Consider the following 67,174-nt stretch of genomic DNA (forward strand, 5'->3'; position numbering starts at 1 on the left):
GAGGCACAGGAATATGGAAGTTGGGTTTTAGCTGGGAATAATATCGGAATTCTATATACTGTGAGCATAGCTTCCTATTGGACTTTGAAATCACAAGTGAATGGTTAGAAGCTGAATGTTTGATTTTAAACCATAGATCGTGCTCAAATAAAAACTACATGACCAATAATACTGGATTAAAGATCTTGAATAATTAAGAGATTTACTTTTAGTCACAACTGTATTAATAGTCTAAACAGGAATCACCACATTAAAATGAGCAGATGAATCAAAAATGTTCTAACACGTGTAATACAAAGTGTCACAAACCATACTAACAGCTCAGTAAGGCTGTAACCTTTGAGAATTAGCACTAAACACACACTACAGCTGAGGAGGATTGGAAAGCTTTGCTGGTATTTTGACACAAGTATTTGCCAAAATAAAAGTTTGACTTGATGAAAGCGCTGGATGAAACCTCAGGATCACCAAAGTCAACAGGTTCCATCCTCGGGGGCAACATTTCATCTTCATTCATTCTATAGTTGTATTTGGTATTTAAATCAGGACCTAAGTGACGAAGCTCATCAATATTGCCATCACTGGAGCCACTCCATTACCACGGCTAAAAATAAATAAATCTACAAAAAACTGCATCAAGACAAATGAAACGGATAAAACACTTTTTTCTCTCTATTTAATTAATATAAATCACTAATTAATATAAAATGTTAAAGCAATAAAAAAAGGCTGAAGTTTGACTTCATTTACTTGACAATGCACGCATTAAGACAACAATGCACGCGTTAAGACAGTATACAGGATTTACAGGCTTACTTACAGGCCTCTGGAGGACTAGAGTTCAGTATCTAACAGATATTGCATTTGTTCCTTTAGCATTTTGTCTCTGTAAAGCTGAAGAAACAAAAACATAGAACAGGTACAGGTAATTATATGGAAAATCCATGATGATATACAAAAGGTTTGCAATGGAGTACCTTTAGTTGGACGATAGCTCAGGAAAGAGCAGTGCCATTGATGCAGCTGTACAACCAAACCCTAGGGGGACTGGTGAGATCCCAAGAAACTTGTTCCGACAGAATTGTAAACAGAGGTGCACGACACACGAAGTACAACATAACACGGCTCACTGCGATTGCCGTTTAAGAAAGTACAAAGATTAAATAGGCAAGTTGATTTCTTTTCCAAATGAATCCACCGTCATACAAATGAACAACGCAGTACAATTCAAGAGATAAAGTGAAATTGCTAAAATGTTCAGACATTGTCCATAAAATCTGCGGTTCTAACAAAAGTGAGCCTATTTAAATACCCAGGTAACAGTTTCTTCCTTGAATAACATTGCAAACATTCCAGCTCCTATGTCATACGTTTAATATATATTTTCCTATTTCCGTGACTATTAGTAGTCTCTGAAATGTCCGGTACGCCATCTTTGGATGCCAAAATGTTTCCCGCCAAGCGTTTTAAAATAAATATAGGTTTGTGCCACTATAAGGGCACTGAACCAATCAAGTCTCTTGTCTTGTGAGATTTCTCCAGGATGGTCCACCTTCTGGATGTCTTCAAAAGCCTCGAAGTATGTCTGCCTCTTCTTCTCGAGGCAGACTCAAATGTCTGTTTTGAGTTTGTCCAGAGAGTTGTCGATCTTTGTGAGAGTCTTTTTGATGCGTAACGCTGTTAATCTGGCTGACGGATTCTGGTACCAGCACTCCTTCATGAGTTTCGCCATGGAGGTTAAAGTCTGAAAAAAGAAAAATCAATCGGTGTTTCCAGTGTCAACATTAGAATATCGCTGAAATGCTCTTATATCTGGATATCAAAAGCATGCAGACTTGAAATAATTACGATACAATAATGACGACATAATATCACTCACCGTGTCTGAAAACCATCTGTTTGGGATGGTGGGTCTCTGCTGATCCACACACACAACCTTCTTCATATCCTCAAAACTGGGATCACTTGGAACCACGTCGTGAAAAGGTGGCTTGTAGTCTTCGACAATGCCTAAAGGTAGAGCAGAGAATGCAGCAATTCACTTTCAAGTTTCACTCAATCACTTTAAACAATAAGTGGAATAAAGGTACACTGACAAATGGCTGACACATAAAATACACTTTTTTTTGCTCTTAACTTGCTCTCAAGTGCAGTCGTGGGACCAAATAGAGGCAGGGGGTTACTGCGTCAAGGGTAAATCAATATCTTAAGGGTTGCTGAGAGCCCAGTTCCTACTGTAAAGCGATAAACCCATTTAACAGTGGGTGGAGGAAGTAGGTTTTATTTCACATAAGCGGTGCTAGCTTCTCCACAGACAGTAGATGTTGTCGTGTGTATCAAGGCCAAGGATTTCTACCGCAGAAAAGCTTTTACTTAGTCTAACTTAAAACACTGATTCTGTGTAAAGTCTGAAATGAAACAATTTGTGACTGTATACTGCTTGTTGGTAATGCAACTTTGTTGGAAATGATGACGACAGTTGATAACAACAAGATAAGGTATAAATACATCATGCTGTGTGAAATGTTTACTGACCGTTGCTGACTGTCCTCCTGGCGATCTCCCACAGGACGAGGCCCAGGGCCCAGATGTCCACTCGCTTGTAGGACTCGAAACAGTCCATCTGGATGGAGTCATCGAGCACTTCGGGGGCCATGTAGCGCTTTGTGCCCACTTTCGGGTTGTTCCCCACATCCAACTCGTTGGTGTCTTGAAAATGCATGACAGCCAGACCTAGCGTAAAAACACAGAACACTATAAAGTTTCCCTGCAGATATGAGACACATGTAAAATATTCGTTTGAATGGGAAAACAGCCGTCTGGTGTTTTTGAGTGGTGGGGGACTTAAAGAGCCCCGTCTCAGACAACTATAATGAAACAAAACACTGCACTCACTCCATCAACTGATGCTGAAACACTACTTGTTTGTCGTACACAGTCCTGTTCCCACAGGATGTAATCCAACATAAGAACAACTCGCTTGGGAGACAAACACTGCTGCCATGTTTGTCGGAGCAGCGAAATGCGTCATCCGAAGCAGAAGTTATTACATCGAGCATGTAAACATGCCGAGCCAGTAGCCAGGCTATGGCTTGTACCTGAGTTTGTTTTTCATCAAGCACCTGCAACGGGAACATTGGTGTTTTAGGCAAAGTGGTTAGAGTTCCTGTAAAAGTGTTTTTGATTAAGGGCTCAGTGGTACATCGAAGCAGTGGATGTTCTGTCTCAATTAACAACAAATGTGGCTCAGCAGATAGATGCGAGTAGAGCGATATTATTGCAGATACATCTTTTATGCAATACCCATGAACCACCATTTTCAACCTTAAAAACAACCTTCAGTTGTTTTCCATCAACCACCATCTTTTCCACTCATCTGTAGCAGCAGGGCCATCCAGACGTCTGTTTTCAAGCTCTTCCTGGTGAACCCTGAAGCGTTCCCAGGCCGTATAATCTCTCCAGCGTGTTCTCAGTCTAATCCGGGGCCTCTTACCAGTTGGACGTGCCCAGAAACCTCTAAACGAAGGCGTCCGGGAGCCATCCTGATCAGATGCCTGAACCACCTCAGAAGGCCCCTTTGGATGCAAAGCTGCTCTATTCCGAGTTCCCTCCGGATTTCTGGGTTCCTCACCCCATCCATGAGTTTGACAGCAGCTACCCGACTATCATTACCCAAAGCCCATGAGGATAGGAGAGGGTCAGAACGTAGGTGGACTGGTTAATCGAGAGCTTTCCCTTCCGTTGCGGTGCAGCGTCAACAGTGGAGCTACACTTTACCACTAGTGAACAAAACCCTGAGAGACTTGACACAAACCGATTGATCTTATCCACATCTTTAAGTTAAACTTTTATAACTATTTGATTAAACAGAGTAGGGGAATGTAATCAGTGGATTTATGATAAAGATTAGTCAGTATTCTCACCAAGGTCAGCAATGCAGCACTGTCCATTCTTTTGGACCAATATATTTTTGCTCTTGAGGTCCCGGTGCGCAATGGCCGGTTTGCCCTGAGTGCCGAAGATCTCAACGTGGAGGTGTGCGAGGCCGCTTGCGATGGAGAGCGCCATGCGGAGGCAGCTGGATGCATCGAGGGTGCTGAGTTGAAGGTAGTCGTACAAGGAGCCCATCTCGTGGAAGTGTGTGATCAACCACAATTGAGTGCTGGAGTTCCTCGAGGTCATGTCTGACGCTATGAAGCCTAAATTGAGTGAAATATACCAATGCAATTCATTTTAAAAACTTTGATCAATAGACGCATCATTGTATAAAGCCAATGGGACATGATTGGGCACTAGATGGATAGAGACATAGATATATATATATATATATAATATGTTATATGTCATAATCCACCATAATAAATAATGTTAAGGCAAGGTTGGATGGTTTGTACAAGTATTTTTTTAAACAAGAGGTATATTCATATATATTAAGTCCTGCCATAATCAATCAAATTATGCTAGGTTTAATGAGCAATTAGTTAGACCTCGACACATGGCATGTAGTAGTAGGTATTCTCACAGCTGGCTGAGCCTGTATACATGAAATATGCTACGCACCCAGGATGTTCTCATGTCTCAGCAGCACAGTGTTGTAGATCTCAGTCTCTCTGAACCAGGACTTCTCGTCTCTGGAGGAGAAGATTTTGACCGCGACACTCTCTCCCTGCCATTGACCCCTCCACACTTCACCGTAACGGCCCTTACCTGGCGGGCAAAAACATGGGAGAAATGAGCAAACAAATGAGCAAAAATATTACATAGAAATCCGCCTGCGGGATGTGTTTTACTGTGTTACTTTCCACTAGCATTACTCATTATATTTTTGTCTCCCTTATGTATAAAAGCTGCTCTTAGCGTTAGAATTACCATTATTTAATCTGGAGCTGCTTAGTCTCTTTCATCTCATCATCTCTCTGTATGGAGTTTCCAGCATAAACAAACTGTGCTAACGTTCACTGTATGCTGGCGGTTCCAAATAGGAGATAAAGCCACCGAGTGGCTGATGCAGAAAGTCAAACATTTTGCAGCCACAGAAATCTTGAAGTTGAGCTAAATGGAAAGCAAGTATTGAACTTACTTTAATCAGTATCATGTAGCTGCAGCTATTACATATGTAAATAGGCATCAGTTTGCTAACATGTTAACAATAACATTGTAAGCCGATAATGATGTGGTGCCTGTGTAAATATCAGCTTATTTTGCTGCCTCCTAGTGACCAAAAATCAATTCATGCATATTTCATTTGATTTATTTGGAGAGGATGAATACTTCATAACACTTCTTTCAACATGGTTTACTTAACACACGTTATCACAACACACACCATGTTTGTCCATATGAAAATAGGTCTGCTGTTGGTAATATTTTCTCTGACACTTAGAGACATGATTACAGGATATGCATAATGTAGGAGGCAGAATCTGAGGCAGTGTTATTGTCAATATGAAAATAGCCTTTAACGGGGCACTTACCTACACACTCATTGAGTGTGATTTGTCGTGCAACAGTTCTCTGAACGAGGAACGGGAGCCCTGAGCCACTTCCTGAAGTGCAGGAATGATCCAGAAGATCCTGGCAAAGAGAAAAACAGAAACAAAGAGGACAGGTTTTATAAATGTACATGTATGTGGTACATTTGCAAGTGAGCTAGTTGAATTCCCAAAGGATTCATGTGGCTCAAGCATAAAAGAAGATGAAATATGGAGCATCTGGGACTCAGATGGAGACTAATACAACCGGCAGCCTTTGATGTGGTACCCACATGGGATGTAGGGGGTAAGCAGTGTGTGTATCAAGATATTGTGTGTGTGTGTGTGTGTGTGTGTGTGTGTGTGTGTGTGTGTGTGTGTGTGTGTGTGTGTGTGTGTGTGTGTGTGTGTGTGTGTAAGGGGGGTGGAGGTGGGGGGGTCTGTGCTGGAGGTGCAGAGTGCCCCCTGCTGAGTAAACAACAGAAGTGCCACCCCCTCCCTGGGGGCGCTGGAGATTTTCTCTAACCAAGGACCAGACTCCAAAACAGGTGCAATGCTGCAGAGCCTTTCATTTTTATCTCAGCTAAAACACATGCAGCACCCCGGTGTGGACACAGGAGGGCAGTGTGCAGCAAGAGAGCGGGAATCTGCTGAGCAAACTGGGAGGAGAAGATGAGGATTGAAAACAACAAAGAAGAGTGATGCCTCAGATAAACAGATGCATAATGCAAGAGCTTCCTGGGAGACAATTTGGAATCACAACACAGGAACGCAAGGCAGAGTGCATAAAATGTATGATGAGTTGCTCTGCAGAGAGTTTAAATCCCTCTCTTCGGTACAGGGGGATTGTTTTAGGAGGGTATATTTGGGCCAGGCCGTTAAGCAGCAGAATACAATCAGAACGTTGCAATATCACCATAATCAGACGACTTCTGGGCAGTAGCCTCCCAGAGGGACCAGCCCATGTGTTTCAGGCCGATATGCTTTTCACAGCCACACCACTGTTCCTAATATCCTTTCTCATGGCACTGCCAAGCACTTTTTATTATTATGCCCAAACAAACAAACAAACAAACTTTCTGGGGCTCCATATTTGGGCTTTCCATTGCCAAGTGCACTGATGGACTTTGTAAATAGCTTGAAACAAAGCCAAAATCAGCTATTTCTTTCTCTGACACACACATATACTCATGAATGATCACACTTAACAATTGTTGTTTACAAGTTTTATAATGAAAGATAAATGGGATAATCTGGCCTGGACATTTTGCTACAAGTGTGAATAGAATTGCTTTCAATTAAAAAAAGGATACTAATGCGAAAATAAAACGTATGCTTTTGAGAGGATATAGAATCACAAAATGGACGGTAACCGTCGTGCATTTTGTCCGGGCACAAGCTAGACTGAGAGTCTCAGCTGAACTTGATTACACGGTACGTAACCCAGTGAATGTGCTGGGTTGTCTTTCAGACTTAACACTAACCACAGGACTCCACCTAAACTCTGGATCAGTTTAGTGGGCCTCAAAACATAAACCACTCTGCAGAAAACTTACAATCCACAGTTGAGTGGAGAGAAAATAAATAGCTAAAGACATCCCTCAAACAGACTGGAACAATTAAAGGATTCAAAACAACAACACGCACACACACACACACACACACACACGCGCGCACACGCACACACGGACACGCACACGCACGTAACCGCTATGCATTGTTTTAAATGTTTTTACACAAGAATTACTAAATACTCTGGAGATCATGATCTGTAAAACACACAAAGTTCAGAAGCAATAGACTGCACTGCAAATGTAATCTTTTTTTTAACCTAACAATGACAGTAAGCACAACAATATATTACGGCTTAAAGCTGCACCGTGTATACCATGACACAGTGCATCTATCTATTCTTTCATAGCATTTACCGAACCAATCATGAGGTGCCCAATATTAAGTGATTTATTCCTCTCGTGCGTTTTTCCCCATCATACAGTGAGTGTTTCACCAAGTTCATCACAGAATATAAAGCTAATCCTTGATTACAGGGCCCCTGCATGACAGCCTTGATCACAAATCTGGATTAAAAGGTGGCGAACAAGGTGTATTGTGCCATCTTGTCTCCATTGTATATTATCTGGAGTCAAACGGTAAAATTGTGTACATAGATGCATAAATCCCCACTAATCCAACATCGTTTCAACTCATCAGCTGAATCCCTTTAGTGAATACAACCCATCATTTCAGAAGGGGGTTTCCATCTCTGTTGTTGGTATACATTGGCACTTTGAAGACTCTCTGTAATCCAAGTGTACAGAAAAGAGCCCTCCTACCACCCACTGTTCAACAACACGATTTGATCTGCTATCACATGAAATGATTGACACTGTAGGTTTTTAAATATCAGAGCTAAAACTAGACACATAACAACTTTATCTAAATTATTATTGTTTTCTGGTGCTGTAAAATGTTGGCTTACATTGGTTAAGAATTCAAGGTTTCAATTTTGATCAGCTGAGAAATGTACAAAATCCATATTAAATTGTATATGTGAAAATACTGCATATGGTTAATGGTTGTACATAACAGGCCATTCTCTACTACTAGAAAAACTTATGTAGTATTATATAATCCTTGAATAACCTTGAAATGATATAAATTTCCTTACATTATACTGCTGTGCTTACAGTGGACATTTCAGATACATCAAGATAGTAAAGCAAACACAATTTAATTTAAATATCTATTCTTTCCCACTGTTTCCTTTCTAAGTGCAATAATGATACTGGCTGTTTTTAGCTAACTCCTTTACTCAGTAAATAGAGACACTGTTTTTTTTACCAATTCAAATTTGTTTTACACTACAGACTTTCTGTGACTCACTCTAGGTCAATTAATAACAGTATATACACAGTATATGGCAGCTAGCACAGAGAGAAATAAGTGGGTTAAACTAAAAGACTGCAATTAATTTGACATATAACATACTAGTCAATTAAAATATGCCTTGAGCAACTCTAATACTATTCTCTCCAGTGAGCTGAGGTAGAATCCTACTCACCGCCAGAGTGCTCTCCCCCACGTTGGATGCTATAAGGCCATCGATGGTTCCATACTCTGCATCTCGTGATGTTAGTCTCTCCATTTGATTGTTGTGGATGCGTCTGAACACCAGGATGGCGACAACCGAGAGGACGATGAGGATAATGATGGGCGCCACGATGACGATAGTAAGGGTGGTCACACTGTAGCTGGATAGCTCATCGGCTGTGAGGGGAGAGAAACATTCACAATGAGAGATTTCTTCAGACTAAATCAGGCTATCATTTTGGACATTTTTGTAAACACAAAATAAAGCTTGATTTCTAAGATTGGATTTGGCTTGTGTCTGTCAGAAGACTGAGTGCTTAAGTAAACAACAGATGGAAGCGTCCAATGGACCCCAGCAAGCGATACAAGAAGAGGAGGTGACCATAACTATGCATGTTGAGGGAAAACTCTTCACTGCGGGGGCGTCTTCTCTGACTGGACCACACAGACTGACACAAATCACAGGTTCGCAGCACTCTGCAGACCTTCGGGAGAAAGCAGTTAGGGGTGTGGGTGCACATAGAGCGCACATGCACATGAGCATTCATTCACACACACAGAGAGGATCTCATAGAGTCAGCAGAGGTCGGGCCTGAGGAACTGACCATTCACACTTTTCAAACATTCCAAGGGAAAGACGGCTCAGCTCTGCCAGACAATGATCCCCTTTTTTCAACTCAAATAATGAACCGTTTCTCCCATATACACATAACTACAACACATTGTAGGAACTCACTAGACTTGAACCAAGCACTCGGGCAGGGTTGCATTTATTTTTATTTAGCTTAAAACACACACACACTATATATATATATATATATATATATATATATATATATATATATATATATATATATATTTGTAGTTTGCAGCAATGTAATACAAAGACATGATGTGAATTGTATGATGTGGTAAACTGCACCCAGTGAAGGTGTGTTAACCTTAATATTATCTGAGCTAATCCCCAAATATATAAGCAAAAAGACAGCTGGGGTATTACAGGTATGAATATTTATCAAAGAAATATAAAAGACTGCTGTAGAGGGAAAAGTAAAGGTGACACACAAAAAAAGTGCAACAGCAGCTCTGTGTTTAGATGCCTGCCTCGCCTTCATTCCCAGGTGGCTTCACCCACTGGGCTCTTGTCAGCCAGCTCTGACAGCCTCTGAGAGAACACCGGGGAAGTGGACGGTGACTAAACAATATTCAAAACCTCCCTTTGGTTGCTCACCAGGAGTGTGACCACACAGAGGTGTAACTCGGGCCAAGAGAAACCATCCAGAACAGCAGACATTTTCCCAGCAGATGACGTAGCCCTCTCGGTAGAGTATGAATGCTTTGTCTAAAACAGTAAGAAATAACCTCACATGTTCGTTCCTATTCTGAACCGATAAAATCTAACCAGCGCTTTGTCTGAAAAGGCTGTTCGTAAGTACAGTTCAATGCTGAAATCAATAGATGGCGCTCTTGAGCATCGTAGTGTACCTTTGACAGGTAGCGCCACAGTGCTGTTCAGGTTGCACAGGTGCCCATGGCAGCACTCCACAATCTGGTCTCTGGAAGGTGGGGTCTTGCAGGTCAATGTGCTCTGCTCATACACCTTGAAGCAGCCTTTCTGGTACACCAGGGAGCCGGCGCTAACCGTGAGGGATGAGAAACACTGGTGGCCCTTGCAGCGTTTCTCTTTTTCACATGAGCTGCCCTCACATACACAATCATGCTCCTCTTTGATCAGGGGCTTTACTTCCTCCTCTGCAAGAGATTCAGGAAGAGGACATAGATGATTAATAACACTTTCGACAACATAAATCATTAAAGCTATTCCTGTGCTGCTATAACTATGCATATAGCTTTTAAATGGCGTTTTAAAAATCATAATTCAAATAGAGTTTGTCATGAAATGAAATTGTGAGTGACATAAGGTCTATGGTGAACGACAGCCAAGAGAAATGTGTACAATGTGTACAAAGTCACCTTTCCCTGGAGTCTGCACAGTGACGTTCATGTTACACAGATGGCCCTGGCAGCACTTGACCACATGGCCCGAGGAGGGTGGCATGGCGCAGGTGACTCTGCCCTCGTCGTCGTCCCTCAGGCAGCCCTTCTGTTGGACGGCCACCCCATCCATCATCTTCAGAGAGGAGAAACAGTGCTGGCCGGCACAGCGATGGTCTCGCTCACACACACCGCCCTCGCACATGCACTCCTGGTCTCTGAGGACCGGTCTGCCAGCAGACCGTTCTATATCTGATAAAAGGAAATAAAGATATGGGGAAACCCATTACAGCAATGCTATTAGCGGACCATTAAATTAAACAGCATTCACTCAGATCAGAAAACATGAAAAAGTATCTCTGCTAGCTGGCTGAAGAGGCAAGTCAAGTATATTTAAATGTATGAGTTTTGACAAATAATAGATGACAATTTCTTCATATTTTAAAAAGACTGAATGATGAACCTTAGGTAAGCCACTTGCTTCTATGCATTGCTTATAATATAAATCCTACAGATGTTCAAGCAGGATATTTTTCACACTGTTATGATGCAAAACACTTCACCTTTTGCCAGTAACTGCAAGGAGACGTTCATGTTGCACAAATCCCCAAAGCAGCACTCCACCACCAGCTCAGGAGTTGGCGGACTTTTGCATCGCGAGGACCCTTCCTCATTACCCACAATGCAGCCCTTCTGCAGGGCCGACGTCCCGTTCAGTATGTAGAGGGAGGTGAAGCACTGCTTGCCGAAACACCGGTCCCCACTGCTGCAGGACCCTCCGTCACACAAACATTCAGAGTTTCTCGAACTGACATCCCCTTCAAAAGAAAAAAGAAAAATGATGTAAGTGGTCAGAATTCATCCCTGAAAATAGACAAAGCTGCTGCAAAGAAGGACTGTAATCTCCAATATGTTCCTAAATGGTTTGTGACATAAGATGATCAGTGCTTGTCCTCTGCATGTATCTATTTTCAGTCGGACAAGTGTGAATCGCCGCCCTAAAAAAGCTCCTCTTTCTGCTGCATTCCATCGCCACTGCAGTTGTTTAAAATAACACTGTGAGACAGCAGATGAGAGGGTGACAGACTGGGGAGGGGTGGTGAAGGGGAAAGAAATTGTGAATTTTTGGTCTATGCATGCAAAAGACTTGAGGGGGATAGAGAAAGCCGCAGAGGCTGCAAGATGGTGTGCATGTTTAACCGGAGTAAAAGAGAATAGGAGGACTGAGACATCCCGTACACACCCTTCAAGCTACTACATGTACTTTGGACAAGCTGCGTTTTGTGACAAGAAACTTACCTTCCAAGCTTGAACAGGGAAGGACCAGGGCGATCAAAACCAAAAGAAACATGCCCCTCACCGTCATTGTAGAGCTAGATGGAAGAAAGAAAGAAAAAAAAAAGAGAGAAACACAAAAATGAGGCTCCAATGAACATGCAGACCGGGGGCTGACATTGTATTCAGAGCAAATGACGGCAATTTCTATACTGAATACCTTTGGTATTTTTGTAAAACATATTTCAGGATACCATTCAGTGAGACAGACAGAAAACCGAGAGGGAGACAGACGGATAACGACAGGATTTGCTGTCGACCAAAGAGTAACAGATAGAGCAATTTTACAGAGGAAGACCATTTCTTGTTTTTAGAAAAAGAGTCAACACCAAGTTTAAAATGTTCAAGTAAAGTGGGTCTCAAGCCTTCCTGTTGTCCTGGCAACAAGACATTGAGTGGCAAGCAATGGGGAGACTGGTGCTCTCTTATTGGCTGCCTTTATGCGCGTGTGTGTGTGTGTGTGTGTGTGTGTGTGTGTGTGTGTGTGTGTGTGTGTGTGTGTGTGTGTGTGTGTGTGTGTGTGCATGCTCGGTGATGTCTGTGTGTTTGTTGGAGGGACAGGCTGCTTGGCAGTGAGGGGAGAGGAGCAGACAGTTGAGAGAAGAGGAGGAGGAGGAGGAGGAGGACGAGAAGAAGAGCACGACGGGGAGAGTGTGGGTGCCCAAATACTATCATTTAGAGACCCGGAGACCGTCTAATGCTTCAATATTTAATGCGTCTCTAGAAGCGTCCACATTGGCTGTGCGGTTGTGTTTGTTTGTTTTATCCAGTGACAGATTTCTTCACCAGACCACCAGTTTAACTCACACTGTAAACTCCAGCTACCCATTTTATGAATATGATGTGTGAGTTCTGTGGACACGTCATAGCCTGCAGCGTGCCCCGTTTATGCCATACTAAGCACCGGGGCCGTTATCTCGGAAGCATGTGTTTGCGCGCCTGAATGCATCTGTGCCACTGATAAATACCCAAGCGCCCCCCCTTACCTCCATCCCCTCCAAGCCTTTGTGCCCGTCTCCCAGACATAAATGATTAAGCACATAATGTTAGCATTAGCCCAACGGTGGCGTCTGTACGGGCCGCTCACACACAGACCACATGCTGCTCCTTTAATCGGAGCACAAAACAGAGGCTGCCACACAGAGATAATCAGGAGCGCTGTCTGCTCCCTTTGGACCAGGGGAGAGGGGGCAGGGAACGGGCAGGAGGGCATGAGGAGGTACAGCCAGGGGGCAACTGGGGGACAGTGGGTCAGAGAAGGGCAGCGAACGGAGCCAATGTGGGAGAGACGTGTGGGCTGCAACAGTGAGGGAGGCTAAAGGGGGAGAAGTGGGACAAGGAGGTGTCTGGAGTCAGCGCCCAGGGGGACAGCAGGAAGAAGGGCACCATGCTGGTGGGGGACGGCCGGCTGGGCTACGGTGAAGCCAGGGGGCCGAAGGAAACAGGATAAAGAGATAAGCATGGGGGGGTAAAAGACAATTGTCTGGAGCTCATGCTAGAGCCTAGAAAAACAGAGATTCTGTCAAACTGGTTATCTTGGTGTTGACTCATAACACTTGTGTAGGAGGACGACAAAGAGTGCAATATCCTGACTCACACGCTGCTGACAGATCAATAGCTCACCTCAATTAACTAAGTAGAGCATGCCATGAAGCTCCATTTAATGGCGTCCATAAGTGTAGGTAAATGATTTGCTGCATTTTTGTTTACATTTACTGCTGAAAGACCCTCGACGGAGTACTGAAGTCCTCTCCGTCTCAATTCATCTCTCCGCGAGGACACTTTGTCTTAAATAAGCAGTCATAAGCAGTGAGCCACATGCCGGCGACCGAGCCACGAGGTGGTCCTTTTATGTGCCGTTATGTACAAAGCAAATATTTCAGTCTGAGCTGCAAAGCCTGAGGGCCTTTTGCTCGTTCTCCGACATAATGTATTCGCACACATCCACTACTGTATGTTTTTTTTCTACACAGTTTATTTTGCATAAGTACAGGAAACACAAACTACTCCCCATCTATCCACACATGAGGCATAGCTAGCTGGTAAACACATCATCGAGCCAGCTAACAGCTTTGCTTGATAAATACATACTCAGGATTCGTCCTGATACTGGAAACCTCAGAAGGGACTCTCGAATGGAGTGAGGCAGGGAGGGCGAGCATCTGCAGGACCGATTGCGATCTGAGAAGACAACTTTATGGCGCTATGTGTGTGTTGCAGCTCTCTATCCCTGCATATTGAATTCTCTGGCAGTGTTCTGTACTGCGTGTTCGCAAAGCTGACATCCTGCCAAGGGTGTGCTCTCATCTCCCCCCCAACTATCTGTCTCAACCCCCTTCTTTCCTTTTACTTCCTCTTCCTATATCCTCTGATGTGGTGTTGTAATAGAAAACCAGTGTAAATACCACATGGTAATTATATTTTCCCATGTTCACTGCTGTCGAAACTAATAATCTAAGAATTTACTACAGTATGCAAAATATTTTATAGCTAAAAAAAAAAAAAAGTGGCCAAATGTCATTTGACACAACTGTGATTGTGTGATTATTTTACAATGCATTGCATTATGATGAGTACTTCTTACTCCCTTCGCTTGAAGTACTTGCACATTGCTTAGGTATTTCCACTTTATGCCAGTTCATAATTATACTCTACTACATTTTAGGGACAAGTATTTAGCTTTTTACTTTGCAGTTACTAGTTACTTTGCAGATTGACGTTTTACAAACAAAACATGCAATTATCTTTTTAATGTGGTGCCTGATTTAACCAACAGTGTAGAGTGTAGAAAGTGGGAAGAAATACCTCCATCTCAATCAAGCGGTTACATTTAAGGCTACCTACAAATGAAGTCATCAGTAATAATAACCCAATAACATATACAGGTATAATTATATTTTTGTAAGGAGTCCTGTTGCACAATCAGTACTTTTTAAATTTGAACTATTTTCTTCTTCTGTTCCTTCACTCTAAATTCTGAATGCAATTACTTTTCAACTGTACTTAATTATCTGAATGATTTTCCCACCATAGGCATTTTGTATGATGATATCAATGCCTCTGAAATACCTAAGCACTGACCACGCTCATGGAAATACAGAAACCCCATTTAGCTCAACACAAGGCAGTGGACACCCCGGAGATAAATAGTTGAGATAGACATGGCCCTGTGCAACGTATGCTGGCTTTAACTCCAACAGAGTGCTGCTGGAGGGGCTTGAAAGTGATCCTACTTATCAAGGCTCCCGTTTTTGACGCCACGTTTCCTTCCCAGACTGTTTCCAGTGATCCCACTCTAGAGGGCTATCTTGATAAGCACTTCTTCTAAGATGTTGAGCTAAGCTTTAAGTGATTAGACGGAGATGATTAAACATGCCACTCAAATATTGTGGTTGGTACAACTGTACCACAAAGAGAAGCATGTTGGCAGTTATGATGATTTAAATCCATTTTGTGACACATTCCCACTTAATCGACTACATCTTCAACTGCCATGTTAAATCTAAAATTCTATCAGCATTTGCTGTTTCTAGGTGACATTTTCAAACAAATTGTTACTTCCAAGAACAAAGAAGAATATAAGTCTAGTTAGCCGTTTCATTCTTTTTGGTCTGTTTTGTATTCGGGTCACGACCAAGGAGAGAATGACAAAACATGACTTTGTCCGATGAGTATGGTGCATCACTGAGGATGAAGAGGGAGGAGGCCGGAAGCCCTGCAGGAGCTGCTGAGTCATCATGCTGGCAAAGAGGGAGACGAGAGGTGGAATCTGTGTCTGAGCATGCAGGCTGGCACAGTTGCCATGGCACAAATAGCCTGGGCGCAGAGGAAGCTGCAGAAAACTGCGGGGTGGCGATGGAGGAAACGGGCAGAGACTGGGGCAATGCGGAGCCTGCTGTTCGCTTCCCTGTCCTCGTCCCCTTCCCCGACCCAGACAGCCGAAGTGCCAGCATGCCATCAGGGACACACAGATGGTTGGCTCCTAGGTGGATGTGGGTGTAACACAGACCTGAGGGCGATCGTTGTCCTCTTTGCAGCATCCCACATTCATATTCACACTACAGCTCAGCAAGTCAACACATTCACCTCGGCCTAAAAAAATATTCTCTGCCTTCAGTCAAATACAGCACTTGGGGTGACTAAAACTAAGTTAGGAGAATACGTAACCTTAACTTTTTATTAGGTTATGAGAGAGTACACTAATACTTGATACTATGAATGTTGTCTTAAAAAAAGATGTGTTGGAGTCAACACAAAAAAAGGTATCAGGGGGACACCCTAAATAAATATGTACATCCCAAAAGTCTGTTCGACACTTTACATAAAGCACAACGATAATGGTAAACTAATTTAGGACAGATTTGATGGGCCTCATCATCTTGTGGGCGGCTTGTCGTGTAGTTAGCTGTTGGCTTAAGGCCCTTACACACTGTGTGACATTGGCAATCTTGCAGCTCTATTACATGTCACACTGTGCAAGATGGAACCAATAAAATCTTGTATCAAGTCCGTGTCAGGCAGTACAATATCACATTTTGAGTGTGCGATGAATGCCTGATGAAATGTAGGGCCAGGGGGGAAAAGCAGAGAGGTAAAGTAAATAAGTTAAATCATCTGCGCTGATTTTGTGATAAAAAAAAAAAATGGAGCAGGGTTTGGTCAAACTTCATTTCAAATTCCAGACAGAATTATGGGTGGTTAATTCGGAGACTTTGCTTTCTACAGCAGCCACAAATATGTTGACGCAGGCTGAATGCATTGCTCACTTTGCTCTGTGGAATCAAAAGTGGCACAAACTCCACCTATTTAAACACAGCGATATATTAAGGAAACGTTAATGAACTAAACAAAAAGGTATTGTACTGGCAGCAGTATTGAAATGGAGCTCAATGCGGCGCTGTGACCTTGTCTGGTGTAACTGTGAAACGCAGGTTGCCCCCATCTTGATATCCTTTGTCGTACACCGAGACTGCGTATGAAAGCCAGACGGTTCCGCTGAGTACAAAGCAAAGCTCAATAACCTTTGGAAACACACCTCGCTGGCCAAGGGGCTCATCAAATGTGGAGATGAACCTGCAGAGCCCCATCAGGTCGAGCCAGGCTTCATCTCTCGGGGCCCTACAGTATTTCAGCAGCTGCCTCCTTTCACCGTGTGAGGAATGTAATCAAATGCAAATGCCCCCCTGCGTATGTTCACCCTCACTCACACATTCATTGTAGTTGGCAACAGCATAGCAGGTTTTTGTTCCTTGGATACAGTCTCACACGCACACACACTTCGGCCTAGATCAGATGTAATCAGAGACTATAGTTGCCTTTTCTTCCTGCTGTGCTCTCACCCTACCTAGGTTCTGTGTTTTCACAAGACGTCACAGGCACACAGAACCAAAACAAAAGAATTCAACCCAGTAAGTAATGGCAGTGTTTGGGGTTCTGCAAGATTTTATTATTGATTAGATAAAGCTTGAAGTCTTGTGAGACACAACTTTATCAGATTTTACAGCATTGTGGGGACGCTGTTAACAAGTCATCTATGCAATGGTCTCCATAGCAATTAGAGATTTATCACACAGCCATTAAAACATCTGAAACAGCCAATTCAAACACCATCTTTGTGGCCCCCGGCTATGTTTGCCAACCGAGGAATGCACAAACATTCTCCCACCAAATGACCGTCTCACAAAGTTCACTGCCCTGGGGCAGTACTCTTCTCAAAAGACATCTTGGTTTGTGTCACGGTGCACCCTTTAAAACACATTTTCTTCTTGTGAAACAAGACAATCCGCCAAACAGACCAAAGAGCTGTGTGCACAGACAGACGAAGCACAGGGAATATTTAGTCTGGATTGATTCTGCACCCTGCCTGGCAATGACTGAGCTCCAGGAGTCAGAGGGCTATCATGATATCCCCGGCTGTGTGACCCACAGACATCGACCACACCAATGACCACCGTGCTGATAATCACTCAGCAAACAGCTTGCAACAAAACAAACTGCGCTCCGTAGCCATTACATCCTGCTGCCAACGGAGCCTTTATGGCTGGGAGCTTCCTGGCCTTTCCGGAGAGGAGAGACCGGTAGTAAACATGGGAAATGAAGACGTGACGGGTTCTTGCATGAAGGGCTGGGCGATAATTCAATTTAAACGCTCAACAATATATTTTGTGGATTGAATTGTGATGATTTGATAATATGGTGTCAATAAATCAAAGCTGATTCTGATCAAAATGGAATTTGTCTAATGTGGTCCAACACTATGCATTGAGTTTGACCACATTTTATTAATTATTAAGTAATATCGCTTGAGCAAACCAATCAGATTCATTGGTTAAGTCGATCAGAGAAACCTGGTAATCTTTGTGCCATTTAATAAGCTAAAATCCTCAAAAATAAGTAGTTTCAGCTTCGAAAATTAGAATTTTTCAGGTTTTCTTTTTCTTTCTTTTTTTACTCTAAAGTACCTTCTACCTAGTCAATTAAGTGAGAAAATAATTGTCAGATTAACTGATAATGAAAATGATTGTTAGTTGCAGGCTTAGATTTTGCAAGAGAGCATTTGCCATATAATTGTATTTGTCACATATATGGCCAACAGATACCACAAGAAATATAAAAGCTATACGATGTTGTGATATTGATTTCCTGCTATACCGCCCAGCCCTACGTCAAAACCAATGAATAACTAAAAACCGAACAAATTCCCTATTTGGATCCAGCGCGGGGAATGGACTGGACGAATTCAAGCCATCGATGTGTTCCTGAAGTACATCCATCATGACAGAACTATTTCAGCTTTCCCCATGACCCCAAGAGATGAAACAGATTATTTTCAAGTCGTAGACAAAGTACCCACACCAAATAAGAGTCCATGCCTTGGACTGGGGAATGTGATCAGAGAGAAACAAAGCCATAACTTTTAACAGCTGAGCGATAAGACAAGAGCACTGAAGTGAATGAAGGGCTCATAAAATGTGTATTGCAGACTGTCTCCAGTCTGGGATGAGTGTGGAGAGAGGAGAGGAGCCACAAGCACCGCAGATCTATGGGCATCCGTGAAGACAGTAGTGTCTTGTATCCCTTTTATCCATCTCCATTGGTCCTCAACCACATTTGAACACAGAATCAGATAAATCAATAAGTCTGTGCGGAGCCACCAGAAGAAAAGAGCAAGCTCCGAAACAGCAAACAGTAACAAGACTACAATCTGGCAAATATACAGGCAGTCTTTTATCTTTCTAGTCTCTTTATCCCTATAACGTGTCATGCACAGACTGCATTGCCCGCAAGTCCTAGACAGCTCTTCTCATTGTGATATGTTTGGGCTACATAAAGCTGACGATTATTAAAAAGGCTCAAGGATTTTTTTTTTGACTAAAAATAACACTGCAGACAGAGGGGCCTCTTTCTAAAAAGCCGGACACGAGCATAGAGCAGAGGCAAATTCAACCCACATGCTGTGTTTCTCTGCAGCCTGCTGCCTCATCTGATGCCAGGTTTGTTGCTTGTCAAACTTCCTAGTAAATCAGCACACACTCACTCAGATGCACACACAGGATATATATGGCCAAAACTGAAGCAAGATAGCTGAAGGTTGCTGCAGTGAGCTATAGACTTCAAGCCTAATTCTGCCCCCTTTCTATCCTCCAGCCGCCGCCTCCGACCCGCATTCACATATTGTCTCTCTCGCACACACACACACACACACACTATCCCCTCCCTCCCCACTAACTTCTGAGCCACCTACATGGAAGAGCTATGAGACTCTTGCTCAGACTTGAAGCAGTCTATCGTGGTCTCATAACTGCAGTTCTCTTGTTAATGACAGACTGTGTAACCTGATTCCACACACACACACACACACACACACACACACACACACACACACACACACACACACACACACACACACACACACACACACACACACACACACACACACACACACACACACACACACACACACACTTCTTTCTCCTCCACTTGCATATTGTGCTATAAACCCAAACTGCAAGCTGCTTCTGACAGCCAAATTACTGTGCACAGAAAAATGATCGCTATCAGAGGCCTAAAACGAATCCCCCCACTCGCATCATGCTTTCTGAAATGCTCAGACCTCTATGCGCAAATTACGCACTCTATGTCCATCAGAAAGAACCACTACAGCAGAGCACTGATGTAGAGGCCAATATATCTGCAGCCCAAGAATTCAGGAGTCATAATTGCGGAAATGAAAGCTTGAATGAGGCATGTGTATAGGAGAACGTCCATAATTATGTCAAAAACATAATTTCTCGTATTGGCAGTGTTCAAAGTAGTGCTGTGACCAATGATTACTTTCCCTATTATTTATATAAATAGCAATACTGTGTAAAGGATGTTACGTTAAAAATTACAATTCCCAGAGTTGTTCAAAAACAGTAGCTTCCTTTTACATACCAAATAAATTGAACAAATGCTGTAAAAAAAAAAAAAAAGAAGAAGCGGCAAGCACAACCAATATTTTGTGGTTAAAGTGTCAACACTGTTAGTGTTTGCTTCCTTTCTTCGTCCTACGTGATAATAAACGGAATATCTTTGGTTTTCGACTATTAGACCGACAAAACAGTTTGAAGATGACACCACAGCCTCTGGTAAATTATGATTAGGTGATGTTTCACTATTTATATGACATTCTATGATTGATTATTACTATTGGCAGTAAGATTGGGGGGAAATATAAATATCATCAAGCTTTGTAAATCAGACACACACACTCTTCGAAACAAAACGCAAGGAAAAGAATGATTCAACATTCCAAGACATCCCAAACCAGTCCTATTGTTGGGAATGCATTGTTCGTCTCAGAGAGACAGATAACCTCCAACTGGTTGAGGAATAAGTTACCACAGATAGGCCGTTTAGAACAATGACTCTGGCCCTAGGCCAAACAATAACATTGTTGTAGACCCAGAGACGTTGAGGAGGAGTGGACTAATCACAAAGGCAGGGTGAGCGGCCACAATCAGGCCGGTGCCCGTTACCTCGGCTGAACGGAACGAGGCGCCCAAGATCCCCTGGAGTTGAACCATATCTCTGCCTCTGCCTTTTATCAGACCACTATCAGCCAGACTCCAGGACGCGAGTCACCGGGAACAGCAGGCGCCCACATGGAGGCCCGTCTCCTGCGACTGGTCAGCTGTGGGGTTACAGACTCCAGATCATCAAGCCACCACACAAACACACGCTGCCGCTAACCATAACAAAGGACCCCCACTATGACTCCTCTAATCCGGTCCGAGGGGAACTCACCAACAAACAATAAATGCATTACATGTTATTCTGAGTGGCTAATCCATATTGATTAGACAATGTGGAGCCCCTCGCTGCACATGTTTAGCTGTCAGAGTAACACAGACACATTAAAGTGTGGTCAACCGAATGGTTTAGGTGCGTCAGCATAAATGCATCACACGGAGCTCAGTCGTGTTCCATCCCACAGGCTCGCCTACACATCAAGAACAAATGAAACAGTCAAGTGCCCCCCGGACATTTGGGCTACCAGTGAAGAGAGACCTGATTAGTATGTGGGAATGGGATTTCTTGTGAGCCAGGATCCGGCACAGTGAGTTGATTCGGAGGAGGAACCTTTCAGACCTTCCCTTTTCACACATCCTTTAATCTGCACAATTACCCCTGCATGTTTTCAGCAAGCATTAACACCTCTGTAATGAAGTTTGCACCCTCTCATCAGCCGGTCTACCGGCTTTACATTTAATTGCCCTGCAATCTTATCACACACAGTTTCCTGTTTGATCTGATTGTTCCTCTGCTAGGGAAAAAAAAGCATGTCAACAAATACTCGAACCAGACTGGAGATATCTGAAATGTCACTTCATTGCCAACTAGTTTCAAATTAAACCACAGACCATTGTAAGCAACGGGGTGTGTGTGTGTGTGTGTGTGTGTGTGTGTGTGTGTGTGTGTGTGTGTGTGTGTGTGTGTGCGTGCCCCACCACCCCCAAGGACTGCGATTGTGATGTTAAAGTGCTCAGCATGGGATGATGATGAGACACACGATCGAGCAGGAACGACCCTCCCAAAGAACATTTGCATGACAAAAAAAACCAACAACAAACTCTTAACAAAGTCACGACTAGTTGCAAAGTTGCTCGCTTGACTGTGGCGTAGATATTACGTAGCAATGATGGACCCGAGACGTTTATTTTCACCTCTTTTAGCCCCGGAGCTCATCCCCATTCACCAAAAACATCTCTCTTTACGCGTGAAAGGAAGAAGGCTAAATCACAATCACCTGGACGTGTAACGTTATAAGATGCAGGTATATGAACACACACAACCCAAGACGAATAGAGTAGTAGATATATGTATATAATGTGTGTGTGTGGCTGCAATTACAGAACAGGGCCAAGATTTATTTTTACGAGGAAAAGCTGAGAAGGCTTTATTGTGAGAGCAAACGTCACGAAACATTTTCCTGCAAAAATCAGCAAACTTCTTAACGTCTATCGAAATGTCTGTTCGCGGTCACATTTCAGGCCTCCGCGGTGATTAATAAACTTACCTCGGTGGTTGTTTTTTCGCCAAAAGTGCTTTTTCCGAGGGCTCTGTAACTGGCGCAGGTTGACCTACTCTGCCATCTCCAGAGGATCCACAGACAAAAACACGATTTGTTTTCCAAAGTCTGAAGAGCAGAGCCTACATGACGCCAGCAGTGTCGTCCGTCGTTCGCTCGGTGGGAGATTTTTTTTTTTTACAAAAAGTGGCGAATTCACGCGATATTCAGAAGAGAGAAGCCATAAAGACACATTTTTTTTAAACGGTATGCCTCCCCTTCACACACCGGCACTGGCTCGGGCTTCACAACTCGCACTCGAATCCACGAAGGCAAGAAGCCAGGGTTGGAGGAAGTTACCTTTGCAACTACTACTACTGCAGAAAACGAGATGGTAAATACGGGCGTTTCCGGTCACGCGTTTCAAAATAAAACAAAGTAGCTCTTAGTTTCTTTAAATGTCATGTTATTTCCAATGGTGGAAGAATAATTAATATATTTAATGATTTTATATATATACATGCAAGTGGTCTACATTTACTAACGCATTGTACGAAGGTAACTTGAGTATTTCCATTTTATATTTTACCTCCATTACACAGGGGGAAATGTTGTACTAGTTTACATTAAGATTACATTAAAAACATATAAGGACCCCATAAGATATGTTAAAATAAAAATGAAATTGTCATACAAAACAAATCATGACCTCTTGAAATATGTTTTAGATTTAGTCATACGCCTTGACCAACTACAAAAGAAAATGTCTACTTTCACATGAATACATCAGTACTTATAATATAGTTTCATAATGTGCATCGAAATAATAGTGTCAAACTCACAGCGGCTATTTTTCAGTTTTGACTGCATTTACTTTTTGTACTTTATGTACATTTCCAATGCAGGACTCTCACATTTAAAGGAGCATGTTGACATTGTGTTATTGCTACTTTTACTTAGAAACAGGACCTACACTACTGTTCTATCATCACTGAATGCCTTAATTTGTGAGCAGCCATTCATTGTCGTAGCTGGAGCAAATGATTGTATATATTATTAGGAATGGCTGGATCAACCTGCCTATATCCCATGTAGACCATGCACCTCTCACACTTTATGTATTGTGTACAGCACTCCTATCTTAGAATACTGCCACGGTCTATGTGCATATAAACTGCTGTTAGCTTGTTACTGTTCTCCCTCATCTTCTGATCACACAGAAATTCTCCAAACATAATCTGTGCTTTTTTGCTGAAGCAAAGGCATGCATTTCCTGTAACAGACTTGTTCTCTCTGGCAAGCTTGACCTGCGCGGTAATTAAAGAACTATTGCTATTTCGTTGCCTCTGCGCATGTTCCCGACTCAGCATTCAGGGGAGTGAAGGGTTCTAGCTTTTCAGCGTATATTGTATTTCAGGCAATAAGAATGATCGCTACATTTTTAAAACATGGCCAGTAAACCGAAAAAAATGCATGAAATCCTTTCAAATTTTGTTTCCTAACATGTCATATACCTTATTTATTTGTAAAATACATGTACAAAGAGATCATATCATTATTGTATCACTTCCTTTATAATTTCAAGAAAGTCTGAAGTGTTACTTTATTGATTATATAAATCGTAGGTGAGAATAATGTCCTATATTCAGGTTGAATAATAGAGCCAACTCATTAAGCATTCCATCTTGTTTGAGTGTGCAATGTGTGCAAAAAGATATGTTTTTAATCATTAGGCGACATTAGGCGACAACACCTTTAGTACTCGTTAGCCAACTTTTGTTAATTAAACAAATATAAGCAACAAATACGCCAAATTATGACGTATTTATTTAAGGCTTAGTTCAACGCAATATTACACCAATATGTTGTATGATACAAAATAAAATATGTTATTCTGAAATGGTCCCTGGTACTTTTGGTATCTATCTATCTATCTATCTATCTATGACGTACAGTACTACCTGAAAACCGTTTCCTTGGCAACGCGGTCAGAAGTTCCAAACAGAGTCAGGTCTCATCGTTCTTCGTTCGGCATCTAAAATGTGTTCAGAGTGAGTTTTACTACATTTTAATCCGCCCCGTCATTACTTTGTTTTAAACCCTTTACTTGGTAGTAAGTAGTGATTATGTACTAGACGTATTAGTCCTTTACAGTTAGTATTTTATTGAAGGACTGATACATGAGTCAGCGAGCTAACCTATGCTAACGTTTATGACAACGCTATAACGTTAATGAGACGTGCAAACTGCCGGCCAACAGGTTGATAGTGTTCCGTTTTTTTTCTCTCCATTTCCTCTAGAAATGTCTCAGTTCTCTCGAGTATCAATCCATTGACAATATCTGGCAAGTACACCTAAGTTTATGCTTAGTGTAACGTCATTATACCTCATGTTGCTGGTAGTGTAGCTCATGATGTAACAGTTAGTAAAAACTGTGTGTTTGTTTTAACACTACAGGTGTGAAACTAGGGTATCAAGGAATAAATGGCCAGATCTCCCAGATTCCAGGACTGTCCCCGACCATCAGCACTCTTCCTGAGGACAGGGCCCGAGGGCGGAGGGCCGGAGTCCTAGAAAGTGATTCGGACTATATCAAGCTTGCAAAGCAAGGAGGGCACAAGGGTAGAGCCATCCTGTTGCCTTATCCAGACACATATCCCTCCAGCTGGGTCATGTATTCTGCCTCTATTCATTTTTGCCATTCCCCCCCCCCCAACAGGACTCTTATGGCACGAGGAAAAACTTGCTTCTAAACTTGGTCCATACAACCCTCCAGACTGGTTCTGTGCCTCATCACAAGACCACGGGGAACCAAGGTGACATTTGTCTTGTTTTTTTTTTTTATCATGCACATGATGACTTGAAGTTAGTTTATGGACTAAAAATGCTTTCACACCCATTACTAACACTACTACTTGCTGCTATGCTACTAATTTACACTGATAATCTTCATTATATATCCCAGCTCTCACTACGCGAAGGATACATGTCATATATGTCTCTACATTGTGTGTGTTTTTTTCAACAGTCTAATTAACAGTGAAGAGAAGAAACACCCTGGAGCTTTTCAAGCAGCAGAGCCCCCCTTCGGGACTGACAATATGTCAGCCTGGGAGAGGGATGATAGCAGCAGCAATGGCAAAGAGAAGGTAAACAAAGACATTTCAAAGTCATTTAGAAAGTTATTTCACCACAAAGAAAACAATTTATTCTATCTCTTGTGTTGTTTTATTCTAATATGTTTACATGTTAAATACTGACTTCAGGGCTTGTCAGTAAGGCTCTCGTGTAAGACTGTTGCTTAATCAGGCAGACCTACTTTGTGGTTCAGGTAATTGTTTCTCAATGGTTTGAGTCAAAATGAGACGATAACATACTCCCTAATTCCAGGCAGAAATGGTGGAAATATCCAGCTGGATATCCTCGCTATATTTACCTTCACAAAGTAACCAACACGTTCTGTGACTTTGCTTTGTGTCCTACAGAACAACAGTGTTCATTACAGCCCAATGGAGAAACGGCAGTCTTCCAATCAATATCATGGGAACAGCAAATTCAAGAGGATGTAAGTTCCCGTGGTCACAAGATGGTGCTGTTGTTCTGTATTATATTCAGGGCAAATGGCTGCTGTCTCACAATGCCTCTCCAACTCCTAGAAACAGAAATGCACTCAGTAGAATAACCAGTGATCTTATTATGCCAGACCATATCAGTCAATTTTTTTTTTTAAGGATAGGTTTACAATTTTCCAAGTCAGTTAAAGTAGGAACTGATCTTTTAATGGCTAGTGTGAACAGGAGGAAAGATTACAGGAAACCAAACCGGTTTTGATAAATATAGGGCACCAGTGTTATGACCGTGAACCTATGATGAGTGTAAGCAATTTCATATGTGTTCCTTTTCAATCTGTTTTATTTCATAGTTACTAGCGTAACAACACATGATATTATGGCTGAATTAGATTTTTTTTGTATTTCAGAGCATATTGTCAGTACATATTTACCATATGTTTCCATGTTGTAGTGACTAGGCAGAAATCCTCATGGGCAGAGAGAACACTTAGTTCAAAAAAACAAATTACAAACAAAACAAGATGTTCACATCACCTGTTTGCTTTGGCTCTCTGCTCATCTGTGGCGTGTGTTCCTTGTACTCTTATGAAAATACCAATGACTTGTCAAAAGCCCAAAGTAACCTCACATCAGAGCGACCTAGACAAAACAGTTACAGTGGCTAAAGGTCATGTATGGTTTTGATACTTTACGTCAGCAAGTCCTCAAAGGATCCACTTAAATCCTACAGTCATTATTTTCATCATTGCAGTGAAGTAATAAACTAAACAGACTTGGTACAAAATATAATGTATTTACTTTGCGAGGCAAAAGAACAGTCTAGAAATGACCTGACAATTGTAAAAAAAAAAAAAAAGAAGTTGTTGACTGTGTGCTTTATTAAAGAGATCTTTTGCAATAAGTATCCAGAGTTTATCTTGGTCTACAATGTTTAAAGGGTAGGGTCCATATTACATGTTTGCACTGTCAGCTCTAGATGTTAATCTAATAGACACTTTGTGGGGATGAATAAAATGTGCAATACATTGGAAAGTTTTCGAAAAACTGCATTTCCATGACATTTACTTTATGTCTTTGGTGTTCTCAGAATATTTGACAAGAATCCAGCTCCTGTCGACATGTCTAAGCTGTTGAGCTTTGGTTATGTTGAAGACAACACAGCCAGCATTGATTTGTCAAGTAAGTAGCACAGTGTTTCTGACAGTTTGAGTTACAATTTTCAGGTCACCGTTAATCATTTCCTCCCTTGTGTTTTTCACAATGCTCTTAAAATTCACCTCACGATAATAGAAGGAAATGAAGCCAAGGGTGTGAACTTGAAGATTTCAGCAATTAACAATTTATGATGCTTCTTGACATTATAATGTCGACAGTGTTAGTAAATTATGATGAGGTGAATGACTCGTGTTTCTATACGTTTCCATGTCAACAGATTAGAAGACTGCCAGTGCCGTAGGAAAAGGATGTACACACTCCAATGCTTCCAACAGGAATAGTTGCCACCCCGCCTTAATTTCCTAACTAACCTAATTTCATTGTGAGCCACATCAAATGTTTTATTTAGTTTCAATTGTTGTCATGTCAGATGTATTACTCAAGTGTGACATTGCTTCATTGAATTAAAGCTAGAGGACCTTTTATTTATTGTGCGTGTTAACTGCTTTAACTGCATTCCTCAAGTAAAGAAAGCACGAGTAACTCTTTTGTTTTTGCTATATCTGTTACTCTATAAAGGGCTGCTTGAAAGAAACAAGTTTGATTATTCAAATAAAATTAAAAAGAGAGTTTTTTTTGTCTTTTGTCTTATATACTTATAAATGATACGTTCTATCACGGCCTATTTGAACACTATTAATTTGCCACATAACAGTCACATTACAGCAAACAATAGTCCACTGGATGTAGTTTGCAGAGGAAATGTTCACTGATGACACAGCAGTTCTGTTGGCTGTTCATGAAGTTAGCTCTGTTAATGTGTGAGTGCGTGGGTGTGTCTTTGTTTCGCCAAATGACAATGTGAGAGGTTATCTCAGTGTTCTCCGAGAAAGCTGTATGTCATAACATTTATATTACGTAACAACTTCAGGTGTTTTTTTTTCTGAAGGTACACTGCCGCTTTGGAACTGGGCCAATGCATTTTCACGGGATTGATCTCGCTCCGCTTGTTTGGGACTGGTGGATGTTTTTGTGAGAACAAGGACGGGTGCTACTCCTCTCTCTGGAACCAATCAGTGGCAGGGGTCAGAGGTCACCGCTATATCAGCCACAAGTAGTCAGACACAACTCAAAAACAGCCGCAACAAGTATTAAGAGGTTTAGCGCTTTTGCAGGAGAAAAACGTAAAGATATTTTAAACTGGATTTCAAAGGGTCTCCTGCTGTCATGGCACCAATTTTACTTAACTGTATGGGGAATGACCACAATGAGTATATCAAGTAAGTATTTGGGAACATCAACTCTTTTTTTGGATTGGAATTGACTATTGCTTTTTGTTGCTCTTTCAAAATCCAGTAATACGTTTTGATAATCCATTCGAAGCACTGATTGACCCTTTATTAATATGCCATACAATATATTACTCGTAGACAACTAGTCCAAGTGAAAAATCCCTACTTGGACTCAATGGAGGAGGATATTCTCTACCACCTCAGCTTGAGCACCAAGACTCACAATCTGCCAGAAATGTTTGGAGATATTAAGGTTTGTGAAATGATGAAATCAAAAATCATAATTTGGGGTTTACGATTTCAAAAGCGATAAAACTGAATTCACTCGTCAATCTTTCTCCGTTTCCCATAGTTTGTATGTGTTGGAGGCAGCGCGAATCGAATGAAGGCTTTTGCCCAGTTCATCCACCAGGAACTGGAGCTGCCTGGAAACCCAGAGGAAGTCAGAGATATCTGCGAGGCCACGGATCGCTACTGCATGTATAAAGTGGGACCAGTGCTCTCTATCAGTGTAAGTATTACAGAACTATGCCTTAAACTGTCCTAGTAGGCGTTACTTCTACTGACAAGTGCTTAAAACATCGCATTACTGGTTTAATAATTACACTTTGAAAAAAAAGTAATTTCTATCCGGATCTTGTTTCTATCACAGCATGGAATGGGTGTCCCTTCCATCTCTATAATGCTGCATGAGGTCATCAAACTGCTGCACCATGCTCAGTGCCGGGATGTGGTCCTGTTTCGCCTTGGGACATCTGGCGGTATTGGTAAGCACTTCGCTTTTTTTTTTGGAAGTGATGGAAAACCTTTTCAAAGGGTGCTTTTCCCAGAATCTCAGGCAGTGACTTGACAATAAATCATATTTTAAATGTCTGCCTGGTGTCGTCTATAGGTCTGGCTCCTGGGACAGTGGTGGTCACGGATAAAGCAGTGGACTACTCTTTCCTCCCCCAGTTTGAGCAGGTGGTTCTGGGTAAAGTTATCACCAGGAGCACTGAGCTGGACGAGGGAGTGGCCAATGAGCTTCTGCAGTGCTCCTCGGAGCTTCAAAACTTCCCGACAGTGATTGGAAACACCTTGTGCACCCATGACTTTTATGAAGGTATGTACACAGCATCTCATGCTCAGGTTGTTTGTGATCATATCTACACATCATTTACATTCACAGATAACTTCAACAGATCAAAAGCATTGGTCGGATAGTGACAGATCTTGTACTGTGTCTCTCCAGGTCAAGGCCGACTTGACGGAGCTCTTTGCTCCTTCTCTCATGAAGACAAACTGGAGTATCTCAGGAAAGCGTACGAGGCCGGAGTGAGGAATATTGAAATGGAGTCCTCTGTATTTGCGGCTATGTGCCGCGTCTGTGGCCTCAAAGGTAGTGTTTAAGTTACAAAATGTCTTCTGTACATTCCGTACACAGATTATTTATGGCTTTGAAGATACAATCTTTCCTCTGCAACACCTCTATGTCAGTCATAAACTGTACAGAATATGATCCCGTGATTTATGATTTACCCAATGCCATGAGGACCAAGGAAATTAGCATGTACGATATGACTAATAATCTCCCTTTTCTCTCCAGGGGCTGTGGTCTGTGTTGCACTGCTGAACCGCTTTGACGGAGATCAGATCACCGCCTCTCATGAAATCCTGGTGGAGTACCAGAAGAGACCTCAAGTCCTGGTGTCCCACTTTATCAAGAAACGTCTGGGACTGGTTGTATGAAATCCCTACGTCTGCCATCCCAACCCCAGCTTCCCAAATAGAGTGTATATAGCTGATATGTGGATATGTACATATACTGTATATACTGTACTTTAACATGTTAATATGTGTATTAGACACTTATTTAAAAAGTTATGATTTTTTTTATTTAATTGATGAAGCTCAAATATGAAGTATGTTGCATATGTATATGAAAGTATGTATTGTATCGTTTAACACTTTGGTATTTATGTAAGTGTTCTGTTTGTTGATTTTAATATTTGGCTTGTACTGTAACTCAACCAAAATTGTTGGGTGTGTTAGCGAGTTGGGAAATGATTTGCCTCCGTTGGAGATTTACAGTCTGTTAGAAGCCTTTACTTAGAAAAGTTTTTTTACTTATTAATCCTTGGTCATTTTTCTTATCTTAAACAGGAAGTGGACCAGATACATAGTGTACATTACATTTAGTTGTTTCTGCCACACAAGTGGTTAATAAATATTGATACATGTACAGAGAGGTAATCTTAATATGTTAGAGGCCCATGTTTACTGTCACCTAATGATACTGTATGATACTGTATTTCTCATGAGGTGTTGTATAAAACTTTCAATAAAAGTCAACAATGGTAAATGCCTTGTGTCACACTAAACTGTGATCTGTCCCACTATGAATATGATTCTTACAACTGCAGCTGATTGAAATGTATGTATTTACATTTGATAAAACCAGAATAAGGGTTGGACTTAATAAGGTGACCCAAAACAAAGCCCTGGTCAGAATTTGAGTGTGGATTTGGTATCTCGTCTCGGGGGCTTAGGCGGCGTGATCACAGACAGGACCTCTTTGGCATACTGGCTGTGGTGCAGACCGGCCTCCCGCAGAGCCTGCTCAACCCGCACTCTTGGGTCAGACACAATCTGCAAAACAGATCCACAAAATCCACAATAAATAACACATATCCAGCTGTTTCATACTAAATCTGTGTTACCTTTGTCTGTTTTTATGGTTTAACACTTGAAATCAGATTAATCACTAATCCTTCACAGTTTGGTATTAGAGGAGAAGATTTGCTCGAGTGAGAATCATTAGTCACTGCTTGGGTTACACAATAAGCAAATTCTAACCATGATGACATAACCACACAGACACACAGCACACTGACTGACCGGCTGGCCTTGAGGTCAAGCCTATGTATACAAGTCTTTGACATAAGGTAAAACATTGATTGACCAGCCAACCAGATTGCATAATTGTCCTGCACTGCATGGGGTCACTGGTCAGTTTCACCTCAGATGAAAATAAACATTATATAAATGGTGGAATATTCAAGGAAATTTGGGGGAAGTTCATACTTTGTAGGAGCTAGGGGCAAAGGGCCGTGCAGCTGGAGAGCTTTTGTATAGATCAAACAAAAGCGAAAGGTTATAGGAGGGTGGATGTTATAATGCATCACCTGTGTGTCGGTGTACGTGTTGACGCTATAGAGAGGCCTTTGGAGCTCAAACTCCTTTCCATTCAAGTGTCGACCCCTCCAAGCCTCTGTATCTGCCATCATCCTCTCTGGGTCGGCCTCCGCCACCACCCTAACCTTAGATAAGGAGGAGAAAAAAAACATTTCACATAGTGATCATTTTCTTTTTATTTACCGCCATAGGGTGGCAGTGATGCCTCAACTTGGATAAAGATGAGTCCAAGTCCTCCCTTTGGGTCATTTCAACTGAGGAAACTAGAGTGGTTGAAAGGGTTAAGCTTATTTAAAAAGGCGTACCTGGTTTCTGAGAACTTCCAGGCGATTCCGTTTCTCTTCTTCTTCTCTCAGCCACTCAAGCTCCTGCGCTTCTCTCTCCTCCCTTCGCTGCTGCAACATATCTGCCCGAAACAGGACCCTAGAGGGAGCACAGAGGGTGTGGACATTAGACCCGAACAGCTCCTCTCCTCCTCTGCCACGACCGACATTACCTATCGCTCCTGACACAGCAGGCCTCCGGGCGGTGGAGGGTTTTATGGAGCTGCCAGAGAGCAGCTCCTTTCCCATCGTCTGTTTTTATCTGTTCCTCAGCCCCACCATGGTTGCGGTTCTCATTCCTGCCAAGTTCATTCTCACAGCCAAAGTCAAAATCGTTATTTGGTCTTAATGCCAGTCTATGTGAGTGCCTGCAGAGAAATGCTAAGCAAATTGCACCCAACATGGTGTCTTAAACTATAATGCAGATTTTCTCTGCTCCCTCTGGGCGAAAGTTTCAAGTGTAACGACAGGAGGTGCAGCTTATTAAAGGGGTTATAGGTCAAAACCCACATTCTTATTATTTATTATAATCATCAGATACATACTGTACATTACATTTTATCTCTGCATTTAACCCATCCTCAGAAATATAGGAGCAGTGGGCTGCTATAAATAATAATACATTGTATTTAAAATAACGCTTTAAAAAGGTACTCAAGGCACGTTACATGGTAAAGACAAACAATAGAGGCAATAAAATAAAAAAAATGGCAGTGAAAGAAAGAAAAACTAGTATCAAAAGCAGATTTAAATAAATAATATAAAATAATAATAAATAAAGCACCCAGAAGCCACCTGGAGTAGGAACTGCCATCCTTGTGGCCGCTCTAGCATTGAGCCACCCATCTGTGACATAGCAGAGTGTCGTGGGGAAAATTGGAACATAGCTGTTCCATAAAGAAGAGTAAAGTAAGCTTGATATTGGAAGTGTATATGAAGTTGTAGAATATTTGTGATTGCAACAGGTAATAATGTTTTCTTAGGGTTCTGGATTGTATTTTAGTCTTTTCACATCTCTTTGAAAACTCAATGTCCCAAGGTGCAACACTCACCTTTCTTTATCTCGCCTTGCCTGTTCTTCCATGACACTCCTAAGATTAGCGAGTCTCTCTTGATCCCTGGCCTCCAGTGTCTGCCTCCTCTTCTGCTGCTGTAAATAAAACTGCCTGACCTGGGGGGGAAAAACAACAATTTAAAAGAATAACAACAAAAAGTTAACAACAGCCGCCAGAATAGAAGCCACAGTCCCACTAATTTGACTCCCCCAGAACTCTTAAGATCATCATGTCCTATTGATCGTGACAAAGCAGGAATCAGATAAGTTGAAATAGAAAGAATCAGATGATATTTCAATGCCTGGCAGACTATTGTGCTAAATTATATGGAATCCAATGCAGCCTAAATGCTCTCATTAATCAGAGTGTCTCAGGTTGCCCATGCTGTCCAAGCAGAACCCTGAGGAGCGAGTTGATTAAACACATGCACACACACTTGTGGAGTTGTTGTACCTGTGAGGACAACAACTCAATTAAATTATCAAAATACCCAGATAATTCTAACAATGTATGCTTTTAATTTGATCTCCATGTGTGCCTGTAAATAAAAACCTTCAATGTAGCAACAAATGGGAGGCAACTTGAAGCTCGTCTCATTTTTTTTTTTAATCTCTACAGAGCTCCAGATGTCCCAAAAGAGGACATGTTTTATTTATCTAATGCAAACAAGTTATGCAAAAGTTTGGAACAGCTACATAGCATTTCCAGTGGTTCTATAAAATAGAAAACTTTCAGTGCTGTTTTCAGGTCAAGTTCCGTTTTCCGTACACTCACCAAAAAGGTTTTAGCATGAGCCGACGTGCCACATTTATATGTATATAAATTAATTTGGTGCTTTTCAGCGCTATCCAGCTGAGCCAATATGACTCTTTATAAGAATAAACATCCATCTAAAGCTAACTCATATATATCTACTGTCCAATCAAATATACAGCAGATTGTGCTAAGGACTGCTGAGGATAGCTGCATGATTAAGAAGCATGCAAATTCATAATTAATTATCTTGTTATGTTTTCCATAATATAATCTAGGTAAACAAGGTAATACAATGTGCACACAACATATGAATGTTGTGTATACAGGATAAAAAATACCACCTTTACTGTACCATTTATGGAGACTTTCTTTTCACCATTTGTACATGTGTTTTTACAAATATTGTGAAATCATGCAAGCATACATACATTTTGATATTAAGGAACTGATGCATTCAGTGTGATGGGTGTGATGGTGTTTACTTTCTCTTTGTGCTGTGATCTGACAGCGGCCTCCTTCTCCTGCTCCCTCTTCAGCCTCGCCTCTTCCTCCTCTTGTTGTCTAGAAGCTATAGCTGCCTCTAGTTTTGCCACCTCCTCCTGCTGGGCCCGCCACTGCTGCAGCTACAACGACACATGCAAATACACACCAGGGAGAAACAAAAAGCAGGTAATCGTCCGTTAACAGCTGTCTTGAAATAATCACTCACAGGATCACCACCAGCTGAGCCCCACTGCCATGATGCCAACGTGTGGCATGAACTGAAGTAGAGGTGTCAAAACTTCCTTTCACCCTTGTTAGATCACCTCAGGATACATCACAGCACTGAATTATAAAAGAAACCCCTTGCTTTAAAGCCCGAAAACAAATAGAACATATTATAGTGTTACTGCTGATTTTGTCCTCTTCCGGAAATTCAGGAAAGATATCATACATAGTTAAAAAAAAGGCAAACAAAACGGTCACCTATGCCCATCCGACTTTGAAGCTTTGAGGCTTTAAAATATGGTAATCACCATACATGGAGTTACATTGTCTTGACAGAAAATTTGCAAATATTTCTTTTCTAAAATTGTGTTCGTGCTTCAATGCTTGCAGAGAAAGCAATCTTAAATCTCACCCTGCCAGACATCTGGAAACAGACGGTCTAAACTTATCACACATGCACATATTCAGTCCAACATTTGATGGCGGGTGAGTGACAGGTTCGTTATGCAGCAGCCTCTCTGCGGCGCGCTGGGTATTAGAGTGTTGCATTCCAATCGGGCAGACAGAGTCACAGATCTATCAGTGGAAAGCTTAGGAATTCCCAAAGGAATGAACTGCAAATTAACATGGTCTCACACACATTAGCACAAGTGGTACCATTAAGTCAATCATACTTGATGTCCGCCTGAGAAAAAGCAGCAGCTGTGTGTTTGAGATGGGACTTTAAAACAATCTAGCCTCTAATCTACCTCCGTCTGACAGTGTTAGAACTGGAGCGGCAACAAGCCTCTTGTTTAGAAATCAGACATTTAGGGCTATATTTTCTGAAACTGGGTTAAAAATGCAATTTCGTGACCGGAAGAGCAATCCAAAGTAGTGACAGAGTAACTAGTGACAGAGTAACTCTTTTTCCAGTAGCCTTGCACTTTGTCCATTTGTCCTGCTGCCTTTTCCTTTGTACTGTGTGTTGATGTAATTTTCACCTGTTGGTGTTAGCGTTGATTTCAACATTTTGAATAATATAATCTTGCGAATTCGAAAGGCCACAGTAATGACTAAAATAACTACTATTGGATAGCAAAACACCACACCTGTGAAAAAATAAATAGAAAAACTACTATACTGCCTAGTATAATTATTTAGTGCCCATTGTGGGTATCTTAACTTAAAATTATTTCTGATTGTATAAAACAAACCATAACAAAGTGAGACATAAGCAATGTCTACATTCTGATCCATGAGTTTTGCTTTATGTATCGCAAATACTGCACAGCTCTGGGATGTTTTCCATATAATGCATAAAAAGGGTTTAAACTCATTTTAAACTATCCCTAATTTGATGTGTCCTGTTGGCCTCTATGGGCTCGAACACAGAAGCTGAACACCTGCACTAGCAGCCCTGGTTCGAGTCCACCTGGGGGCATTTGTTGCATGTTATTCCTCGTATTTCTCTCCTTCTTTCCCTCTGAAAATGAAATTAAAGAAACTGGCCTTTTAGAAAAAAAGAAAAACAGAAGAACTAGCGCACATAATTAAACCATCCATCAAACTCCAGCCTGGCCCCGATAAAAGAGATACCTGTTTGATGTTTGGAACATTGAGAGATGAGGTGTGTAAACAACCTGCTGGGTATGGAAAGCATATTTTTTGAGACATACAGAGTAAAAAACAAATATTTGTCACATGACCGATAACACTATCTTTGTCATAAAGCAAGCATCTAAAGTTCAATTGCACTGGTCACTCAAGGTCACAGAAGAATCTGAAGTGTATCTTTATAGCATAGATCCACAAACACAGAAAGAGCCACATTGGTTGAATGCATTTGGTCTGTCTTTCTTGTTTAGACAGAGATGAAAAGGCATTTTAGGCAGCACAAAGAAAAGAAAATGGTCATTATGTACAGTCTACAGTAATTTGTCACCGGAATCTCATTTTCTGTGAATTCAAAGAGAAATGGGACACCACCTTTTTCATGGCAGCACAAAAAACGACTCCAGAGATGTCAGAATAACGAAAAAGAATGATAGCCTTTTTATCTGCAGACGGCAGCCTGCTCAAAGCCTTTCTTAATATAACTGTACAGTTATCGTGATGTCTTCTGTTAAGGGGTGTTCAGCAGCTTGTATTGAAACTCACCATTGCAGGTCATTTAATGACAAACATTAAATACATAACAGATAAATTCAACAGATTGGGTATCAACTCATGCTAATTTAGCACCAAATATCTTTGCCTTGAATCATAGCAGCAAACTGGAGACAACGTGTGTTCTATATCTATATGAACAGCACCACTCCTTCTTGTGTGGTACCACTACCGCGTGACACATGAGATATACCGAATCTTTAAAAAAGGGACAAGAACTAATGTCCACGAAAAGATGAGAAAAATGAGACGATGTAATTATCTTTGTATTACCACAGCGGGCACAATAAGAATGTTTCTGAGGGCTGTCACAGGTACATGATTTTGCAAAGTAAAATTATACACATTCAAGCAATTGACTTCTCAAAGTTGTCAGCTGAAACTCTGTGGCCCACGCATTGTCTCAACCACTGAGACTCTACCTTCCCCTTCCAACACCAGAGAATGAAGAGTTGTACTTGCTAGTCAATAACACTCAGTGACAGCCGGGCATCTGCTAACGCACAGCGCCCAGATAACAGATTGATTACTGCAGGAAGGGAACACAGATCATCCAGTTGCACAAGTTTGGAATCTCCTGCTACAAAAGCTTGATTCGTCACAGTTCGATGTGAGAGAGAAGACTTTACTCTGTATTTTTTTAATGGTCAAATAGATGTTATATTGTATGTACATGGGGAACAAAACAATGGTTCAACCAGACTAATCATTTAAATGGCAGGAAGCGACAAAGATACAGTACCTCTTAGCAACAGTTGAATAAGAATAGAAGAAAAGTCATTGTTATTGTGATTTAGCACACAACGATGCCTATAACAAGATGAAACTAACAGGTGTGTCTAACAAAGGGTATTTTGGGGGGAAACAGTATTATTCCGTGGCATGCAACACTGTAGGACATCAACTAAACAGATGCATTTAATGATTCTTCTTTTGGGGCAAAAACTCAAATATGAATACAATACTTGGTATCTAAATCATACCATTTATTATCTATGTTCAAATAGCAATTATTGAAGGAAAAAAGAAAAACATTGATATAATAAGTGATTTCCAACTTTTGAACTGCAGTATACCATAATATTTAACAGTGTTGTTTATATTGTAAAGTACTTTGGAGAACAGGAAATGAAAAAATAATTGAAAGAAAAGCTTGTTTTCTTTCAATTATTGTGTTGCTTGTCATGCTGGGCTGCTCGTCCTTTTCCCACCTGAGCATGTTGCAACAATCTGTCATTCCTCAAGCTCTATTTACTAATGTGAAAAACACAATCGCTCATCAAAGAGGCCGGTTGGTAAGATGTGTGTAGGAGGCTAAATGAAAGCAAAGACAGAAAAGGGCTTGTATGAAAAGTAACAGCAATAACAATGACAGCAGCCAGAACACTACAGAACAGCTAAGGATTGGAGAGGAATAATCTTTCTTTCAGTGATAAATATATGTATTTAATGCATGCAATGTTACTACTTATCTTCATCATCCATTTCATTGTACTTTCATTTAATTGTACTAGGTATATCACACCTGCAGCTGCTGAACCACTGCCTTTTTGATCAGTAGTGTCGTCCGTGTCGAGACGCATGAATCCAGCCGGCAATCTTTGCATGGCCAATCTATGGTTCTCAGGAAGAAGCTGTTGTCTGGGTGACAGCATTGCCCTTTCCAAAACTGAAGGGTACAAGCTCACTCAGAAATCAATTACCCTGGATTTCCTCCCACTGCATTTTGCTCAGTAGAGAGCTGGCAGCACATGCCATGCTCCCAAAGACGAGGTCAGACGAACCAGACCGGCACTGACCAGACCGGCACTGACCAGAAATATACTTTCATCTGAACCCCAGGGCTCTCAAGTTTTTAAGACAGGTAAGAGTGACATATTCTCCTCCTCCTCCTTCTCCCCTCGCAATTTACTACTTTAACAAGTAATACCACAGCAGTCCTTTATCTACTTTCTGTTTCAAAAATCTAGTAAGACAACAGCCCCTTCCCCACTCCCTACCCCCATACTCCTGGTACCCTTGCTTAGACCATACCCATCTTTGAACTCTGCCTTCATTTTAGTTTCTACTTCACACTTGTAAAGTTTCACACTTGTAAAGTTTCGTGAAGTCAATGTCTTGCACTGTGGTGATGCTATCGCAGTGACAAAGTCTGTCCTCAGAAAGACAGAAATAATAACACCTGTGGTATTCCTGACACAGTAGGTGTCTCCAGGACCACATTTTGCCATGATGATACACACAGACTCACAAGGTGAAAACAATACCAGCGTTGCGGTTGCAGCACAACAATACTTTACATTAATCTATTTTTTACCGTTTGTCCATTACTTTCAGCTGACTATTTTGACTGTTTTCCATTTTCATCCAGTAATGTTATCTGGCGATTTCAAATGAATATCCGTTACTTTTAAGTTTTATTTAACTAAATCAATTGTCCGTCAAACACTTTTAGCCATGCCACTTTTACCCATTACTTACTAATAGCTATCAATTTCAAACGTTTTTTTCAGTCCAATGTCGATGGGCAAGAGACTTTACCCCAAATTGCTTCCGAAGGCTGTGCCTATGGTGTTTGACTGGGTGGGTATGGTTAGTTTGTCCTGATTGGCAGGTGAGAGCTTGCATGGCAGCCCCTGCCATCGGTGTATACATGGGTGTGAATGGGTGTAAGTGGGTGAATGACGTGTCGTGTTAAATTGCTCGAGTCGGATGACTAGAAAGGCGCAATACAAGTACAAGTCCATCCACCATTACTTTAAACTCTTCCAGCTCTGATTATATGCCAACTAGTGTTTACAAGCTGTAACAGGTGGTGTTAATGTGCTGCAAGTGACTCAGGTGACCAATGTGTAATCCTATTTGGTTGTGTATTATCCTTTACACAGGTATATGGATAAATTGTTCAATCAAATAAACGTTCTGTTTGTTTAGTTACGGATTAATTGCTTTTAAATAATGGGAGCATGACATGAAATATGAATGTTGCTACATTTAGAAAGGGCCTGCCAGCTGCATTGCTCCAGTCATACCACATTATACAGCACACACAATAAAATAAGGGTCATATTTTTACTGTAGCAAGGGAGTTGATCTTAAAGGGGGGAAATGACTCACAGGAGAGTCGTTAGAGTTGCTTAGGTCGGAGGGAACAGCTGCAGAAAACAAAGTGTTAAAGAAGCAGATACCACAGGAGGAGAATATAGTCTCGCCGCTGTGCTACTGTGCCGGGATGATAAAAGGCAGCGGAAAAAAGAGATTGGATGCAAACAGGCGTCCATCTGAGCCTCCACACAAACTCAAATATGTGCACATGCACTGCATAAAAAAAAACATGGAGGTAAAAAAAAATCATGGGAATGAAAATGTCTGGGTGGTTTTATTTTTCTTATTGCTTCACAGCGCTATGAAAACAAAACTCAGAAATGTGTTTACAGTAGTCAGAGGCATGTAGTTTATGTTCTGCTTCAGATTTACCCAAACTGAAAGTCAAAGGCCCCCGCTGTTTTCAGAAATACAGAAAAAAGGAGTTTGCATGTTACCGTCTTGAATATTACATCCTTTTAAAAACACAATTTTATTATGCCGCAGTCGTTGCAGCTGTATTTCAGGTAGCTCATTCTGACAGAACTGAATGTGAAGTGCCCTTCACTTACACCAGTAGCAAATGCCAGAGCACAGTAAAGGATAACGTGAACACAGTCCATTTACATGTAATAATCAGCTACATAATAAAGTCAAAGTGAAAGAATCTGCAAGCTGTTGCTTGTTAGAAACTGTAGGAGTACATGAATTCCAGAAGTCAATGGCGAAAAAAAAAAGATTTAAGTAGATTTTCGCCGTGGAAAATACTCCACATTTAATATTTTTTATGGTAACAGGGAAATAAGTAAAGAGCCCCTAAAGTAAGTAGAGCAATGCCAGAGATTGCACATACTTGAGCATCTTTTTCAACCTTTGTTTTAGGTTTAGTGAGATACATTTTCAAAAGGTGTCAGTTGTGCTGCAATAAATCAGAGTGTTGTTGGCTTTATTTTAAGTGTTTGTTGTTGCACATTGACACGCAGCTTATGAACCGAAGAGATAGTTTTTAATGGTGTGTTCCCATTGTCCCAACACAGGGGCCTCGGAATAATCCCTACAGTATAGGCTTGTTGGATTGTTAGTTCATAACATACCTGATTTTACCTCCCATGAATGTCTATGATGCAAATATGTATATTGTTTTTAAACTATAACTTTGGCTGGCATTTCCACAGATCAGTGTTACACATCAGTTGTCCACAAGAGACATCTGGGGACATTTGGGGTTAAAAAACACTTAAAAAAGAGAGCGTAGTAATGAATTCAAAGGAGTTGAGCACAAGCAAACTCCACAGGTTGGAAGGAAGCAAACATATGAAGGAAGCAAACCAAGGAAGGAAGCAAACCTAGGACCTTGTTCCTGTAAACAGTGCAACATATTGAACCAGCATTCTGCTCCCGGTTTGGGGACATATCCTGTTATTTGTCAAAACTAGGCTTATTGGAGACGACCCACACCAACCCTCGCTCAGGACATCAGCCTCTTCTTATCTAATCAGCCATAGGACATCAGCATCTATTTATTTGTTTAACTGGCAGGCAAAGCAAATTCTATTTGCGCGGCACTGCATCAACAACACACAGATTTGTTCACATGAGTAACTTGTTTGTTGTGTAAATGTGAACTAGCACCCCTCAGAGACAGCAACATCATGTTTGCAAGACCATCCTTATTAGCTTGTTTGCATTCACAGTTTATCCCAAGTGGCAGCTAAAACGAGAGATGCTGTCAAGCAGCCTGGAGTAATATGCAGCCTCGTCAGCAGATATACTGTACACAAGAAGGCAGTCAGACACTATTGCCTGTCTGCTCCCTGCCAACTATCACATCCACACATGGGAAAGGATGTTTAATATATACGGGTCCACTCCATCAGTCAATGAGAGTGAGTGTGCCTTAAAAATAAGAAGTAGATCACAGAGAGCTCATCTTGGATTAACTGCAGAGAAGACTATCAAAATTACCCATCCACTCCCTACACCTACGCTTCCATCCCACATGTAATATACATGTGGGATGGAAGCTTCGAAGTGTAGCATAAGTGCTGATATAAAAAGATCTGTCTCATGAAGTTAGAAATGTTCCTAAACTTTGACAGCCCCTGGTGTGAAGGTATACAAGACGCTAACCTTCTCTCTGAGATGTGAGCAGATGTCCTGCTGGTGCTGGTGGCCTCTGTGGCACTCCAGCTCCTCCTGGTGGGCATGCCTCGCCTCCTGCAGGGTGAACAGGGCTCTGGCCAGCAGCTCTTCCTGGTCTCGCTGACATTGCTGGGTCACCACTCTCAGCTGTGCCTGGGTGAAGCGCAGCCAGTCCCACACACGTTCGTGCTCCACCTGAAAGACCAACATGACACGGAGAAGGCAGTGGTTTCACATGGGATGAGCTCAAGTGTATTATTTTTTCTTAGAGGCATTGAACAAAAAACATCACCAACATCACCTAGAACAAAAACAAAAAGGATATGAAGAGCACAGTGCACGAGAAGGACTGCTGCCCAAAGGACAACACTGCTGTATTATTCATAGTGATGGTCACAATTGATGACACACAAACAGAAATCAACACACACCACTCCGTGATATACCGTCTACAATAATGGCAGTAGGACCATGGGGGAAAACTCTGTGTCAGATCAGGATCTGCTAGTGTATAAAATGGCCCCTCTCTCCTGGCTGTGAAATGTCCTGAAGGAAAACAGTTCCTTTCTGTGTGAGGGCTGCCTGTAGCTATTCATCATTGTGTCAGCACTCACAGTGGCTGCATCACTTGGCTGCTTCATTGGAACAGAGGGAATGATATTCATCTACGGGCTAATAGCGGCTAACTGACGGTGGGAAGGCATTAGACGGCTGAGTAGTTTTATGGAAAATGAGTGAGCTGACAGAACTGCCAACGGAACAGAAGTGCCAGAGGCAGTCAAGCAAATCCTGTTTATTAATGCACAACTTTAGAACTTGAGGAAGATCCACCCTTTGTTCTTCACTTTCTTGTGTCCTCTCCTTCACTACCCTTCCTTGTGTTGTTGCGAGTGGGCAAGAACACAGTATGTGTTCATGCCTGCAATCCGTGTTGGCACATACGCATGCATGCACCTTAGCCACACATTAGATGTATGTGGAACCATCCGCCGCACTGTGACTGCAGTGCACACTTAAAGTGGAACGACATCTAGTTAAACTGCTGCATCCACATTCCCTCTGCAGAGTGCGGTCTCCTCGAGGACTGAGCCACACAAAGAAGAAAATAGCACTGGCTGCCCAGACACAGTCAGAAAAGGTAAGAGGTATGAGTTATTTCCACTTTTACTATTAAAAGGCCTACTTGATATTAGAGACCATCAAGGAGTATATCATAATAGACAAAAAAAGAACCCCATCCAGCAGAGGGAGATGTCCACTTTAAGCTATAGGTGGACCACCTGACAGTAAAACTGAGAAACTAGTTAAACTTTAGGGCAGCACAAAGAACACAGAAAATGTCCACATGCTTCTACATACAGTATAAAGAGGCTTTTTGCTGAGACAGTGATATACACTGGGATTGCAGCTGCAAGTTTCATATAAGAAAACTGCAATAAGAAAATATTGTGTTGGATGTCTTGGGATCAAGAGAGAAAAGGAAGTAAATGTCACTAATTCTCTAAACCCTATGCTTCTCCTCTATATTCATTTGGATACACAATAAAGGTTCTCTCTCAAACTGTTCTTCTCAATCTCACCCCACAACAAAATGTAAAAGATTATGGGAGCCGATTTATCACCAATGCTCCTAAATGTTTACACAGGACGAAGGCTTTAACTGTGGTTTTATGTTACACCGGCTATCTCACTAAAAACAGAGCTGCTATATATTGCATTCAAATTTAATGAAGACTGACAGAAGCAACAGTAAATAATGTTATCATTCTGAAAGGATTGAACGCAGACGGAACTAAATGGCATGAGAGGAAAATATTGAGGCTCAAGCCGGAGAATGCTTCAACGCTCTTAGGTGAAAAAGCAGCATAAGAACGGCTCACAGCTAAGACATTGACTTCATCGAAACATTTTTGCAATTACCGTGCTAACTATAGAATTGCCAATCGACCCATATGTCTGCAAGAGCAATGGGAATGAGTTTCCCCACAACGAATGCGGAGGATATATGTGCACAAAACAGACTACTACTACTGCAGACATTATTCTTTTTTCATTTTATAAAAAGAGAAATAAAAGTGCAGTCAGAAGAACACACTTTAACTAGAGGACCATCCTTTGAGCATACTGGATACCAATGTCATCGCTGTTCACCCAGCTGGAACTAATATGAGGTGTAGGCGAGGGAGGGAGGAGAGCGCGGCTGGCGGTTGTCATGACGATGCAAGGTGGCGGCATTAACTAGTTGTCCACAGTGGGTGACATGGCACATCCTGCAGCGTTTTGAGTGGCTCATTGTCCAGGCTTATCGGTGTCCCTCTGCTCAGCTCCGGCTACTGAGCGACATTGATCAGGGAGTCTTGGACTCACACTGCAGGGAGGGATGCTTCAGACTGGGAGGGAGTTACATTTTTAGATGGGTGTGAGTGGAGATGCATCAATATACAGTGTGTGCATGTGTGTTCCCATCCATCGAGGGGGGCATATATACTGTGTATGTGTGTTTTTATGTGCAGCGATGTTATGGGGAAGAAGAAAAAAGAAAAAACAGGATAAATACACGTAACCTCTAAATGCTCAGCGGTCAGCAGATCTTCGATTTTTGTATTTCAGCAGCTTCAAGGTGTTAATGTAAGTAAGTTAGTGTGAACAGGACTCTCCTGGAAAAAAAGAGCATTTCCCTCAGCGACACTTACCCAGATAAACATTTTTTTTATTTAATGATCAAATAATCGCCCCAATACATAGGAGGCCCTTAAACAAAATTTTGCTTGAAATATACCTTGAATAATAATGGATTATCAAAATTGTTCATAAATTTAATTAAAAAAGTATATCAAGAACTATCAGTATTTTTCTATGTGTGTGTATGTATGTATGTATGTATGTATGTATGTATGTATGTATGTATGTATGTATGTATGTATGTATGTATGTGTGTGTGCGCTCTACGGTGTTTTTTTTCCAAAGTACTAACCAGCTCTTGTCTAGTTTTCTCCGGGAAGACTCTTTGCACCATGTCCATGTAGAGGGCCCTGTGGTTGGGGATGTCATGAGTGTACTGTGACAAAGTGAACTGGAAGCGTTGGTGGTCATCTGCACACCAGCCACAGAACCTGAAAGCGATTCCAACCCAGACAACATATGTACAGTACATATAGAAAAATAAATAATACATTGACATATAGGCTCCGTTTCAAGTTGCATACTTTTATTTTTTAGCACATACCGATTTGCCATGCAGTATGGATACAATTGGGACATACTACTTTGATTAAACACTGCGCCTTTAACTTTGACCCACTTGCTCACATATCCGAGTGTATTGTATGTGATATCTGTCAGTGAGTTGTCATCATGCTGTCAACTGTCTGTCTCTCTCGGCGGCTCAGTCGATGTGACGTATCTTAAAAGTCACATCTTCCACTGCGCAGATGATTGTGGGCTTGCTTACTGCAAAAAAAACGCGACCAAATGCAGTAGGACATCCTGGTGTTTTTGGTATACTACATTTGACATATTATGTACCGGGACATACAACATTTTATTGGTAATATGGGTATTGTAACACTTCACTTCACTTAATTTCCAAAGGATACATATTGATAAACTGCATACTACTCAAAGAAGCTAACAGGGCTATAGAGCGACCATATGGTATATGGTATAAAATCAACCTCCTGGTGAGAAAGACTTGTCATGTCCATCAGCTTGTATCCGGGGAGTAAAGTGACTGTGCCTCTATGTGTGGTTGATGTCCTGCTGAGTTTTATTATTTCATCTTGATCTGCCCAGCTACACTAGACTTCTGCCTACACATGTATCAACATTGGATGGCTGAAAATCATTAATAGCAGCAAAAAGCACGACAATTTTCTTGTTCAATCAATGTGTAAGCTCTGAGAATTATTAAAAGAAGCAAAGCGGAACTGCAGTCGTCCTCAGGCCTACCTGTCGGTTGTTTGCAGTTGATCTTGGAGATTCTGCAGCCTGCTCTGGTACCTTTCTGACAGCGAGTGGAAGGCCTGGATCAGGGAGTCCTTCAGCTCTGGGTAAGGGCAGTCTGAATTCAAAACCTCCTCTGGAATGCTTTCTATGTCCACCAGATTATCCAAAGTACTAGTAAGATATTTCTGCGGAGGACAATATGACCAACTTTGAGATATTTAATGAAATGTTTAGACTTTTAAATTTGTGACAGACTGTAGCAAATTCGTCTAAAGCTCAAGTGAGAGCTACACTACAGAATGGAAATTGGTCCGAAGTAGGAGATCTAGAACAGCAGTGAAGAAACTTACCTCTAAGCCAAGGCCAATGATCTCCCCCTCCAGGGCTAGGTACTCTGCTTGAAGTTTTGCAGTTATGTCATCTTGCTGTTCCTTCACAAAATGTATCTGTTGATTAAAAAATAAAACACATCAACATTAAAAAGGTATCCTAAATACAAGCTTAGAAACAAATAGAGCTGGAGAACAGTTTGATCTTAAATAAAACTGGCAAGTATGAACTGTCACTTTACGACATTTCCTTCTTTGCTGTATAGTGCAGTGCAAAGCTTATTTTTTTAAACACATTGGCCAAGCTCTAACTTAATATGCACGCAGGTGCTATGGGCCTGGATGGGATGATAAAGATGGGGACCCCTTCTGTTGATTACAAGAATATAAAGTACATCAGTAAAATAAAAGGTAAAAGTAATTGACTACTAAGTATGGCAAAAAATAGCAAATGATGGATGGATGGACAAGTGATCTTAGCTTTGTCTATAGTTGACAACCTGCACAAAATTCATGATTCATAGAAATAAACTGCAACTCTCACAGTTTCAGCTTTAACGTACTGTACTCATTTCCTTAAATGTTGGGGGGGGGCGGGGGAAACATGATTATATATGGTGTCAAAACCATTCAAAATATTTAACAACCTATGACACAGAGTACATTTTACTCTTAATGTACCTTTTAAATTCCCTTTTATAAAGTAGCGCTTAACATAGTGCCCATTTTCTTCAGACTCTGATTTTCATTTAAAACACTACGGGATGGGAGTGTAATTATGTTGCACCTGAATACGAATCTCTCTTTGATTTGTTGTGAGTCAAAACAGTTAAGTAACCCGGTGAAATAAGAAATAGGAAAAATTGATGTGAAAAGACAGGAAATAAAAAGAGAGACAAAAATGTGTGCGTGGGTGCAGGTTGGTTGTCCTATTGTGCCCCTGCAATCAGGTGTCATGGGGCTGTGGGCCAGCAAGAGAAGAGGTGGTTATGGGAAAGAAACAAGTACGTGATTCGCACAGAGGCGACAAAACGGCTGGCAGACGGTTCATTTCAAGTTTGGTCTGTCTTTAAAGACCCCTGCTTACTCCTTAATCTCACCATTCAATTCTAGAGCTTGCAAAAAGCTTCTGAGAGCCAAAAGCGACTGGGTGACTTAGGGACTGTGGATAACTAACAAACAAGAGATCTGTGGACAGTGAACACGTCTCTGAGTGCAAGCTGAGATCATTGTGTGGGGACAAGCAGGAGAGTTTAAACTTCTGTTAGATGTACTGGACAGACTGTTCGGTACCTGCAGAGAGTGAACACAGCTACGATTCAACGCTAATCCCTGGGAGTATACTGACGGTATAGAAAACTCCCAAATGGTTCATTACCAGCCACGGACAAAGTCTTCTCAAAGGTTAAACCACTTAATTTGTCAAACCAGGTGCAGCAAAAGACACTATTTTTTTCTGAGATGCATTTGTGGTAGCTTTCTACACTAAAGCTCTTGTGTCAAAGTCACTGTGGACATCCAGACATGTCAGTATTTCATATCACACAGATACCTGTTGTATTACTTGTTCCAAATTTGATTGATGGGCAGTGAGCTGCTGATGTTGAACTTCACCCAGTCTGAAGCGCAGGTCCTCCTTGAGCTGATGAACAGGTTGCACCGTGGCTATCCTGAATGCCTTCTGCTCCCTCTCTAGAAGCCGCCCTAAACCCGAACACACCCTTTAGTATAGCACCTATGAACAGCAGAGACTGATGAAGATACACTTGCTAATACAATCAACAAGATTAGTCTCGTTTACCATAATCTTGAAGTGAGAAGATGGCAGTATCTGTTCTACCATTTGGCCTGATTTGTTCTAGAAAATCCTGGATGTCATTCTCAGCTTTCTCCCTGTTCCATAAGAGAAAGAGAAGGCTGTGTTGGTTAAATACAACTGCATTAGTTCATTTCGCCAACAATTTACATAATACAACATATAACCTGCAAAGACAGCAAGATAATGTCACTTGTTATTTGCTGAGAAGAAAAAACAAAAAGAAAACTCATAATGCTGGGCACATATATTGCTAAATAGATGATTGATGTGTACACTGGTAGGCAGCATAATCCACAATTATCCATCTTCATGGAGACTGGGGGAGACTGGCATTCTGTGAAATAATGTATTGAAGTAAACATAGGAAGTATGATTAAATTGAATAGCTAAAATAAAGTATTCAGTATTTAAATACATTTATTTAACTATTTTCTACCACGGCAATAATTAGTTTTTGGAGATATGTGGGTGGCATCGGGGACACATCACAAACGCATACGATCTCAGACTCGACAGGAAGAATCTCTCCAAAACAAATTGGGAACATACTGTCTCATGATGTGGGCAGCATCCCACTAACAGGACACCGGAGAATGCTCCAGTTATTGTTTACCTCTTACTTACTGGCCCAGGGGTTGACGTGGTTGTGAATAAACAGAGTAACCATAGAGAAATACCTGCCTGTTTTACCATTTGACAAGGTGGCTTTTGAATCCCATAGTATTCTAACTAGATATATGTGTGGAGAGCTGCAAGCCGTGGCACATCTTTATGATTGGGCTCATTACTGAGGCTCACACTTGTGTACATCATTAACCTTGGGTGGCTCAGACACAGTCATTACGCAGCCAAACAAGCTGCACCCCAGAGCTAGCGCTGCCCTTCTCCCTTCACAAGGCATGACACCGCTGGGGCCCCGGCCCCACACTTCTGCCTCAGCAAGCAGCGGGAGAGTTTTTCATCCATTTGGTATACTCCTTTGCCCACACATAAATCAAACCATCCACTTCTCTGTTTCTCACCCGTTAATTCAATATCATCTCTGCAAGAAAATCATCTTAATGTTACTCCTCTCCTCTTCTGGTTTCCTCGCTGATACATTTTTCTCTTTGGGCTTACTTTTATCCCCCTCTTTACACCCTATTTTTTCATGCAGAGTCCTGTCTGGGCTCAATGGAGCTTAAGTGGAACGGCTGCATGGTGTAATAGCAGATCCAGAAAACTGCAGCAGATAATGACAGGGAGTAATAGGGGGCTCTTACTCAGCTTTCTGTTGCCTGGGGCACTCTCTGCTCCACACCTGTCTGTGCTGCCGTAGTATGGAGCTCTCCTTGGTTGCCTTGGCTGCACGACGAGTCTTCTGAACCTATAAGACAAGGTTTAATGCACAGCAGGAATAAACCAGAGAACTGGAAAAAGCACTGACTGAAAAATAAATTGCCGGAGTGTTGCTTTTAAATGCACTTTAGCCATGACATTTATTTCCTCCTACAAATAATTGACTTCATCTGGACAAACCTGAGAGTGAAGTACTTTAATGCATCAATTATCTAGACCATTTTATAACACAGGAAAATCATTAGAACTATAAAGTGAATACATAATAATGTTGCAAGGACGGTAAAATAAAAAAAAAGGTAATTTTTCGATCCTATATAGCCACGGATAGGTTCCCTTCCTCTCTGCCTATAAGGGGTATTTTTATACAGGCATTTGCCTCAGCCTTTGTTAAAATTGTGTGTTTGAGAGCCTCATGAATGTTGGTTTTCACTTGAAACAGTATCACTGTTAAAGCATGAAAGCTAAATAAACAGCGGCAAATTAAAATAATCAAGTAGAAACATGCGTGACATGCATGAGGCATGTTGTTAGTAGAGGCGGGTGAGGTCTTAATCTAATCTCATTTGTTTTCCTTTTTCATCATGAAAGAACAAGGCCCTCTATCAGAAATTTCTCCATGAAGCAAATTATTATCCTCTGTCAGTGTTTTTATACACAGTCCACTGGCTCAGATAATTGTACAAAAGAATATCTCAAATAACTAATATGCGGGTACAATCAACTTCACGTTAATAGGAAATCAAAAGGAGTAAGGGTGTTAATTTATGTTGTGACTGACTATCTGCATTCCAAGTTGCTACTGCTTGTGTTGCATTTGCCCTCAAGGTGACTCATTTTACAGTTCTAGGAATCTATAGGGTTCAATCTGAAACTAGTGCTGCTCTTAAAGAAAAAGGCTAAATTGAGGTCATCCCATGCCTCCTCCAGGCCATGTATTGTAGGTGATGTTAATTTGCATTGGCCATCTAATAAACTCCAGTGGAGTACAGAAACTATGCCTAAAGCTAAAATTACATCAGCTGATTTCTAGTCTCACTGTGACAAATAAAACTAATCTATTACCATCCAACCATATCTATTTTATATTGACTATTACGCCACACATCCACCATTTTAAAAGGGCATTACGTTTTATTTGTATACAATAGATTTGGAGAAAATCTATGCCTCTATTTCCCATATTCATATCTTTGACGATCCACATTGTAATGCATATGACACCATTTTATATCTCTTTTTTTAATCTAATCTCGTAATCCAGCCTTTGTAGATTTACGGTCAGATGTTGGTGCCTTTCAGATATTTGAGTCAATCACAACCTTGACGTTGATAAATAAAAAAAGGGGTGAGTTGAAAGTAAAAAAATATTTTTTAATAGAACTAAATGATGGAGCTCCACTAATAGTTAGAGGAACATAAAGCATTAAAACATGATTTTTTTCTGCACTTGACTGTACAGTTATTGTGTACATGCATGGCTCTCCCCTATTGTATAACAGTAGCCTACGTTTTATTCATTCATCACGTTCTTCCTTTTTCCCTGCTTGTTATAAAAGCCCAGGTGTTACTAAACACATTAATGATTGCACCATTCTATTGTTGACTCATTTACTGCTCCCTGCATGATAGGTTGTGTGATCAGACGGGTATATTGCTGTCAGACTGTTGGTTTTCACATCTATAGAAAGCGACACATTGCATTGTGGGATTGTCGCAGAAAGTAGTGCACATGCCATGGACACATTTGTCAGGAAACTATAAAAAAAAAATCTCTTACTCAGCATTCGACAAAGTGTAAATATAGTGAATTATGTAGCAAAGAAGGAGTGATTTCGCTCACAGCTCAGGACCCTAAAACTGCAGCAGCTAAATTAAATCCACCCGCAATTAATTTTATTATTTACACCTGTGCGTTTCATGTTGTGATGTGTTGAAGTGTATTCCATGGAAAGGCCTTTTGTATCTCAACGAAAAGGTGTGATGGTTTTCTTTCAGAGGATTGGTGCGTACGTGACTTTTAATTTTTTTACAATAATGCTGATAAAAAAATATCTATCCATAGGGAAAACTATGTTTTCGTAATGCTTCTGGTCCCTTTCTAGGGAGCAAAAAATGATCCTGCTTGAGATGACTCATGGTCATTTATTCCACCTCAGTCACATCACCAATGGGAGATGCTCAGAAAGCCTTTCAGCAGACAACCAAATGTGAACATAGCAGGTCTTATCTGGGTTATGCAGAGCGCTGGGTTGGAGGAAGCCACAGGCAACCATAATGATACTAAAAGGCTTCTGCCACAGTTTACCAATTAAAACACCGCAGGTCTAACAGCCTTATCTCCACTGCCCCCTAGCATCAACTTTTTGCTCTTCTCAGAGTGAGACGACTATGAACTTCAAACAATTTTATAGAAACACCGTGCAACCAAATTAATATTCATGGACCTGGCAATGCTATTGTGTATGGCAGTGATATTGCTGCTCTGTTTCATGTTGTGAGACAAACTGTAAAGCTTATGCAATGCTTTTTTTTTTTATATGGAATGAAATCCCTTTACAGTATGTGGTGTGTAAAAGAGAGGAATGAAAGGTAGAGAAAAACAGAAGGAAATTGCACTATTTACCACTATTGGAGACATGCTGTTTTATCACCTCACATTAAAATCAGGTTTTTGTCAGTTCAAGCTCTTCCTGTGGTGGGTAATGAGGACCGTTTGCTCTCGGGAAGAAAAAAAACATTTTCTATCTCTGTGTTGTTCTTCTTTGTTTCCTGTTGAATCACCTTGTCATTAAATGTAAGAAGAATGGATTTTATATTAACACTGCTGTTTTAAGCACAGGCACAATATTGATAACAATCAAAATGTACCTTTAATCCAATTAGATGAGACTCCAGGCGCTTGGCATCAACAATGGCTTGAAGTCCTTTGTATTCAGCCGGTTTGTACTTTGAGCTGCCAAGACCATATTTCATTCGCAATGTCAGTTTTTCTGCATGGATGAAAGCAAATTATGTGGCTGTATGAGGATAATTTCAATCGTTGAAAATCCCATCACTCTCTATGTCTGAAGTAAAGTATTTTTGCTGACTTCAGCCTCGAAATAAATAGAAGTAAAGACAGTTTTTTGGTAGTTTAGCTATGATTCAACGAGACAGTGAATAAATACATGGCAATGCTGCCTCTAACAAAAGCATCAAAGACTTGACACCAATTCAACTTGGGGACTAAAGGTCAAATCTGTTTAACAGATCAATGGGCAACCATGTCACAAGACAGCAATGTTTCAGACCGAGTTGATGCTGACTTACCCACATCTTCTGCTCTGTAGCTTGTAATGAACGTCTGCAGATCCATTCCACTCATCACTGCAGAGCCTTATTGCATTAGTGCCTGCAAAATAAAGACATGAATACAGAGGTTGCGCAAAACATGTTGATGAAAGACAACATTTCAAAGTCACTGGTAACTTCAGTGGGGTCACTCAAATGATTAACCGGAGACTAAAAGCCCAAAGCAAGAAAGCCTATCAAAAAAACAAACTTTGCCACCAAGCATGACATAATCAGTCGACTGGAACACATTTTAGTGTCCTCTGTGATAGTAAAGGGAAAGCCCTCCCTTTGAATACTTTACTTTTGTTTGGACAAATCAAGCAAGTAGCTTAAAACTACTCAACTAAGTTAGCTAAATCAACAGAAATGTTACTCAATTAAGTAGAACATAATCAATAATAATAATAATGATAGTAGATATCTGATAGCTACAGTCCTTTTACAACAATAATAGCACACAAACGTATACACCCAAATACAAAAGGGCAGATGTGACGGATGAGATGATGTATGATGTTGCCGTTAGTCGGTCCTGACGAATATAAATGTGACTACTAGTGTGAACGGAAACACTAGTGAGTTCAACAGAGTCTCGTAATATAAATAAATAACAACAACCACACAAGTAGCGCGTCTTTACGATGCAGGTGATACTATATTAACCCACTGAATCCCAGTTTACCTTGTGCAATCCCTCCGCTCTTGTACAGTTGACAAAAATTTGTAACCACGGAAACTATCACCTCGTCTGTTATTGGCCAACTCCGCAATGCAAACATCACATGAAACGCCCTTTTCTCTCGTCGCGACCAATCAGGAGTACGCATTGGTTTCCCACATTCCCACTGACGTCATGCACGCTCGCTCGCATTGCCTGGGACTGCTGGTGGAAGCAGGGAACAGTGAAAGGGCAGTCTTCTTCTTCCCGACTATGGAGGCGCGATTCACTCTTACACATGCATGGGACTAAACGACGGGACTTTACCGATGAAGTTACATCTTCCGATGTAGATCCTCCCCGAAGCTCAGCCAGCGGAACAACAGTCCTCCAAAGGTATTTAATTGCTCCCCCCTCCCTCCCCGCTCTTTCACTAACTGCAGAATAATTGGGGGGGACGGGGGACGTAAGGAAAAAATAAAAGCATCTGTCCGCAAGGCAGGAGGGTTTGGACTACCGCTACATACTTGAACTCAGAAAGTCTTAACCCCACTGCAAAGAACGTGTTAGTTTTTTGTGTGTGTTTGTGTGGCAGAAGGCAAACTTCTTTCGGCTTTTCCACAGCGGGAGAACATCTAATACTACGCTAATCTTGAGCTTGTGACCGAGTCATCGCCAGTAAACGGCAAACACACACCTCCGAGGGACCCTCGAGTCGTTGGGATGAAAACTTGGCTGGCTCGCGTGCAGAAACTGTTTCGGCGTTAGTTTTTCCGGTGGCCTTAAACATTCCCACTTTTCTCTGATATTGCCCTTGAAAGCGTGCCGCTAAGTGGTGGAGGGACATGCAGGTGAGCTTAAGAAAGAGTGTGGGAATCTCCGGAATGCGAGGTCGACGAGGGGCGGAGAGCCCGACTCTGCGCTCCCACAAGATAAGCTTACCTTTTACCCTCACGCTCACTCGCTACATTGAAACAAACGCCATATTTAATTACCCTAATCTGCATTTTAAGCAGGGGCGTTTCTGGTAACGTGTACCGTGACTGCGCAGAGTGTGCAGAAATAACCTACCTACTTTTAGGACAAGATGGGCTCACCTCTATTGCCCCGGAAGCTATTTAAAAAAATAAAAAGTCACATTACCTTCCCTAATGCAGCATTCTTTTAGAATGCTTAATTCGGCATGTATTCTAACTCACTCATGTTTTATAGACATATGCATTTCCATGTCCCATTTTGGTTTAAAAAGTAGGTCTTATTTGAAATGCACATTTTGTACAATCTAAAGCCTTTTGCTCAGTCTTCAACTTCTATTTCTACTATCACAGTACTTGAACTGTCACTTTAATCTCAGTTTGAGAAATGTTATTTCGAGGGGAATAGAACATTTAGTTTTATTTAATCCCCTTATTTAAATCTGGCAAAAACTGAAAAAAACCCACAAGATTCAAAGAGCATTGTGTTACCTTGGCTGGTCAAGTCCCACACCTCGCCACACGGAAGATGCTGGGAGTACAAGTCTCCTCTGTTGCTAGGCGAGTGTCGAAAAGGTTATCAGCATGTTGTCACAGTCCAAGTTTTTTTTTCAGCCAACAGTGGAAGTGCATGTGGCAAATGAGATCATATGTGAACTCTCTCTCACTCAGTCACACAAGCACGCACACACACACACACACACACACACACACACACACACACACACACACACACACACACACACACACACACACACACTAATGAGGAATCGCTAGTTTTCTCCCCTCGTGATTCACATTACCGTAAAAGACACACACTGGCACACAGCTGACAGCCATTGAGGGTGTTTTACTGTGGAATTGAAAGAACAGCGAGACGTTGGTTCGAAGAGTCAGACTATCCCTCTGTTTTTGCTTTATTCTTTTTTTTTTTGGGACGGTGCAGCATGTATTCTAAGCAGTAACACCGTGTTTGGCTCAAGGAGAGAGGTTTTTAGCAAGTCGGGCATTCAACCAACCTACTGTCAGTTTAATTTGTTATGCGCCACACTCTTTATCATTCTTGCTGGACAAGATGATGATCTATGTCTGTATGTGTGAAACTTGCTGTATTGATTATGCGGGTAGGCTACTTAAATATGTAAGAAAAAGTTGCATGAAGAGTAACGTTGTGCTCCAGTAGACAAAAACACAAACAGTTGTAAAAGACCTTTTGTGTGTTGGTGTGATTATTTGACCCAGACTTCACGGTGAGTTCTTTTTAATGGCAACTGACAACAGTTGAATAGTTTATGCCCTTTGGCTGGCCTCTCCTCCTTGTACTTTTTTCACCCCCTGACTGTGGCTTGAAATCCAGGCTTAAGCCCTCACCCCTATTTTACATGTCAGATTTGCTTTTTTCTGCTACGATCAAATAGTATCCCCCATCCCCTCTTTTTATGAAAGCGGGGGAAAGAAAGAATTTCCAGTCCATTAATAATGGTTACTAGAAGCAAGTTTTCAACAAATCCCCCCCCTCCCTCCCCCCACACATACTGCAGCTGCTTCCCATCCCACATTTGCATGGTGTAGTCTAAAGAGAGTTTCTCTCCTGCCTCCCTTGAGAACTACCACATGATGTAGCAGAGTAGGGAATTTCCATTGTGAACCTGTAAAATCTCTCCTCTTTTTTTGTATCAATCTGGAGACAGCGAGGAAATATTTTTATATTATCGTAAAATATGATTTAAATATCTTAAGTATCTTATGAAGATTCAACATAGTGTTAATATGCAGGAGGATTCCAACTTTAATAAGTTAATTATGAATTAGTAGCACAGCACACATGGCTTGCTTATCTATTGTGTAAAAAATCAAACAAATTAAAGAAGCACACTTCACATATTCCGCTTGCATTGGCTTGTGCGGATAAGCCTTGACATGTGCGGCGGCTGGCTGACTGTTGCTCTAACCAGATATGTACATAGATTCCTGAAAGAGCCCCAGATTTAATGCTTTGGTTAGATCCCGGACAGCGAAAGATAATACAGAACACAAAGCATGTCAGCACTTTCGGAGATTAGGGGCACAATAGATTTTTGTACGGTAAAATAGCCCTCCATAGGCCCGACATGCTGAGTCTGAAAGACTGCCCCTCGTCAGTGTCTACTATGTGGACAGAGCTTTTCCACTGTTGTTAGCGCCACATGTGGCCTTAATACGAGAGTCTTCCTGCAAGCTCATTGCTCCAACAATCCCATCTATCTAAGGCTCTAGGGCTGCAGCATTAGCTCGGCAAGGCACATAATACCTGGTTGAATATTTCAAAGTGCTACTCGCATTATCACCCCAAGGCGAAAGCTCTCTCTTTACTGATGGTAGAAGGAGGAGTGGCACAGGAGTCCATCCCGGTGGAGTGCATGGCATAATGTACAGAGACCCTGAAAACACTCTCCAGTCATAAAAACATCTCAAAACCTAGGCTGACATTTAATGCTGAACAGTGAATTTTCTATTCAAATGCCATACTGTTGTAAATAACTCGGTAGTCTTACAAACTGAGTTGTTTTAAACAAGAGCAGTTCTAGATGTTTCAATGGCAGCAACTAGCAGTTATTTACTGTTTTTGTTGTAAAGGATATATAATCCCGTCAAACAATTTTACCTATCGCTTAATTGTTTTATTGTTTCAGCACATAAACTTAGACTGTGTGCTTCTTGTTTTAGACTTTTAAAATCCGTGGGATCAGATATCATTCCAGAGTGGTATGTAAGTGCTGGATTTAGTCTGAAGGTGAAGGCATCTCCCCAATGTCAGGTTACATTCTGACCACGAGGTTCACGCCTGTTTCCAGACTACAACTGAAAACTGAAACAATCTGCAGGACTTGCCTGTCTCACCTGCTTCCATAAAACTCTGACAAGAAGCAGAAGATTCACTTTTTAAAGGAATACTTCGCCCACAAAATTACCATCTGTTCAGTTACTCACCCGGTGTCACCTTGAAATTGTGAGGAAAATATTAGTTTTTTTGGCATGCCTCCACAGTGAACAAGGAATAAAAAAAACAGCGAAAACTCTGGATGAATTGACGTAAACAGGAAAACTATATCAAAACTTTCCCAAACTCTCACATGACCTGTGCAGTATAATCCAAGTCTCATTTATGCAGTTGTTTGCTCACTACTTGCCCCAAAACATGCATCTTCACTAAAACCGTGGCAATTAAAAGACTGCTGTGTAAACGTATACTTACGTAGGCGGGTGACTTGAGTCCGGAGGAGTCTGAAGGGTTTTAAATAGTACGGCTTAAGTGAAGATGCTTGTTCTGGAAATATCAAACGATTGTATAAATTAGACTTGGATTGTACTACACCAGTTGTGCGAGAGTTCATAAATTGATGGTTACATATAGTTTTGCTTTAGTTAAACGCGGCCCTCAGACATTCCTCCGGTTTTTGATTCTTCGTTCACCATGGTGGCCTGGGAGAGAAAGATTCAATAATTTAAGGTAACACCGAAGGAGTCATTTTTATTCCAATGGTCGTTTTATGGGGGAAGTATTTAATTAAATGTCAAGGCATTTAAAAGTCTGTAACAAAGTAAAATGAACTCCTGAGAAAGGGAGTTGTTGACCCAAATTTCCCATCTCAGGAGTTAATGAACAAATACAGCTACAGAACAAGCACATGACATTTTAAATGGCATTTTATAGATCCGAAGAATTGCATTTGGTTGTGGAGTTGTGAGGCAGGTATGGGCTGTGTGATATCAAAGCTCATACTGTATCTTTTCTTTCTCTATCGGAGTAACGATAAAGAGACGGCATCAAAGCTGACAAACCTGTACCCTTCAGGCAATGTTTCTGGAACAAGACACTGCTCTTTAAGTTTCCTTCACTCTCTCGCACAAAGCTTGGTTAGCAGATTTACAACAACAAGCAGAGAAACATCCCAGAATAACCAGCACTTTATGTCTGTTGTCTAAAGTGGTGATGTTTCATTAGAGAAACTATGACTTCAATGCTACCAGCTTACAAACCCATTTCACCTGTTCAAGGGCTCATTCTTGTCTCAGGAAGGACTTTTTTTGTGGCACCCAAAGTGCACTCTCCTCTGCATGCACCAGTAACCCCGATCAATGCCAAAGCCCTTTTATTTTGGGATAGACATTCACTCCCAGGTGCTCCCACTTCATTTAAGTTTTCCGGCTGCAGCCAAACTAAACACTGAGCAGCTGAAGAAACGTCACTCACACGGCATAGAAGAGGTGCACATGCTTTGTGGCTACCGGGATAAGAAATGGCATAAAAGAAAAGATTTGCACAAGTATATCTATGGGATATGATGAACGTGACCGCATCCACACTAGACACACACAAAAACGTAACTCTGCACAACTGCAGAGTCATACACGTCCTCTATGAATCATTACAGCTAAAGGGGATTTTATTTTACCAACATGAGGGGTGTGATTTATTTTTTCAATTAAGTCCCCCTTTGATAGATTATCCATATGGTGCCATCTAACAGAAACTCTACCTTCCCTTCAGTACGCAGTGACTTTGCAGTTGGAGATATTCACCCTTTCTTCCCAGCACCTTTTGTTCCAGGTTTGGATCTCCAATGCAATGTATTCACTGTTTTAAAAGACCAGCTGGTGCTGGTTGGCTGACCTGACATTTACTTAAATAACTGCATTCCTTCTGTCTTTCTGCAGCATGAACTAATGCATGTTGGTGTCCTGATGGTCAAACTACAGGAATTACATTTTTACATATTTTGATTATTACATTTGTTACTTTGGTTCTTTAAGGTTTATTCTCAGTTGTGTTAAGTCTGATCTTGAAAACCTTCTTCTTTTCCTTTCAATTAAAGTTTAATGCAGTATGTTTTGGTGTTGAACATCCAGCAGTAAGTGTGGATTACCTTCTTTCTTACAGTAATTAACTGTCCTTTGTGATAAAACAAAACAAAACAACAACAAAAAACTTTCCTCAAGTTTGTTAAATAAAGCTGGCAATTGTCTCTGAAATATTCAAGTATTTATGTGTATGCTAATTCTATTATCAGTTATAGTTGGCAGATGCAAGGTTCAGTTCACTCGACCAGTCTGAGGTGTACAGAATTATAGATGAGGTTTTTCTTCCTCTGGACTCTTAGAGATCACATTGCAACCTGCAGGCCAGAACTAATTGAGGCCAAAACAAGTTGTAAATACCAAGTTGGAGTGCTGGCTATTTAAAATATGTTGTTAGTATTGGTGCATTTCTCAGTTGGGCGGTCAAATTAGCTAAATTGTAAAACTCTTGCCAACATGAAGACAAACGTTGTGGCCAGGAAACATGAGATATACTCAGATATACTTTCACGACCCGCCTACAGGCAAGAATGTTTGCAAAAGAACAGTAAAAACAAATGTTACATGTTTCCTAATTTTGAGTTTAAGTAATAGATTGATTTCAGAGACCTTTACCAGTCTTGTTAACCAATACATGTATGTTATCAAGCACCACATTTACAGTACACAGTGCTGGTGGAAATAACATAATATTGCAGTGAAAGGAAAATATATTTATCAGCAAATCGTGGGACTTTATAGGGCCAACAAGGCTTTGTGCATATTAACACCATGACTTATTGGATAACTTGCTTGTTTCAGTCATACTGATCAATATATTTAAGTTTGTTCAGCACTTAAATTGGAATGGGCTGCAGCACAATATTCATGAGCCCTGCCTATCCACTCAGACACACAGAACAGGAAGCACTAATGTGAATCAGCTGTCAGGAAGTACATGATCAAGCCTCTGCTTATCCATCTTCCTCATAAAGTGGGTTTCATAATACAAGAACAGGGGTTTTGTTTAGTTTTTCCAACTTCACCAAAGTTCATCAGTCAGAATCAATATTCAGTTGGAGTTACTCTTTTAGAAGAACCTCGCAATACATTGAAAATACATTTTTGCGAAGCTTTAAGCTAGAAAACCAGATGTACAGCTATAGAGCCTGAAGCTTGGGAATTGGAATCGAAAGAGGAGCCGATTTTACCACGCTTTTAACATGGTCAGTTAGCTGAAATACATCCAACAGCCTTTGGAGTCATAGTCGTATAATAACGATCTAATGAAAACCTGCTGTTTGTAACACTTGGATCACTTTTTGGGGGGTTGAACATATATCGTTGAGGATCCTGCCAATATGAGAGCACAACTAGACATGAACAAAACTGAAATGGATTTATTTCTCACACAGTCACTTGCGCGCATGAAGTGTTCATTAATACGTCGTCAGACGGAGCGAGGTGTATGCATGACAGTTTATGGAAAAGCGAACATTCTTTTACCTCCCAATTGATCACAACACACCCGCAGAATTGCCCTTTTTATGAAGAAGCAGTCGGCTAAGCTACAATTTTGCAATTCATAGCTTTGTAGTTGATGATCTCTTGTTGTATTCGGTCTCAATAGAAGGTGCTGAGCGAGATCCTTTTATTCGAGCCTTCACACTGCCGAATAGCATGATCATTTTTATGCTAATTCTAAATTGATCTTGTTAATTAATAGTCTCTCTATTTTAGTCCATATATGAAGTCGAAACATGATAATGTGATGACCATCTGATATGCTCAGCAGTGGGGAAATGTTTGACAGAGCAAATGGAGTGTGGAGGGTTGATTTAAACTGTAGCAATAATTAAACAATTCTTTTTTTTTTTTTTTTAATTGAGCTGTTAAATGAGGTTAACTAATAAATGTCTGAATCCATGATCAAATTGTTTAATTCAACTTTGTCAGTTCTAAGTGCATGAAGTCTTCTATTTGAACGTTTGTCTTCTGGCACAGCCGCTACAGGGAAGGAGTTTGTTGCATTGACTTGTCGAGAGCTGTACAGAGCATTGTGCTGTAATTCCTTCTTAGGAAGCATTGCTGCTGTAGTTGTGTTTGCATTGTAATCGTATGCAGAGAGGCATTAGGCTGTTGAATGTATTCGTCTAACAATGTGCGACAGGATGAAGCACGTCTATCTAGCACAAACTGATTCTATTTAAGGGATTTGCATGCAATCAGAATAATTTATGTCCTCTTCTGGCACAACGTTGGTGGTGACATGTTGGAAACAGCTGATGAGACAGAACCTCTCTGCTCCCCATTAGTTGAGGTATTGTCGTGAGGAAATTATGTCGAGGGTGAAGGATCACTGTAGGAAGTTGGTCACGGAAAGTTAGTCTTGTGTTTTTACTGCTGCACAGTGCAAACATGGATTATTTGCAGCCCATCTTTTCCGATGTCCTCGTATAGTGCAAGATAAAGTGCAGCTCAGGGAGTGTGCATCGGGCATCTGGGCATGTAGTAGTAGTCTGTGTGTGTTTGTGTGTTAAATAGATTGTATATTGACTGTTTCCTGCTTTTAGTCAGAGGAAAGCCCTGCCCTGTGGATACACATGTTCAGATAGGCCTCCGGTTATTGCAACATTTGTCGGGTGAGGTACAAGGTGTGATGTAGGCATGGGTGTAGCTTTTGAATGATTTCTTTTGCACGTCCACTTTGCCGAGAGGTTTGAGGAGATGCTGTCGGACTATTGTCTCTTCTCCGTATAGCCTCATACTTGTCACCACGTTTAATCCTAGATCAACAGAAGAACAGGTACGTGTCTATGCGTGGCTGCATCATTCTCTTTTGCCTATTCAGGGTAATGATTGATAGAGTGATTGTGTGTGCATGTAACACTGTTTCTGCTCTGGAAAGGAGACATTCCTTTGCTGCTGGGTGTGTCAATATGAGCAGAGCATTTTCAGCTGTTGAAAGCAGCAGAAAGTGAAACATCTAGGGATCTAATAATATCTTTTTTTGTGTTTTGCTGCTGGCAAGGCCATCATGCGCTTTCAGAGAATTCGTCATCCTCCTCAAAAGAATTCTCCACATGTGGCATCTACTAAGAAGTCACAGTATGCGGATACTTAGTAGTGTACTGTCTGAGGTTACGGTTAATCAGTGACATGGAGTGTGTGCAGGACCATTGGTATATTTGTGTTACCCACATTCTCAAATCAGCTCAGAGCAATTACTTCGTCAGGGCTACGGTGCGCACTTCCTAACCTAATAGTAGTGTGTGCAGTATAGGGATTTCAGAAATTGTTTCAGAATTCATTGACTTGCTGTAAAAAAACATAATGCTGCTGTCGTGAATGCTTTTTGAGCAGATGCAAACGTGTTTTTCTACCTCTGTCGTCATTCTGGGGATTTATTGAGGCGGAAATGTCTTTTTATCCTTCATATTGGTTAACTCTGATAAACTACATTGGACCACAAATGCTAGTTTTATTCAAGAAAGTCAATACAATTTGTGAAGGAAGCAATTAAACATTGTGGGTCTTTGGGGATGTTGTAGCTGCTGAGAGATTAGTAATGGGACTGTATTTCTCCCCACAAAGCTTTTACATGCTACATAAGGCTGCTAGGTCACTCTAGTTAAGGGCCACGGTGCAACAATGTGCCACAGGGGCCTCAGAGCATGGGGGTTTTCATCAAGAATCCACCAGATGATTTCACTGATCATCAGCTCCTCTTGCACAAGTTGAAGCTGTGTTAATCAGTCAATATGTAATTTGGTGTATGGATAAAAACTTGCACAATGTCAGTTTAGATGTTTAATGCTTGATATGCAGCAACAATATTTATTGGCTCACTACACAATGTAGCACTTCATGGATTGCTACGTTTGGTTCTACATGTTGAAATAAAAACGAGTTTTAAGAAGAAGGTAATTAACTGTTGCTTATCACCTCTTTGTCTCCAGAGAAGAGCGGCAGTATATGAGAAATGGAGACTGCTGTATATTCCGTCAGCCGCTCTCAGCTCTGTTTGAGCTGTAGATTTCCCGGACCTCTTTTAGCTCAGCAAGTCGGGGCAATCAGCATTTGAATTGCTGCTTCTCCGAGACTCCCTGCAATTTAAATTTGGGGTAATTTATAATTATTTCACAGTTTATCTCCATTTATCTGTGTTGAATGTCTGTGACCTGGTGTCACTCAGCCCCCGCGTCCCACCCGTCCCCCCCGTCCCGAATGACAAGACAATAGAGCTTTAGACTTGGGACTTAGGCAACATCCACACTAATACTTTTCTGTTTAAAACTAAATGATTTCTGTCCATGCTAGCACGACTGAAAAAATATCACTTAACTATTCACGTACACTGGGCATGCGGGTGCTGATGTGAACAGGAAGTAGATTGGTTGCTTAGTTTCAGAAAGTACGAGTATTATGGTACTCTAATAATAAAAGGCTGTGCTTGATATTTAAGATCTTCATCAAAAATCTTCCTCTGTATACACAAATGGACCTATTTCGTGAAAAAAAGTTTTATTTTTCAAACTTAGTTACAAGGCTGGATCTCACACTCACTCACTCATTCATATATCACATCTACTTTAACATTAACAAAAGTAATTTCCCCACTGAGGGACTAATAAAGACTAATAAAGGATTATCTTATCTTATCTTAAATTACAAATCACAGTTTACTAGATTATGGGTCAATGCTCGTTTCCCCTCGGTTTTGTTGTTGTCTGTTGTCACAATCGTAGCTCTGCCAGTTGGAATTTATGCTTCTGTTTGTTTACACTTTCTTTGTGAACTTCACAATAGTTGTGCTGATCAAAATAGAATTAATATTAAGAGGAAAGTCCTTTTTGTGTCCATTGCCCTACTCAAAGCGGGACTTGCTCCAATTCATAGTTTTCAGTCAACGATGTCCTGGAAGTCCAAACAGTGGGCCAACATGGTGCTTGCACTTGACTCTCAATAGAAACGCAGCACAAGCCTGTCAATTGCCCTTCTATTTCAAGCCACAAATACTTCCATTACCTCTTAACTGAAGAAAAACAAAGACCATAGATCAAACTGTAGGTTTTGGGCACTCGTGATCCCCATACACAACACCCACAGCTGTAATCCAATCACTAAAATCCGTCAAGTCCTGCTAGAGCGCTACTTCAGCAGTGTTTACATATGTCTTGTGGAGAATCCCTCACCTTACACTGCCGCCAGGATGAAAGCATAGAAAAGTGTTTATGGCTCCTATTCGAGCAACATCACATAACACCAAATCATCTGAAAGCAAGGGCGGTTACTGTCTGTCCGGCATAATGAAGACGGACTTGAGTGTAAATCAGGAATCTGTAAAGGACTCAGTTCACAAAAGTTGTTTAAAGCTTGACACCACACATTTAAAAATAGCAAGCTGGAAATGCAGTGACTTTATGCAGCAGATGGCTAAACAAAGACTGAGTTGGAGTTGGAAGTGTTAAATCTGCAATGTCATTTCTGCACACCTCTCTTTTCTTAAACCCTCTCCCATAAAACAACTGCCCGATAACTCTTTAGACTGATAATTAACCTTTCCTTTAACTATAACTTATTACAACGAGTTGAGATGCTGTGTATTCTTACAAAAAAAGTATCACGTTTACCAGTCTGAACATTAGCTCAACATTGTCTCTATACTCTATTCAGTTGAAAATACGTGTGGAAGGATTTGCAAATCATTGCGTTATGACTTTATTTACGTCTGACATGTCATCCCAACTTTAGCCACTAGTGTAACTCATCAAGGCCACTGGGGTTGGTTGTCTCGATCTACAACAGCAATCCATGCCAGAACAATTACCTAAAAGGGTAATAATTAGTATACTCAGTGTTTTTTTGAGTTGACCTTTGATGAAGTGTTCACTGCAAATTCATCTACACCTGGATGGCTGCTATTATCAAACGTCAAACTGAAACAGAAACTGAAATGAATATGTTAGTTTTAACCGTTTTAAGTGGGAGGATATGTGCAAAATTCAGATGCATTAACACAGTCATGGAAACCTCTCACTGCCCCATCAATCCAAAAGCTCTGACCAGCAAAGAAAAATTATTTTTCAATGCTATGTCACTGATACATATGGATATGCAGTTGTATTCCCTTGGAGAATTGTACTTCCTGACCAGCTGCATGTGAACACACGCAGGACCAACAATAATCGTGGTATTATTCTCTGGTTTCTTGCATTAACCTGATTTCTCCCAGTAACCTGGTTTCCCGTGTGCATGTAAACGTCGCCTGTGTAACAGCTGATGGTATATTTTCTGCTGCAGTGCTCTTGGAGAAGGTGACACAAGGGATTGGTGGCTTTCAGAGGGATCAGAGAAATGATGACTTCATATATGTGGATAAAAATGAATGCAAGGTTGCACTCTAGCTTCCATTTCCCTCTCCTTACTTGTACCATCCGTTTAATCTCCGAGACAGAGAGTCACGGAAACGGGGATTGTGTAAGAAGCTCCGAGGAGTGGCCGGAGTCTGAGGTCAGTAGATGAGATCACATGATCCGAGTCAGGGTGGGGTCAGGCTAAGACTTTCCTTGGCAGACTGGGAGACATTGAGGATTATGATACTTTAAAAGGAAGATTTAGCTGACTAGAAAGAGTGTCTTGTAAAAGAGATGTGTATCATTGCGCGCCGAATAGTTAGACAACGCTATCACTGAAAGAGATGTAGACAGGGTGTTTATCTTCCACTTAGCCAAGGAAAATAACCAAAATAGTAATAATTAGATGCTGGTTGGCCTCGTTGTTTAGACCAGAATGAGGTCATCTTTACTCTGTGGGAAGTGCGCAGTACCGTCCTCAGGCATTAAACTGATTACAGCCTTGAAAGCTGCTCAGATTGGGCTTTTTCACCTGCTTCTCAGTCTCGGGGGCAGTGCGTTTTTGGGCACCTTGGGATCCTGCAAAAAACTACAACGCAGTGGCTGTTTGTGAAAAAGTTAAAGCAGAATCAACTTTTGGAGAAATGCAAGCGAGTTGGTGAAAGAGTACAGTTAACATCTCCGCCTCTCGCTGCCTTGGGAACAGGGCCGAAAATGACTTTATTACAAGAAAGTAAAAAAAAAAAACACATACAAAATACAACACTTGACCCCAATTGCGCAGGAGTTTGTATAACAGCTGACTTCTGTGGGAAATGTTTAATTGCAACAATTCCAACACGAGGCACAGTCCATCAGTCTTTTCTTGTCGAGCTGCTGTGAATTGAAAGAAGCTGCCTTCAAATGTGTTAAACACATAAAATCGCGTGCGTGTGTGTGCGTGTGCGTGTGTGTGTGTGTTAAGTGACACTCTCACACTGCCACACCTGATTTGATGTGAATGCAGCTTAAGGGCTCGACGAACCAAATTTGAGCATGGGCAGTTCAGCAAGGTTGTTTTCTCCTTCAGCATTTGGAGGGAAATGCAAAGAGAAATGCTGAAGAACCAGTCAGCCGTGTGCCAATAGGACTGTGGTAGGTTGGCAGCAGCATCGTTGTCTTCCCTCACATCTCAGAGCTGCTGAGAACTCCAAGCTCAGCAGAGTGAAATCATTCTGGACCAGATGTAATGGTGTTTTTCAGAGGTAGGCACAGATACACAATGAGGGAATGTATCTTTCCCTAATGGTGCCTTTGGTCGGGGTGTCTTTCCTTGTTGTATGTTGCTTTTTTCTGTGGCTCTGTTTCCTACAGTCTGCTCAGTGTGTGCACTCCTACAGTTAATTTTAAACGGCTGAGTATATTTATTTGGACAGATTACATTCACAGATTTTGGTGAAGCTTTGATTACTTTTTTTTTACTTTCGCTTGATAAGGCACATTTTATACTTAATCTATGATTTATTTGACAATTGCCATAACTAGCTCCATAGCTGCACTCTGTTTTGTTTTTCTGTGACAACATACAGAGAGAGAGAGAGAGAGAGAGAGAGAGAGAGAGAGAGAGAGAGAGAGAGAGAGAGAGAGAGAGAGAGAGAAGAGAGAGAGAGAGAGAGAGAGAGAGAGGAGAGAGAGAGAGAGAGAGAGAGGAGAGGAGAGAGAGAGAGGAGAGAGAGAGAGAGAGAGAGAGAGAGAGAGAGAGAAGGATTT

At 41.3% G+C, this 67,174-nt stretch overlaps 3 protein-coding genes across 4 annotated transcripts; 1 reads left to right on the top strand and 2 right to left on the bottom strand.

The window, feature by feature from the left end:
- Positions 1-1,609: 1,609 nt before the first annotated feature.
- On the bottom strand, positions 1,610-11,922 carry LOC306747399 (activin receptor type-1-like; the record flags this gene model as incomplete). Of its 2 annotated transcripts, none has more annotated exons than XM_079230459.1 (11): positions 1,610-1,744; positions 1,880-2,010; positions 2,536-2,733; positions 3,924-4,199; positions 4,561-4,707; positions 5,475-5,574; positions 8,533-8,738; positions 10,047-10,313; positions 10,536-10,808; positions 11,120-11,374; positions 11,856-11,922. In XM_079230459.1, 11 exons carry the CDS (start codon positions 11,920-11,922, stop codon positions 1,610-1,612), a joined length of 2,055 nt encoding a protein of 684 aa, XP_079086585.1. The 2 variants fall into 2 exon arrangements, with proteins under 2 accessions (XP_079086585.1, XP_079086586.1); XM_079230460.1 differs by having other exon boundaries at positions 10,047-10,311; positions 10,528-10,808.
- Positions 11,923-28,397: 16,475 nt separating this feature from the next.
- upp2 (uridine phosphorylase 2) lies at positions 28,398-30,190 on the top strand (the record flags this gene model as incomplete). Its single annotated transcript, XM_079231262.1, has 7 exons — positions 28,398-28,450; positions 28,601-28,715; positions 28,815-28,973; positions 29,115-29,229; positions 29,355-29,564; positions 29,694-29,840; positions 30,048-30,190. 7 exons carry the CDS (start codon positions 28,398-28,400, stop codon positions 30,188-30,190), a joined length of 942 nt encoding a protein of 313 aa, XP_079087388.1.
- Positions 30,191-30,946: 756 nt separating this feature from the next.
- LOC306748011 (coiled-coil domain-containing protein 148-like) lies at positions 30,947-52,650 on the bottom strand (the record flags this gene model as incomplete). The annotated part of the gene is made up of 14 exons (XM_079231122.1): positions 30,947-31,090; positions 31,627-31,761; positions 31,942-32,059; positions 33,012-33,130; positions 34,253-34,393; positions 41,841-42,047; positions 44,827-44,965; positions 45,801-45,982; positions 46,148-46,243; positions 47,679-47,830; positions 47,928-48,019; positions 49,208-49,311; positions 52,155-52,276; positions 52,596-52,650. 14 exons carry the CDS (start codon positions 52,648-52,650, stop codon positions 30,947-30,949), a joined length of 1,806 nt encoding a protein of 601 aa, XP_079087248.1.
- Between the last annotated feature and the right edge of the window lie 14,524 nt (positions 52,651-67,174).

This window comes from Taurulus bubalis, assembly GCF_910589615.1.
Source record: "Taurulus bubalis genome assembly, chromosome: 15".
In the NCBI taxonomy this organism is placed as follows: domain Eukaryota; kingdom Metazoa; phylum Chordata; class Actinopteri; order Perciformes; family Cottidae; genus Taurulus; species Taurulus bubalis.